Source organism: Cynocephalus volans, chromosome 12 (genome assembly GCF_027409185.1).
Source record: "Cynocephalus volans isolate mCynVol1 chromosome 12, mCynVol1.pri, whole genome shotgun sequence".
NCBI classification, from domain to species: domain Eukaryota; kingdom Metazoa; phylum Chordata; class Mammalia; order Dermoptera; family Cynocephalidae; genus Cynocephalus; species Cynocephalus volans.
Window position 1 is genome coordinate 22,055,872 of NC_084471.1, and position 72,089 is coordinate 22,127,960.

At 35.9% G+C, this 72,089-nt stretch overlaps 1 protein-coding gene across 3 annotated transcripts; it reads left to right on the forward strand.

Moving 5' to 3' along the window:
* The first annotated feature begins 1,132 nt into the window (after nucleotides 1-1,132).
* Nucleotides 1,133-59,047, forward strand: WASHC3 (WASH complex subunit 3). 3 transcript variants are annotated; one of them, XM_063075769.1, is made up of 7 exons: nucleotides 1,133-1,284; nucleotides 1,867-1,965; nucleotides 12,060-12,125; nucleotides 14,046-14,144; nucleotides 18,164-18,274; nucleotides 39,778-39,842; nucleotides 58,749-59,047. In XM_063075769.1, the coding sequence occupies exons 1-7, from the start codon at nucleotides 1,234-1,236 to the stop codon at nucleotides 58,831-58,833; spliced, it is 576 nt and encodes a 191-aa protein (XP_062931839.1). In that variant the 5' UTR covers nucleotides 1,133-1,233; the 3' UTR covers nucleotides 58,834-59,047. The 3 variants fall into 3 exon arrangements, with proteins under 3 accessions (XP_062931839.1, XP_062931840.1, XP_062931841.1); XM_063075770.1 differs by having other exon boundaries at nucleotides 18,167-18,274; XM_063075771.1 differs by lacking the exon at nucleotides 18,164-18,274.
* The last annotated feature ends 13,042 nt before the right edge of the window (nucleotides 59,048-72,089 follow it).

A 72,089-nucleotide genomic window follows, 5' to 3' on the forward strand; every position in this document is an offset into this window, starting at 1 on the left:
AGAAGCACCACCCTCTTCCAAGTAATTGATACCAGTGGTCCATGGAACACACTTAGGGAAGCATGGACTATGGTATCAGTTCTGGCATAAAAGGTCCTTAATGGGCATTTTTTGTCTACTTCTCCCACCTCATTTCCTACCATTCTCCATTTCTGAGACTTTTTGCTTTAACAAAACCAAACAGTTTGCCTTTTGCCTACATACCATAATTCCTCATGCCTCTGTACCTTTGTTTGTACAAAGGTCCACCCCAAATCGTCTGCCTAACCCCTCTTAATATTAAGTAGCTGCTGAAAATCTACCGTTTCTGGTTTTCTCAGAGTTCTTAGGTGCACCCTTTATCTATGGTACCATCTGTGTAGGTGCGCATGTCCATGTGTACATGAGTGTTTGTGTGTATCGTTTGCACACCCCCAACTTTCACAGTATTTTGTTTGCATGTCTGTCTAGATGTTGCACAGCTAAACTCTGCATAAACTATTTCTTTCTTGAAGGCAGAGACTATTCTCTTCTTTTCAGTACTGAGCATCTTGCTCCATACATAGGAGGGGTTCAAACTTTTGGCTAGGTGATTTGTCCTAGGTCACAGAGCTGATAAACTGCAAAGTCAAAATCTGAACCAAGATCTTCAAATTCCACATGCAAAGCTCTTCCCAGGTCACTGTTCCACCTTTTTGATGATCTAAGTGGTTGTCACTTCCTTGTGCCTCACCTTGTTTGTGCCTCACCTTGAGCATTTGACATTTTATTTCATGTTATAAGGAGCTTTGGAAACAGGTCTTATCTCCGTCTTCAGAGCATCAGCCTCTCCAGTGCAGAAGGCTCAATCTTACTCAATCTTTTTATTCCCAACAAGGCCTAGCAAAGTATCCGGCGCTTAGTAGTACAAAAATTTTGTTGTTGTTGTTCAACGAATTACGAAGCTATTTATATAACAGACAGGACTAACAAAATTCCTGACGTTTTAAGCTTTTGCTACTAGAACTGCAACCTTGCTACACCCAGCGTCCCGCAGGCTTACGGCACAATCCGGACCAAGAACTATCAATCCCAGAATGCCGAGCGAAGAGGCGGGCTCTGCGGGAGCCGCCGAGAGATTGGCGAGCGGGGAGGCGTTTCCTTCCGGCGGGAAGCACCCCGGAGGCGGGGACTGAGGGAGGCGTTGGGACGAGATTACCAGGTTGGGTGGGCCCTACCTGGGAGGGGTTTGTGGGTCCTCTGCCCGCTGAAGAGATGGATGAGGACGGGCTTCCACTCATGGGGTCAGGCATAGACCTGACCAAGGTTTGTAAAAGACAGAATTGAACTTCCGGCGACCGGGGAGGAGGATGGGGAAGGGAAGTCCGGTTCCCAGGGAGACCCTACGTCCCCAGGCCTCACCCTGTTTCTGGCACCGGGTCCCTCTTGTGCAGTACTCAGGAGGGAGAGCTCCACAGTTCACCTTGGAAAGAGGTTCCTCCTCAGCTGATTAAGGAGATGGTGTGCTTCTCCCAGTCTTTGCTTCCGGTGTCCCTGCCAACCTGCCCAAGGTTGGCCCTCTGCCGACACAAGCGACCTCTAACCTTACCTCTTTTATTCGGCTTCCAAGTTTTTTGTATTTATGTGTGTTGCTTTTACCAGCTAAAATTCGTATTTGTAAATCTAGAGCCTATTCTCAAACTTATGCAGGCTCTGTCATCTTTGGACACCTGTTCCCCCCATCCCCCCACCCAACACACAGTTTAGGAAAACAAGTTAAAGGCTATTCTCTGTCCTTCAGGAAATTAATATCACAAAGCAAAATGTCCCGTTATTATGTCCAAATATCAAAAGAACTACACGGTTTAAGTTCCTTCTGTACGAGTCATGTTTGTTTTTAAATAACAGGTGCCAGCTATTCAACAGAAAAGAACGGTGGCATTTCTAAACCAATTTGTGGTGCACACTGTACAGTTCCTCAACCGCTTTTCTGCAGTTTGTGAGGAGGTAGGTCTTGTGATACTGGTTTATAGAATAGCCTAGAAATCACCTTCGCTTATTTTTGAGATTGACAAGTGGAGTAAAATAAGAATTACGGTTATTATGTATTCACATTCATGTCCTCTTGCCACCTAATTTTGCTAACACACCTTAAATTCTCTTTGATAATGTTAGGATCAATCCTGCACCCCACCTCTGCTGAATTAGTGTTCTAGAGGCCTTTGTGAGATAGTTCAGTCAGGCTTATTGTGATTAAAGAGAACAAAAGGAAATCCCAAATTTTACAGTTAAAAACATTTTTTTATTTTGAAATTTGTTATTCATTCTCCCACCCCAAAGATTTATTTTTAAGTACATATTGTTAGAGTTTATATTAAAATTATTTCACATCCCTGATCGAAAAAATGGCTAGTAGAGGTATCCAAGGAACATAACTTTGGCATCAAATATCATTATGGAAAGAAAAATACTTTCTACAAATGACTTGTGAAACGAGGATTAAGTACTCAGTTAAGGATTAGATACTAGGTCCAGGGACTCCTGTCTTTTAAATAGCCAAAAAAAGATGATGGGGAGGAAAATGAGAAACATGGGTTGAAATTGGATGTGAGAAAAGAGAAAAACTAAATTATGAGACTTAGGTGAGTCAATTGAACATTCTATCTTATATAAGGTGTAGCCTTGGGAAGTAGTTTTTGTTGTGTGTGCTACTATTAAAAAATTGCACAGAAACAGGAAATCTATTTTCACTTGTATAAGATTCCAGATGTTTATGCCTAGTTATCAAAATTTCTTCTGCCTTCTCACTAAGACGAAAGTGAGGAGATATGATCATTGATACTGTAAGGGGCTCAATTCTATATATTTTATACGTTTTTCTTTTTATTCTCAGACCTTGATGTCCAACAATGTATTTTATATGTTGTCAGTCCAGAGACTGTGTGCTGGCTTCCAATGAGTTTTATCTTGTACTGCTGCCTCTCTAAATAGGATGTAGAATTGATTGAATAAACACTAGTAAGCCAAGATTTTCACCCTTCAACTTTTATACCAGGGCAGAGTAGAGATGTAGGGAGGGACTATCCCAGGATTGTGAGCACAAAGGAGCAAATGCTCCATCCCTATAATTCATATCACCAGGTTAAAAAATAAAACAAAGCAACAAGGAAACACAGCTATGAGAGCAACTTGATTGGGCTGCCCCAAGTCAGAGATAGCTCCTCAACTTTGTAATGCCTAACAATTTTCACTGCCTGGGGAATGAGTGCTATTTACTGACAACTCCATCAAAAATAACAATAATCATCTCATTTATTGATAGCTTATGAATGACCAAAGCCTCATGATTCAGTCTTTAACCTCTCTCTGTTCCTTTCTCAACTTCCCTGGAATTGTTTTGGCTATATCACTATTCCCTATCACTTCCTTGGACTCTGGAGAAAAACTCATGACATTTAAAGGTAGTCTATCCCTTTTCTCCTTCTATTTGGATCTTATTTATATATTTGCTCTAATTGACAAGTAAAAATTGTATATCTTTGTGGTGTATAACATACTGTTTTGATATATGAACACATTATGGAATGGCTAAATCAAGCTATTTAACATTTGTACTACCTCACATACTTTTTGCATGTGTGTGGTGAGAACACTGAAAATCTACTCTCAGCAATTTTTAAGAATACAGTATATTGTTATTAACTGCAGTCAGTATGATGTACAATAGATCTCTTCAACTTATTCCTCTTATCTAACTGAAATTTTATATCTTTTGAACAACATCTCCCCAATCCTAGCCCCTAGCTACTGTTAACTGCCATTTTACTTCTGTTTCTATTAATTTGACCTTTTTACACATCAAGTATAAATGAGATCATGCAGTATTTGTCTCTGTCTCTGGCTTTTTTCATGTAACACAATGTCCTCCAGGTTCATCCACATTGTCACAAATGACAGAATTTCCTTTTTTTTAAGGCTGAATAGTATTCCATTGTGTATATATAACACATTTTCTTTATTCATCCATTGATGGATACTTAGGTTGATTTCATATCTCGGCTATTGTGAATAATGCTGCAGTGAACATGGTAGTACAGATATCTGTTCAACATACTGATTTCATATCCTTTGGTTATATACTTGGTAGTGGGATTGTGGGATCATATAGTTCTGTTTTTAATTTTTTGAGGAGCCTCCATACTGCTCCTCAAATAGCTGTACTAATTTATATTCCCAACAAGGGTATACAAAGGTTCTCTTTTTCCATTCCACATGCTCGCCAAAACTTGTCATCTTTCATCTTTTTAGTAATAGCCCTTCAGACAGGTGTGAGGTGACATCTCATTGTGGTTTTAATTTGCACTTCCCTGATGATTAGTGATATTGAGCATTTTTTCATATAACTGTTGGCCATTTGTATGTCTTTTTTTGAGAAATGTCTATTCAGGAAAGTAGCCCATTTTTTAATGTGGTCATTGGGTTTCTTACTATTGAGTTGTTTAAGTTCCTTATATTTTGGATATTAACCCCTTATCAAATGTATGGTTTGCAGATGTAATCTCCTATTCCACACTTTGTCTCTTCATTGTTGATGGTTTCCTTGGCTATACAGAAGCTTTTTAGTTTAATATAACCCCATTTGTGCATTTTTGCTTTTGTTGCCCATGCTTTGGTGTTCACATCTAAAAAATCATTGCTCAGTCCAGTGTTACAGAACTCCTCTGATACGTTTTCTTCTAGTAGTTTTAGTTTCAGGTTTGACATTTAAGTCTTTAATCCACTTTGAGTTGATTTTTGTATGTGATGTGAGATAAGGGTGTAATTTCATTCTTCCGTGTGTGAATAACTAGTTATCTCAACTATTTGTTGAAGAGACTATCCTTTCCCTGTTGTGTGTTCTTGACATATTTGTCAAAAATCAATTGACCACAAATGCATGGATTTATTTCTGGGCTCTCTATTCTGTTCCAGTGGTCTCTGCATCTGTTTTTATATGCCAATACTATGCTGTTTTGATTACTATAGCTTTGTAGTAGATTTTCAGATCATGTAGTGTGATGCCTATGGCTTTGTTCTTTTGGCTTAAGATTATTTTTGCTATTCAGAGTCTTTTGTGGTTTCATACAAATTTTAGAGTTGTTTTTTCTATTTCTGTGAAAAATGGTCATTGGAATTTTGTATGTGTAGATTGCTTTGGGTAATATGGCCATTTGACAATATTAATTCTAATCAATGGACACAGGGTATCTTTCCATTTATTTGTGTCTTCTGCAATTTCTTTAATCAGTGTTTTATAGTTTTTGTTGTACAGATCTTTCACTCCTTCATTAAATATATTCTGAACAGGTATACCTTCGGCTTGATGATTTCCATTCCTCTGGGTATATTCCCAACAGTGGGATAGCTGGGTCGTATGGTAGATCTATTTGCAATTGTTTAAGGAACCTCCATACCATTTTCCATAGAGGCTGCACCATTTTACCTGTTCCCCAATGTTTATCGCAGCACTCTTTACAATAGCCAAGAGTTGGAACCAGCCCAAATGCCCATCATCAGATGAGTGGATACGGAAAATGTGGTACATCTACACAATGGAATACTACTCAGCTATAAAAACGAATGAAATACTGCCATTTGCAACAACATGGATGGACCTTGAGAGAATTATATTAAGTGAAACAAGTCAGGCACAGAAAGAGAAATACCACATGTTCTCACTTATTGGTGGGAGCTAAAAATTAATATATAAATTCACACACACACACGCACACACACACACACACACACACACACACACACACACACACAAAACCGGCGGGGGGGAAGAAGATATAACAACCACAATTATTTGAAGTTGATACGACAAGCAAACAGAAAGGACATTGTTGGGGGGGAGGGGGGGAGGGAGAAGGGAGGGAGGTTTTGGTGACGGGGAGCAATAATCAGCCACAATGTATATCGACAAAATAAAAATTAAAAAAAAATAATAATAAAATAAATAAATAAATATATTCTGAAGTATTTTATTTTCTTTTTGTAGCTATTGTAAATGGGATTGTTTTCTTGACTTATTTTTTGGATAGTTTGTTGCTATTGTGTAGAATTGCTACTGATTTTTGTATGTTGATTTTGTATCCTCCAACTTTATTGTATTATTTTATTCTAAGAGTTTTTTGTAGAGTCTTTAGGGTTTTCTATAAACAGATTATGCCATCGGGAAACAGTTTCAGTTTTTTTCCGATTTGCACTTCTGGCAGTGGGATGTGCCTGGAGTCTGGTGCCATGTGAGCCTGACCAGCACTGGGTTTTACTAGGATGGGTCCAGTGTTGGGGTCTGAGTCAAATCTCTGTGCCCACTTCCTTCTTCTTCCCCCTTGTTGTGCTGCCTGGGGTTGGGGTAAGAGTGATACAGTAAAATAAAACTGACCTTTTTTTTTTTTTTAAAGAATCCGAACCCATGGCCGTGGTGTTGTCAGCACCGCACTCTCCCGCGTGAGCCACAGGCCGGGCCTAAAACTGTCCTTCTTACCCTCTTCAATACATCTTTTCTAATTTCTGTGTTACTCCCAGGTGCTATAATCTCTCACCTGGTTTCCTCAGCTCTTGTGAAGGTATTTTCTTGAGAATAGTTTTTCAAATTGATGTTTCTGAGGGGGAACAAGTTCTGGAAAGTCTTATTTCTCCTTCTTGCCAACATTGTGCCATTTTCTCCTTTATATATGATAATCTAAGATTGATTGTAACTCGTTATTTGTAATTCATATTTTAGCAGTGTTGATATTTATGTCAGTTGTAGACTGTTTGCTCAGTGAGATGACAATAAATAATATTTATTGTGTGCTTACTCTGTGCTGGGCATAGTATTAAGTGCTTTATATGTATTTAATCATCACAGCTCAGCCCTTGGAGAGAGGTCTGGTTATCCCTCTTTTACAGATACAAAAACTAAAATGTAGAAAGATTTAAATAACTTGTTTAGTAATTCATTTGTTCATTTATTCATTCATTCAAAATTTGAGTGCCTAGTATTTGTAGCTGCACTAGCTGCTCTAACTTGCTCACATTCACACAGATAGAAAGAAGCAGAAATGGGATTCCAACTTTGATCTATTAACTGGAAAAGCCAAAAACATCTCACTGCTGTCTTAAATTGCACCTTCATCTGAATAAGAAGCATGTTTATGTCATTTTCAAGAAAGACAGTACAGTACCTTCTTTATAGCTCTTTCAAAATCTATTTTTTATATTTATATTCTCTGCTTTGCCATGTTTATTTGATGTAATGTCTTTTTTGACGTGATAAATTACAAGGATATAATATATATGTGTTCAAACATAAAGTGCCATTTTCTCCCAAGTTAAGTGGTTTTTTGAAATGGTTTTTAATTTCAAAATAGCACCTGTTAGCCCTGTAGTTCTTATTTATTTAAAGCCTAAACAAGAATCAGAATGATGGTTTCATTAAAAAAAATTTTTTTTAAAGTGAACCTCAGCTGTTATTTCTTGAACTGGAAGTGAACTGGAGGGGGAAAGAAAACTTTTTCCCCCTAACATGAGCTTGTTTGAATCAAACCCAAACTATAACAACTTCAGTCACAGCTAAACTCAAACCAGAATTAAACAAATTGCTAGGGCTCTTTCTTCTTCAGTTATTTTTGGAGTTCTGTGATAAACTGAAGAGTATAGAACTATATTCTGTGTAGAACTCAGCTTTTTAAAAATTTTCTGCATTCTAGAGTACTTTGTAATTCTTCAATGCCTGGCATCAGAGTAGAAGAGAGATTAGACCACAGAGAAAGCAAAGTAATTGAATCAGACCCAAGTTACAAAGGTATTTAGGGTCATCTCTTCTTTCTTCTCAAATCTCCAGTAAGCATTTCTATTCTTGTTCTAGTCAGCAAAATCTTAATGGTGGTCCATCGGAACTGCCAATTTAAAAAGGGGTAGGGGGACAACACAAGTTCTATGCATATTGCAGGTAGACCTGAGCAGACACTTAATCATATATTGAATTTTAAAGTCAAAGTTACCTTGTAAATAGGAGACTCAGATGCATTTTGACTCAGACTTTTTACATGTCTAGAATACTGGATTTTAATATTCTGAAATTTTTCTTTTTTCTAAAATCTTTAAGTACAGGCAAATGTGCTGAAAATTTTCATATAACCTAGAAAATCTTTTACAACTGCTGGGCTTAAGTATAAGATGAAGCTTAATAAAACCCTTGATTACTTCCCTTTCTAGCATCGAGGACATGTACAACACAGTGGGATACACCAAGAGGTCCATTATTTTAAAAATACTGTTTCTCTTTTAAAGAAGTGGATATGTAAGCTGGATATTTTACAACCATGAAAAACAGTGTTTTGTTTTTGTTTCCATGTTCAACTAGTAACTTTATATTTCTTCCTTTGGTCCTATTTTCCTTTTTCTTTTTTTTTTTTTGTTTTCACTTTTATAAAATGTACTGCCTTAGAAATAGGTGGGTAATAAATCAAGAATTTTTCAGCTTATCTGACAAATATCATGTACCTTGTAAATTCCATTTTCCCAAACTGAGGCATTTCAAGTTTGTTTCAAATTCTCCTAAAAATAAGAGAATGGTTAAGTGGATGGAAAAGACTGTTACCTTTCTGTTTCCTCTTGCTAAAACTTTCAGAGGTGGGGACAGTTACTGTCATTGATCATGCTACTCACGTCATATCCCTAGTCATCCACACTTTAAAGCAGTGCTCTCAACAGGGGACATTTGGCAATGTCTGGAGGTGTTTTTGGTTGTCACAGCTGTGGAGTTCTACGGCATTTAGTGAACAGACAACTAGCGATTCTGCTAGACATCTTGGAGTGCACAAAGCCCCCCACAACAAAGAATTATTCAACCCAAAATGTCAGGAGAGCCAAGGTTGAAAATCCTGCTTTATGGTGGTCTGAGGATTGTAGAAGGAAAATGCAGCTGGCATAAACATCTTAGAAATGAACTTCACAACCAATAAATGAAGCCAATATACTTTCTCAAGTGACAGTGGCTCTCTGAAAAGTGTATATTTATGTATGTTATAGCAATAATTACATTGGAATAGACTCAAAATCATTTATTATACAGAATTATCTTTGAAAAGCAGAAGCTCTTTATTAATTGTGCCATGACCCTTTTGCAATTTAGTGAAACCAAATTAGTGTTTTTAAATGGATAGAATAAAATGTGTAGGATTACAAAAGAAACCAGCAATTTACTTTTTAAAACTCAAAACTGTGATACAGTAGTTGGTTCTTTATTAAAACATTAAATTATTATTCACTCGTATGTCTTAATAATCATAATTTTGACATATCATAAAAAAGTCAGCAACAATTATGATGTAATAAAAAAAAAAAACCCTGTGATTTCTATTGGTGCCATAGGTCTTAATACTGCCATGATTTTTCTTTTGACTGAATTTAAAGAAAATGCCAAATTTAAATTAGGTGTAGATAAAAATAATGATAGAATTTTTATTTCCCGTCCAGATTCACATACTCCAGGTTCAGAACCACTTTGTAAATGACTGTCTCAAAATCAGATCAGCAAAAGGCTTTTCCTCTTGTCTTGAGGTGATCTTTGTTGTGATATATTGTGCTGTTATTTTATTATCCATAAAGGTATTATCCATCTTCTCTAGAGGTGATTTTTGAGCACTAAAATATTAAATACATTATCTGAAAATATAAAATGTTTCCTGATGTTACATATCACTTTTGAAAATCATTACTTAACATATCCAGTACCCCTCAAGTGAATTTATAAGTTAATCACTAGATTCTTTTGAAAATTCTTTAAACATAATAGATATAGTATAAAACTATGTTTTTTTCCTGAAATTTTCTTTATGTTTGTCAATCTGGTTACAACATAGGTGGTAGTAGCAGTAGTAAGCAAATAAACTACCATATGAGATACCAATCCCAACAATTATTTTAAATTTGCAAAAATTATTCTCAGTCTACCAAGGATATAATAAATCATTCATATATAATCTTGTTTTATTAAAAATCAAGTGAGTTTGGTGGGGTTTTGATTATAGTAGATGAGAGTAGGTAAAATGAGTGCCAAAGCAAAAGATTGCCATACCAGACTAATCTGTATCCAAAAACAAAAAGTTGAGAATTACTGCTTTGAAAGTATATATTTTTTTCTTTAAGCCTCTTTAATCTTCTTTATCAACAGGTAGTTTTCCAAGTAAGCATTTTCATCCTTAGTCCCTGATTAAGGTCTGTATTTCACTCTTCAGCCTATGCTGTGTGAATCAATGAGTGCCCATTTAATAAGTTAGCTTTATGATCTAACCCTGAAAACATTTTAATGCTAACTTTTTAAATAATTCTACATAAGTAGCATCTACTTAGGAAAGATTAGAAAAAATTTGATTCCCGGTGTATAGCATAGTAGCATCTTAGTGAGAATTAGATTGATCATTTGTTAGCTTTGTGTAACAAAAATTCTGTTTTTGCAGTACCGAAGAATTTACCATCATGTTTTAACAATATAAAATTCTCTCAAGAGTAGTATCTGATGAAATATTGCTTCTGGGGTTGGAGTATTTGACTTCAGATTATTTTCCTTGTATGAAGATTTGGTTTCTCATCTTTAAAATTGGCATTATAGTTCCTACTTCATATGTTTGAGAGTGTGAGATTTCAAATGATGTGTTGCATATACAGTGTAGCCTACAAGTAAGGTAAATGTTAAAATGTTTACAATGATGATGATTATTGCTTAAAAGTACATATTTATATAGATATATTAAAACAAAAATTCAATTTTTAATTCAATTTTTTGTTTATTTTTGTATTCACTTTAATAACCACTATATTTATTTTTAAATAGGTTGAAAATTATCATTCACTTTATAAATTAATTTGCCTTGAGTTTCTTCTCTAATGAATTAAATGATTAAATTTGTCAACATTGAATTACCATGATTTTCAGGGATACACCTATAATTTGGAAAGGGATTCATCCATGATGTGTTAATTTCTAGATTATAATTTATGATTATATAATCTATGATGTATAATTTCTAGATTATACCTTTGTGGATATCAGGATGCTCTTCTTAAAAGTAAATGTTCTGTAAAGAAGCAATAACTGTTTTGTGGCTGCTTTCAAAAATTTTCCCCCTCCAATTGTGAGCAAAATGACCATTTCTTAAAGTGTTAAAGTTCTGCTTTTAGTCAGGATCTTGATAATATCCCAAAAAGCAGTTAGAATGCTGCTTATCTGCCAACTAGTAAACTGGCCAATTGTTCTTAAACTGTTTGATCGAATATAATAATGTTTAGGATTGGGGATTTTAAATAAAAGTTCTTATGGATCATGTTTTATGATTTTACTTTTATATGTGTGGGTGTATGAGTATATATATGGATAATTTAATTGTACAGAGTACTAGAGCCTGGTAAACTCTTCAATCTGGTATATTTTGGATTCTGATGGTAGATTGCTTCTTTTTGCTTTTTTAGTAGTCATTCTAATTTTTTCTATTTTGTTTTAATTCTTTCCAAAATGAATTGTTCATCTTCGAATTTCATCCACTCTTCTCAAACTTGCAAAGTTTGAATTAGTGACAAATTATATATGCTTATGCATTTAAGTAATTTATAGAGATAGATCCTGTTCCAGGCTGTCTTTGGCTAATTTTTATTTTGTTTTCTATGAAGAATTCCTTCATTCATCAAAAATACTTATTAAACTCCTGTTAAGGTAAGGTACTGTTCTGGGCACGGGGGATACAGCAATGAACTTTGTCCTGGGTCGAGTTTATATTCTGGTCCCAATGATTGTTTACCACTCTGATAATGAGTTTGCTAATGCTGAAAATGTAACTTTTTCTTATCAGCGAATATGATTTTATAAGATAACTGTGAAGCATTCTAATAAGATGATTCTACTATTGTAGAATAGTTGAGTTTCCATTCCTACTCAGTAAATAAGACAGTAGTATATTGGGAAATGACAAATACTTAACCTATGGTTTTGATTATTTTCAAATCTGCCCTTTCTTGTTCTTAACAGTTTATTTTAATCAAAGTCTAATCTTATATCTCTAACTTTTCTTTTCCAGAAACTGGCAGACCTTTCTCTTCGTATCCAACAAATTGAAACAACTCTCAATATTCTGGATGCAAAGGTTTATATTTTTTAATAAGTTTAAACTTTGCTGTACATAAACCATCTTTCTCAGTCATACTTTAATTGCATTGGAGAATGAATTCAATATAACTCCTACACCTATGAAGTGGTACAGTGTAGTTTTTAAAAATATATTATAATTACAAAGGAAATGGTATTCATTATTGACCATTAGCTGAGTCTATTCAAATGCACAAAAAAACACACATGGATTGAGATTTCTTTCATTATACTAGCCAAAAGCATAATGTGAGTAACGTTAACAAATTGAGCTGTTATATAGTTCATTCGATGAAAAACTCAAACTTATTTTAACAGTTATTTGATAACACAGTAATAATTATATAAAACTTTAAATGTCTCCAGAGCAAAATTTAGAAAATATCAGCAGTTTTCTATTTACACATATCTTATATGCTAATGAAGAATAAATACCAATTCTTAGTCATAAATTATGAGAGAGAACAAAAAGTAGAAGGCTGTTTTGATTTGAAAGCTTAAAGATTTTGTTAAATTTATACTTGTGTTGACATTTAAAAAATTTTTTTGGATAAATAACAATAACATATTTAGTTTTAACTTGGTTTCATTTTTAACATATTGTTCATGTGTTTTTTGTATTTATGAAGTAATGGAGACACTAGTATATTTTTGTGTCTTTGTCCTTTTAACAAAATAAATTAATCTAAAAAATACTTACTGAATATTTATGAGGAGGAAAAAAATCACATTAATATCTCCAGAATAAGGACCATAATGTCTAGTTTTTACTTTCTACATCTCCTTATGGAATTCAGTAACTATGAGGGGTCTTCAAAAAGTTCATGGAAATATGTATTACATTTTAATTCTATTTTTCCACGAACTTTTTGAAGTACCATTCAATAAGTACCATTGTATGCTTCTGTTAGAACATTTCTCTGACTTGGAAATTTAGGATACCTGGCCTTGAACATGTTCAAGATATTGTCATCAGTCAACAGTTTTCAATGAGTATTGCTGCTTGAGATCTTATTAACACTGGTTGTTTTCATTATTCTTTATTATAGTACGTGTGTTAGTTTAACGTTTGGGGAATTCTCATTGAGTTAGAGTCCAAGGCCACAAGTTAAGTTACGTGTGGACAAGTTAACCTTAGTTATATGGCCATAGAATCAATCTCCAAAATTAGCCAAACATATGACAAATGTGTATCATTGCTATCTGGATAAAATAGGAAAAGAGGGTTTGCGCAGATCTTGCAAATCTCACTTGAAATGCTTAACTATTTCAGGTTAAGATGCTTTACCATTTCAAGTTGAAATGCTAAGAATATGCTCATTTTTTTGTGTATGAGAAACACATTTTAACAGCATTCAGTGATAAATGTTTAAAGAGAAAAATTAATGAGTTACGTCATATATTAATGCAAAGAGAAGAATTTTGCCATGTCCCAGAAAATTCAAACCTAAAATGTGCTACAAAACACTTTTTTTTACAAAGTATTTTTAGTAGAAATATTTTTACCACAACTTTGTAAAGTAAGTTTTTTTATCCCCACTTTACAGGTGAGAATATTAAGCTATAAGGTGGTTTACACAGGTCACATAGCTTGTCGAGTGATAGAGCTAGGACTTAAACCTAGGCAATCTGACTTCAAATCCCTTGTTCTCAGTCTTTACACTAGTGCTCTCTATATTTTAAAAGTAACTTCTTGGAAAAGAATGGTTATTAGGTCATTTCAATTTTGGGGAAATTCTTAAGTATTTTATTTGGTAATGTCTTTCACTTTTAGTTTGTGACATGGAGAATTAAAGACGAGATTTTATGAACCTATTTTGTATAGGCTTAAAACTTAAGACAGCTATTAAACACACACATCAAGACTTAACAGTGTTTTTTATATTATCATATACCAACACTAATTTTCTTTTCTCAGTTGTCATCCATCCCAGGCCTAGATGATGTCACATTTGAAGTATCTCCGTTAAGTGTCACAAATGGATTACATTCTGAGCCCACTTCAGAGCAATCACAGGTAAGAATTTAAATTACAAGAAACATGAGCAAATCTTGTTTGAACCTGATAGACCTAAGCAGCAGCTTGGACGGAAGAAGTTAAATAAAAATGTAAAATTTTTAGTAGTAAAACTTTAAAACCTTAAAATAGAAAATGAGGTTTGGAAAAAAGCTGTTTTATTTTGTTATCTTGAAGGGCTTCCTGAAGTTAGTATTTTCTTTGCCTATAAAAAATCTATGTGGGACTAGGAAAAACTTGAATATAATTATTTTCTTCAAGTTTACTATGGAAACTTTTCTTTTTTTTTTTTTTTTTGTCCTTTTTGTGACCGGTAAGGGGATCGCAACCCTTGGCATGGTGTCATCCGCACCATGCTCAGCCAGTGAGCATCCCTATATAGGCTCCCGAGTGCGCCACGGGGCTGGCCCCTATGGAAATTTTTCTAAGTTCCTCTACGAAATGTACTTTTTAAATGTTTTATTGTAAAATTTTTAAACATACACAACATTAGGGAGAATAGTACACAACATTAGGGAGAAGTGCCCACCACCCGGATTCACTAAGGTTTTGCCACAATTGCTTCGTCTATCATTTTTGTCACTTCCTGAAATGAATCCTAGGCATCATGTCGTTTTACCCCTGCATAATTCCTTGAGCATCTCTGAAAAGTTTTGACGTTTTCTTATATAAGATTTTTTGTTATATGAGAGTACTTCAAAAAGTTCATGGAAGATTTTTATTATCTTTTAATTCTATTTTCCACAAACTTTTTGACGTATCCTCGTATAAATGCCTTTAACATACTTCCTCATACACAGTATAATTGACAGTAATTCCCTGGTTTCGTCTAACCCCTTGTTACTCAAAAGTATACCCCATGGACCAGCTACATGGGCATCACCTAAGGGCTTATTAGAAATGAAACTCAGGCTGCACCCGAGAATTACTGAATCATTTTAACATGCTCCTTAGGCTTTGAAATTTGAGAGCTACTGATCTTAGAAATACCAGTTGCCTAAAAAGTGTGTTTCTGAAGTTGATTTGTTTAAGTCAGTGTCCTAGTAAGAGCCACACTTACATTTGGCTCTTATGTCTTAAAATTAATCTATGCTTCTGTATAAATGTAAATTTTTTATTACTTTTTAATTTCAAAAAATAAAAATTCTTTATTGTTTGAGGACAATCTGTAGTGTATCTCAGTGAGGTATTAAAATCCAGAATAAAAAAATCACTAAAATGGTAGCTCACCAAAGTAATACTAATCAAAAGGACTTCCTATGTGATAGAAGTCTGCATTTGTACCTGGAGGTACTTTTCAGAGGATATTTTTTAGGTCATGATGATGTTGACATTGATAATAGCTAACACTTAAAGGGTGCTTACTGTGTTCTGGGGTATGCACACTTATAAGTCGTTTTTATAAAGTAACTCATTTAATCCTCACAACAGGCCTATGATGTATGTAAGCACTATGTTATCAATCTTGCTTTACAGGTGAGCCAAATGAGGAACACAATGGTTAAGTAACTTGCTGAAGGTCTAACAGTAATGTAAGAGCTGGAATTTTAACCCAGGCAGTCTGATCCCAAGAGTCCTAGCTCTTACCTACTACACTGCAGTACACTGTCTCCAGTACCTGTGTTCAATTCTTTAAACATATTGAGGATGTGTGGTGCGAGGCCCTGTGGTAGGAGCCATATGTTTAGATACAGTATGCATTTGAGAAATGAATTAGTAATCATTTACTTAACAATTAGATGTTAGAAACTTTAATACCCATTTAATTAATATAGCAAATTTCATTATGATGTCCACTGAAATATGAATAATATACAAGAGGGAAGTCCAGATGTTGTAGAGGAGTTTAAATTTATAGGGTTCTCTCAAATATAAACCACGCTTTTTCTAAAACAAAGCATCTGTAAACAATATTAAGAAAGTATTTTCATTCTACCCAGTAGTTATTCTTTGGTGGATATAGTTGTCATAAGTTCTATAAGATTTTTAAATAGTATCTGCCTAACTTTGAGTATTAATTTTTCCAGGTGCAATTATGAATGACATCTATACTATGTATTTTAAAACCTTTATGCGTTTGTTTTGATCCTTACCTATTTAAGTTCCCAAAAAATTGATTACTAGTAATCAGAGCAGAATTTCTTGACTTTCTTTGCAAATTAAGAATGACCTGATATATCTCTGGCAATTTTATTTTAAAATGATATATTAATTCATTTAGAGGATTTATGAAGTACTGTTGACTTCCTTAGTTTAAAAAATTGTGGTAAACTTGTGTGTTGATTAGCTTAATAAAATTGTTCACATGTTCCTGATATTCAAATCAACTTCTGATTTCTTCTTCATTGTTATTAATCGGTATGTTTTATATAAAATATTTTGAAATGGGCTTAAGTATTGCTTAATCCAGAGTTTCTGTTGACATTACAGTCAACTCTATTATCAGATAAAGGATAATAATGCACTTTTTTTAAAAAAATCACTCATTATCGCTATCTCTCATCTATACATGAGTCAAAGACCCAGGATTTGTATACTGATTTTTCCACAACTTTAATTTTATGGTTCAGGCTTTATCATTATTCACAGTAGAACATTCAATTGTCCAGATTGAGATTAATTTGATAACAAAATGAAAGACAGTTGAGAGATACGAGAGAGGATTTAATGGGCCATTCAAATAGCAAAGGTGTAACACATTACATAATTAAACCTTGTTGAGAGGTCTTCGTTATTAGGCAAAACTTAAAAGCTGTGAATTGAAATCTGTTAGGCCAGGATATAGTTCTCATTTGCTCTTTTGTGGTGTATGAGTTTATTGTCCATAAATTTTTTAAAAAATATTTGGATCTTGTCAGAACTTTTTATTTAATTAACAGTTTTGGACTCCCTGTATTTATTTATGTTACATATATACATCTGCTCACTTTTGTAACACTTAACAGTATCACATAACAGGAGAAATCTAAAAAATTTTGAATGTTTTATATACTTCAGAGTTTTTGACAGATTTAATTTATATTTTAATTATCTGAGGGAAAACCTTAGAATATAATTCACATTCGTATTCTAAAGAATATGAAGATTTAAAGATTTTTATTTACTTCTCTACATTTCAGCATAGATATATAGACATAACATTGATTTTATTTTGTTAAGGAAGTTCCTCTTAACACATATATAGGTATTGAATGGGATTCATAAAAGTAAACTAGATTCTAAATTTTCAGTTTGATGGAAAAATCAAGTACCATATACAGGCAGTCCTAGCTTTGCACTTAAGCAAGAATAAGGTTCCGACATGGACAACTTTCAGTTAACATGATACTATGCAAAGTGAAGACTGCCTGTATAAAAAAAGCATTTTTATATAAAAAGACCATTCCTCAGTGTTCTTCATTGTAAGTAGTAATTAGCATTTAATCTTATCCACTCTGTGGACAATGTTACCATAAGCTGAAATGTATACAACCAGATAATTTTGTCTGAGAAATGCCTCTCTTCCACAAATTCTCCAGGCGTTGCTTTCTAAAAAGTTAGAAGAGCCATGTTCACTTAGAATAAGATGATGTAATAAATAAGGAGTTCAGTTGGGTAGATGGTAGGTACTGAGGAAATCAGTTCACTTTAGAATTAAACAATTGATGAATCAGATAGTTTTATTAGCTTTATTAAAAGTTTTATTAAGATAATATATCCACCTATAATTTCATGCTTTATATCAGAACCCTGAGGAGAAGTAAAGCAGAATTTTAATTTCTTAATGCCATGAATATATTTGCATTTTAAGGAACATTATAGCATTTATATTAAGTGTAGCTTCCTCTGAAGTCATATTTAAGTATCTGTAGATATTTCGAAAATATATTCCATAATTAAATTATTGGTATTTAAATTTAGAAATATGATTTTTAGTGATATTTATTGCCTTAAAATTATAGAAAGAAACATCCCTTTTAAGTAACATGATAGACCCCTTTTGTGAATTGCCTAAAGATTTACATGCATACTCTCTACAGCAGAACAGTACACAAGACTCTGGACCACAGGAAAGTGAAGTATCAGCAGAAAATATCTTAACTGTAGCCAAGGATCCAAGATATGCCAGATATCTCAAAATGGTTCAAGTGGTAAGCTAATTTGGTCTGTCTTCTCTGTCTAGCAGCCTCATTTGAAATTCTTAACCCTGGAGGTTTTGTTGTTATTTTTTTCAATCTGAGAAAACTGCTAAACTGAGTGACCAAGTTTTCTATTCTCTTACTTCTTTCCTATTTTAATTAATACCCTGAGAAAAAAGTAACCAGAAATAAAATAATACCCTGAGAAAAAAGTAACCAGAAATAAAATCTTTGTAGTTAAAATTGATCACATACTTCAAATTAACAGTTTAATATAGATTCATGTAAATTTTTTGCTTTACAGAAAGTTATCAATGCAAATCTTGGATATATCAGAAACGAATGAAAGTAGATAATTTATTTGGTAAATCATATGACTAGCTTAATTTCCATATGGTAGCACAAATAATTTTTTTAAATATATTTTTATGCTGATGTTCATCTATCAGTGATCTCTTGGCCATGAAAGGTGATGCTTTTAATATTATATGACTTCATAATTTATATTTTTTTCCAAGAAATCATAACATGGCATAATACCAAAAATATTTGCAGTTGTCTATAACAGCAGAAGTTAATTTCTTTTCATTCATGTAGAAAGTCCTACTGCAGTGGTTGAAGGAGGTAGATATCCATCATTTTTCTGTTAATCAAAAAATTAATGATTTTGTAAAATTCTATTATCAGGCAAAGACATACTAATACTGAAGAACAGTTTTGTTTTGCTGTCCATGCCATTGTTTATCACCAAAATAATTTTAAAGCAAATATTCTCTGACAACCGGAGAGACTAGATTGAGTCAATTAGAAGCTACAGTGGTGATAGTGGGGGAAAAGCTTTCCCTAGCTATCAGAAGTAGATTTGTCACTTTCAGAATTCCTCATTGATGGTCAATACCCTGGGCTCTAGGCTTTAGAAAAAAATAAACTAGGCTTTGGGATGAAAATATATGAAGTTTTTTAATTAATAAGAATAAAGCAGAGCCAGTTTGAGTATGAATCATGATGAATGCATTTTTAAAGTTAGAATCCAGGAAAGCTTAAGCTTGAAACATAGACTGTTAAAAAAATGTGTGTTTCACTCTTTCAAATGAAAGAGGAGAAGCTTCAAAATGACTCTCAAAGCCTTTTTATGTTAATGTCCTGTTCCCTAACCTATATAAAATAGGAAAATCTACTTGATATCTGTTAAGAATACCCTGAAATCTTTTATGAAAAACTGTATCTTAGGATAACATATTCTTGATACATTGCCTTTGATTTTACAAGAACTTCAAACACTCTTTTTCCTGTAGAAATCCACTGTCCATTTATTCCACAAATATTTATTAAATACTTACTTTAAGGTACTATATTAGGTATTATCTAGATTTATTTATCCAGCTAAGGTTCCCAGATGACACCTGGTAACCTAATTTTTGTTAACTACTTAAACAAGTTCCATTGCTTTTCGGAGTCATTTTGTATTGTTTATATGTATACACACACACACATATAACTTTAAATAGTCATTTTTCTAATCATATGGCTTAACATCTCACTAGGAGTAAAAGCTAAAGTCCTTCAGAAGCCTATGAGATCCTATACAATTTAGCTACCTTGTTACCTTTCTCATTCACTCTGCTGTAGCTCTACTTGGCCTCCTTGATGTTTCTTGAGTAAATATGCAGAGTTCCCCTGTCCTCATGTTCTCACTCAACTCTGCTCTAGCTCTACTGGCCTCATTGATGTTTCTTGAATAAATGTATATAGACAGTTCTCCTGTCTTGGGGCCCTTGTATTAGCTCTTCTCTCTGCCTGAAACACTTTTCCCTAGATATCTTCATGGTTTGCTCCCTCACTTCCTTCAAATCTTTATTCAAATCTTCTAAGTAAGTGTTGCTTTGTCTCACACGGATTTATCACCTTTCTTACCCTGGGTGACGGAGCCACAAAAGGATTACTCAGAGCCCATCTCTTCCAAGCAGTGAGAGACCCTGAAGGGGTTAATCTCCTGCAACCCTCAAGAGCAAGGCATTCCTTCCTTGGGAAATTAACCATGAATTGGGGTTCTCTCCCCACATTTATTTTCCAGACCAGGAAGTTACAGAAAAAGAACATAGGTGGGGTTTTGGCCAATTATAGTTTAACAGTAGAGGCTGGTAATATTCAGTGAAACAAGCAAGGTGACATTCCATAATACAATTTGCAAAAGGTTAAGTTGATCAACCAACAAAGGCTTGATCTTAGCAAACACTCTCTCTCCCTACAGCAATTTCCCGGTATCTTTACATATCAATTAGTAACTTGTCTGTCTTTGAGCCAGCAACATTGCTGTGCCACAACTCTCCATCCACATCAGAGACCCTAGCTTGAGAAAAGTTTCCTGTCTTTTGCAAGGTCAACATTTCTATATGTACTTTTAAGAAGTTGGGCTAAACCTGAAGCTGCATGGCTCTGGAGGCCCTGTGAAATACATTTGCTTTATAAATATTGGTATATTCCACAAGTAAGGCCTTCCTTGACCACCCTATTTTAAATTTGTGTCCTCTGACCCAATTCCCTTTACCCCTTCCCTGATGTACTTTTCTTCATATCAGCTTTCAACATACTACATATATTACATATTTACTTTATGTTTCTCCCTCTGCCAGACTATAAACACCATGAGGACAGGGAATTTTTTGTGTACTACACTATTCCTCGTTCCTAGAACACTACCTGGCACATGGTACTTACCTATGAATGACAATGCCTGTGTTTTTCTCTATGCCATTTTACCTTTTGATAGGTTTTGGTGATAGGCTTCTTTTTCACACTAGCTCAGTAGTTTCCAGAATGAGAAACTTCCAAAGTATAAGTTCCTGGGCCCCACCCTACAAAATTAGGAAGTCTAGAGTTGGGACTTGGAGCTAGAGCATATGTATTTTGAAAAAAAAACTCTTATTAAGAACTGCTTTAAAATATTTTAAGCTATATATTAACATCATTTAAAAATTTTATTTAAAAACACTTAAGAAATTAAATATTTATTAGTTTTATATGAAAAAACAAAATCAAAAAACTCTAACCTCTAACTGTCTAGCAGTACCTGGCACTTAACTCCAGCTCATTCTTTTTGCTTGATGTTACTGAGTATAAGAAGCAGGGTGTATTAGTCCGTTTTCTGTTGCTTATAACAGAATACCTGAAACTGGGTAATTTATAAAGAAATTAAATTTATTTCTTACAGTTTTGGAGGCCAAGAAGCCCAGGGTCCAGGGGGCACATCTGGTGAGGGCCTTCTTCTTGGTGGGGACTCTGTATAGAATCCAGTGGCAACCCAGGGTATCACATAACAAGATCTGAGCCAATCTACTCTTTCTGGTTGTTGGAGACTATTCGCTTTTAAATTAATTTGGTGGAAAATAATGCCATGGACAGCAAAACGAAACTGTTCTTCTTTAGTATTAGTACTTCTTTTGCCTAATGTGCTTACTTGCTCGCTTTATAAAGCACCAAGTTCATTCCCTGATAACCCTTTAAACATTAACTTATTATTCCATTCATCGATTAATCCATTCATGACAGCCCAGTCCTCATGATAGAGTCACCTCCTAAAGGCGCCACCTTTCAAATACCATATTGGGGATTAAGTTCAACATGAGTTTGGGGGGATATTCAAACCACAGCAGAGGGGTTCAGTTTTTTCTGCCTCAGACTTTTCCTGATTTTAGCCAAATTTTCCTGTTTTCAGACCTTTGCCTCCCTCCTGCGTTTGGTATGAGTGTTTCTATTTCCTAAGTATTTCTAGGGTCCTGGAAGTGCTTCTTTGTGGTGTCTCCCTCTTCAGGCACATGGACTTGGCCTAACTTTGCTATGCTGTCATCAATCATTCTTCCGTTTTTAATTTTTATATATTGTAGTTTATATGTGCTTCAGTCATTAAAGCTGGGGGTTTTGTTCTATTTCAAGTTGTTTGGGGGTGATTTTCAAGAAGAAAGGGAGTAGCAATATTTTTACACTGTCATCCTATAACTGGAAGTTCATCCAAGTTAAATTTAATTTTATTATTTTTAGTTTATTGTGCCAACCTGTATCCCAGAATCTTATTACCCAGCTTTTATTTTCTACTGTTCCTTGTCCTGAATTTCACTCTTCAGTCAGACAAAACCACAAACCCTCCCCTAAATAAACCCTATGCTTTTCTACCTCTGAATTTAGATCCTTTTTCTCTTGATTATTAGATGTCCAAATTTTACTCATCTAACATGTTTCTATGAATGCTTCCATTATATCATTCCAGATTCTGAATTCACCAACACATAAAGCTAGAAGTATTATCTCCCTTCATTGACCTATCCAACTACTTTATCTATATTCTTTATGGAATTTATCACTTCATACCATGTTCTATGCTTATTTGTACATATTTTTATATTGCCCGTTGAAAATGGAACCGAGGAAGAATGGTGTCTTGATTAATTTTTATATTCACTTTAACATCTTACCTATAAAGTCACTCAATCAGTATTTGTTGAATGAACTATTTAATTCTGCATATTAACTCTCTTTCCCAGCTTTGTGTCACCTGGAAATTTATAAATTTGCTCCCATTTCTTCAACTTATCAATTTAAAATATTTTGTAGGACCAAACCAAGAATAGACCAAGTAGATGTGTCTCCCTCAAGTTTGACATGAATCTACCAACCATTATTCTTTGGATTATGATTATTAAACCATCTATATATCCACCTTTTCTCCTGTTTCTAAAGTATATCATGAGTGACTGTCAAAAAGTCCAGCAACATATGTAGGCTATATGTTTGACAGTGCCCAGGATTGTCTTTCCTTGGCACATGGTCACTACCAGAGTTCCCATCATTTCTGCAACATCATTCATATTGGCCTTTTTATTCAAACTTAAGTATAAAATAGTTAAATTTGTTCCCCTCATGGCTTCATTATCTATTGAAGAATTAAATTTTCAGCAAGCCATCTTAGGAATTTACTGATGTTCTAATTTGGGCAAAATTAAACTTCTAGTACATGTAGATAGGTAATGTCTCCTCATCATGCCTGTATCTTATCTTGTGCTTGTCCACAGTGTTTTAGGAAAGCCTTATCTGAATCCTCCATCTGTTCTGGTGGCCAGAAAATATGCTCCATATGATAATACAACTTTTGCCTTTTAGCCTCTCTAAGAGATTCCTTTATCCCATGTTCAAGAATTTCCGTATGTGTATATGTTTATTTATAGTTATTTTCCTCTTTCTGTTGTAAAACACTGTAAGACATTTCTTTCAATAGCCCGTTTTCATTCATGAGTTTCTTTCCACTAAGTGTCAGTGGTCTTTGAGATGTACTTATTTTGAAATTTCAGGTTCGCTCTATATAAATACACACATGCACACACAGTTTTTTTAGGCTACTGGATTTGTTTTCTATTTGTTTACATTTGTCGTTCTATTAATTTCCTGGTACTTTTTCCACTCTGTTTCCTTCTCTATTATGTTATTGTTATTCATAGATCTAGTCTTACAGTTCTAATTGAGGATTTTTTTATCCTTTGATTTCAGTATAAAGCCCCTTAATCAAACCTGTGGATATTGCTAAGCATAATCTTCTGGTTCTTCTGAACTGCTTAGCACTTTTCCAGGAGTGCAATTATTCTAATTTTGTAAGCCATCACCTAAAATATTGTTCTTCAGCAGTATCTGCATAACGAATTGTATTTGCTATATCCATTCCTTTACAAAATTATAACTTGAACTGGAAGAACAGATGACAGTACCATCCTACTTTAGAAAATGCCTCCCAGAAGTGGAGAATAATCATTAGAGATCCATTACAATCTGTACTATTGAATCATTTAATTTCTATAATTGACATGGGAAGAATGTGGACAGCTTTGTCTCTCTCTTCTCCAGGTGGTTAAATTCTTTGAGTGTGACTGAGAAAAAACAGGGTTCAGAGGGATATAGATAGAAAGAAAAACAAATTTGACCACTGACCATAGGAGGAACCTAACCCTGGCTAATTCTAGAAGGCAGTTTTGTTACAAATTGCCTTATCAACACTGAAAAGTATTTCACTTTCCCAACAAGATGTACGTTTTCATTAAAATACCTAGTTTTTCTCAACTTCAGAGGGTTACTAAGATTTATCTTGCTTGCTCCCCCACTCAAAATTTAGTTTTAGTTGTTAATGAACGGAAAGACCAATAACAGCATAATTTATCAAATCAGTTCTATTTGTCTATTGGTATGATCTTGAGTAGTTTACCACCCATTGTACATGTTACTGTTACTGAAGCTGAATTTTAGAAACCTACATTCAAACTTTTAGGGGATTATTTGTCTTAACAAAAGGAAAGATAGCATGGTCTCAAAAAAACCTATCTTTCTGGAAAAAAAAAAGTCACTATATTTATACCAACAGGATAAAAATCTATTCCTAAGATTCTAAAAATAACTGTCTCTATATCCTCAAAAGGTAATTAACAGTGCCACAAGGTTTCTCACCTCCCAGGGACAATAGTAGGATTTTGTCACCTCTCCCAGGGTGACAGAGACGCAAAGGATTACTCAAAGCCCATTTCTTCTGAGCAGTGAGAGGTCCGAAAGGGTTAATTCCCAGGAAACGAATTCTTCAAGGGAGAAGAATTCCTTGGAAAATAACCCTGAATCAGGTTTTCTCTCCATTTTTATTCTCCTGGCAAGAAAGTTACAGAAAAGGAACATAGGTAGTTACAAAAAGAACCGTAAGATAATTGTCATGGCAACAATCATTAGGTTTAGCTGCACCAAGGACATCTGCCCTTAGAGCAAGCATTTTTGCTGTGTTACAATTTTTGTATCTACAACAGATACTTTAGTCCTGGGAAAGTTTTCTGTTTTTCCCAAGCTTAGCATTTCAATGTTCAATTCTAAAAATTTAGGCTATACCTTAAACTACAGGGCTATGGTCTTGCTAAAACTACATTTGCTTTATTAGTGTTGGTATCCTCCACGGGATTTATCTCTTTTTAAATTGCTTTTATATTCTTGTCATTTAAAAATATGAGTTACTGCTCCATAAGCAGAGTCTTATACCTATAATTCCATTTATGCTGAATTTATCTTTTTTCAAAGTGTAATTTTCTTACACTTAGTAGCATCTCTGTACTTTAATAACTCCTCAACAATTTTATAATCTTTTCTCCCACTTCCTTTCTGAATTGTTATTTAGAACCATTTTATCCTTTCTAAGAGGAGAATAGAAAAGAGTTTTTCAAGCCATTTCAGCTTCTTCTCTAGTACAGAAAGCTTGAATTTGCAGACTACCCATGTAGTGATCATTCACTTCAGATAGGAAGTTATAGTAAGTCCTACAGGTTATAAAAACAGATTTTTTTTTTTTTTTTTTACATTTCCTGTTTATCAGGATGAACTACAGTGTTTTGGGGCTTCTTCCCTAAGCTGCTATGAAATTTTCCTCTTCTTGGGTCTTAGCAATTTTTTGGAATGTCCTGCTTTTTATATGTGCCTTGCCTCACTTGTCACATACCTCTAAATCTATTTTAGAGGCTAGATAATTAAAACTATTTAATTAACAAACTCCTTTGAACAGAAGCCAACACAATCTTTCACTTGTCACAAGTACCAGTTTACAGAGTAATAAACATTACCTTGCTTTTTGGTCCCCAAGCCTTTTTCTGTCACTCCTGGATTAATGCCTTCTAAGAGATACAAAAATGATTACAATTAAAGAAAGTAATTGTTTCCCTGGGAGACCATTTGAATGCCTAGGAGTACACCCATATCTTTACCCTATTCTTTTAACATGCAACATGGTATAGTTTCTTAGTTTTGTCATATGCTCCTTGTGTCACCACATTCAGATTATGGCACCTCTCAAGGATTCATTCAGTTCCCTCATCTGTAAAATGAGATCTGAACTTCCTTCTAGATTTGTGAACTATAGTTGATCCCCAAATTTGGATCTTATTAATGAATGTCCCTGGAATACCTGCTGGCATTTTCTGTTTTTTTTTTTTTTTTTTTCCTTTTTAAGCAAGTTTTACACCAAGATTTTTTCAGTGAGTAATACTGTTGTGTTCCAAATGTGGCAGATAATTGATTCTGATTTACTGTTTGTTGTCATAATAGTGCAGTACAAGCCTTTACTAAATTACGTATTGCTTTTATAACTTAACTGGAATTATGTACCTAGATCACTTTTCCAACAATTCTCTCCTTTTTACTGGCAGAGCTTGGTGAATCCTTTGCCAGTAATAAACTGTGCATTGGGAAAGTTCGACTTCCACATTAAGAAGTTAATGACTTGCATTTTTTGAAACCATATTTGCCAAACAGTCTCTTCGGACACTTAGACTTTTTTAAAGCTCTATTTTATTTGGCTGGCTTGAAATGTGAATTGAATAATCTCTTTGGTTCTGGTGGTTCTGATGCATCTGTTGCCAGCAGTGGATGTTGGCCTAGGGACATGTGACTTCCATTACTTAAGGATGAAGAGATTCCAAATGATTACTAAAGATGTTCTCAAGAAGTTATGCACCTTGGACCTGGTGAAGCTAATCAAGCTTCAAGTAGAGTGTTTTTTAGATATCAAAATGCAGTTATTGTAAGAGTAATTAAAGCCTTTGAAAACTTTTTTTGATATGACCCCAGTGTGGCTTTCCAGGGTCTAGAGTACTCCAGGGTGGGTTCCTCATCACCAGTCGACAGTGTAGTCAAAAGGAGCAGCTACTGGTTCATATGTAATCCCAGCTATAAAAAAGACTGATGTGGCTTTAGTTTCACAACTGTGTTATTTCTTGTTTTATTGTTTTTTAACTGTATCTAAGTATTATAATATTAATTTGTGTTTCATTCTTTTATAATATCTAAGGTTTACTAATCAACATCAAAGTCAATGTTTTTTGAATACATGAAGATTTGGAGGACAGGGAGACCATTTTTCATGGTGCTTTAGCCTGTTCATTGAAAATAAAGGCTACATGTCCAATGATTTGATTTTCCTCCCATGTGAATGTAGTTAAAGAAAAGATGTAAATGAACATTTGTCTGTTTACTTAATTATATAATTTCTATCCGACTTCAAAAATTGAAAAGGAAATATTTTATCCTTACCATTAACTAAATGGTTAGCCAGGTCTACATGACAGTTAGCCATGACTACAACTAAAATAAAGAAGCAAAGGTGAGCAGAATGGTAACTATATGAATAGTAACTTTGAGTTGGGATAAATGGAACTTAAGTGACCTCTGACAGCTCTCCTCCTCCTTCTACAGTCTATCTTATATAAAATGCAAGAAGGTTTAGATAGAGCTTTTCCCTGAGCAGAACACTGTGCCAGCTACCAGTTGAGAGCCCCTGCAGTGTTGCCTATGCTTTGTCATGCCCTGAGTATCCAGAAAACCTAGAAACAGATAACTGTCATAAATTTGTTAAGGAACTACAAAAATTACTTATTATCTGCTAAAGTCAGTGAACTGGCCTCTAACAAACCATGTGTGAAGAATTATCATGCCAGTTTTGCAGATCATGATTTTGCAGTTATTTTGGCTGCCTTTTGAACTCAGCCTCCCCATGTTGCCTTGAAAGTTAGGGAGCTCAAAACCAATCATACTGTGTTTCTCACTAATACCACTGTTGCCCTAATCGTACAGCTCAGAATATCTTACTACTAATATCACATATTTTTATTACAGCTCTCCTTAGGTGGTATTCAATTGCTATGAAAGTGTTAATTTGTGAATAATTTGTTTCCAGAAACTAGTTTTTTACCATAACTGTTTTTATTTATGGTACTTAAAATTTCTGGAAAATTTATTTTGAACTGTGAACTTCAGAAGGGTTTGGAATTCTTAATTATATTTGAAGAATAGTCACATACCAATAAACTGGTGTACTACATGGATGCCAGACTCCATTAGAGTTGTAGAAAGATGTTTGGCTATAGTACACTTGACTACTTTGTTTTTTTATAATATATCAGATAATTTTAAATTAATTTTAATAAAAAATAATTTTAAAATGAAAGTAAGTGAAACATAAGAAAATTGAGAATGCAAAACAATCTTTTAAAAATAATTGATAAGGTAATAAATTTAAGATGCTAAATTTGTCATGTCAGTTTTTCTTATGTAAAAAAAGTGTGTTTGAAGACAATATATTTCTCTTTTGTGTGTCATTGGTATTATAATTTAAATAATTTAGATAATGTGTGGGATAGCTTATCTGAAAGCCAAAATGTTTGTTCTTGATTTCAGTTTATTTTGCTAAGTGCCAATAAAATTTACTTCATTGGCCTTAAATTCACTGCAACAACATACCTCTATCCCCTTCTCCACAAAAGAAAGGAAGACAAAGAGGTAGCACAAGAAAGTAGACATAGGGGAGGGAACTTTTAGATGATTAGCTTATGGTAATTTTTAATTTCACAGGAATTTCCTTTAAGTGATACATAAAATGGTAATCAACAAAAGGCATTAACAGAAAAATGTTTTAATTTTTGACTTCGTATCTTTCATTCTAACTCATTTAAACAATTCCTTAACTCTAGAAATTGTGACAAAAGAAACAGCACTCTACTATTAAGGTTCATAAGGAAGCTCTTGAAGATATCCACTAACATTAGTTTTTATGCTTGCTGAAATGTGTGATCTAGTTCTTTTACTCTGATCCAGCTTCAGTTCTTTAGTTATTCGTCTTTGATTTCTCAGTGCCCTTTTCTCTTCTTCCCCACTGATCACCTCTGCCAGAAATAAGCAGGGACCTCAGATAAAAGTTTTCCAAATTGGTAAGGAGGAAATAATAGTCATAAATTACATAGTTACTTACCTAGTTTTATTTTATTTAGAAATATTATGATTTTCACCTTATCTATAAATTTGTTTTCTAAGATTATGGTTCGTTAATGAGAAAAAAATAAGGGCCAGAGGAGCACATGAGCTATAATAAGGAATCGGATTCACCTCAGGAAGGAAAGAAGTACCTTAGAGGTTTTAAAGACTATGAACTTGAGGAAAGCATTTTTAGCTCCATATTCTAACAATGATTTCAGATAATGTAAGGATTCACAATGGGGTGTGCAGTCCTGGGTCAGAAGATTTGTCTTGAATGGATCACTACAATGTAAGATGCAACAACATACATCATTTGTAAGTTAATTTTTTGTTAGATTATTTTACATTTTAGAGAAAATGCTGATATATTAATTGTATGTTTTAAAAAGACGTAAAGTACATTTCAAAATATTGAATTTTGTTGGGAAAAATGAGTGAAAATTATCTGTTCTTCTACCTGAATATATCTACATCTTTTATATTTATCTTAATACTGTAATTTAAAAAAATATTTTTAGACCTACATACAATTTACTAAAATTTTTCATAATACAGTACAGCATCCCAAATTTTCTCTTGCTTTTTTTCTATCCCAAGCTTACAAACTTTACAAGTTTTTATTCAGTTAGTTGGTTAGACCATGTCCTGATGACACATTATCACATTCAGGGCTCTTCATTGTGGTTCGGTAACCACATGGAATGCTGAATGCTGGCTATCCCTCTTCATATGAGTGCATATAGATCCCTAATGGCATTGAGTGAGAGAATCATAATACAACAGTTCAAACACATTATCACTATTAAAAAATTTATTCAAAAGTGAGTATTCTGTTATTTCAATAAAGAGTCATCTTTGTAGTTAATTACTAAGAATTCATTCTTTAGCTTTTATTGCTGTGGGATTATTATAGGAATTATTATGCCAATTTTACAGATCATTATTTTGCCATTATTTTGGCTGCCTTTTCAACCCTCACCATATGGCCTTGAAAGTTAGGGAGCTTCAAAAAATTTATGGAAAGATTTGCATTATGTTTTAATTCTATTTTTCCACAGACATGTATTTGGAGATATTTCTTTAAGTCCTCTTAAAGAGGTACGTATAGTGATAAGTTTTCAAACTGATCAGGAGACCATTTGAACTTATTACACTCTTAATTTAAGTAGCAGATTCCACAGTGATAAAAATTCTTTTAAAGTTTATATTCCTAGAAAGTGAAAATATAATTACGTTTAGAAAATTCTTATTAATATATGTTTCAAAGAGCAAATATCATTCGAGTGAAATGAGGTATATATTCAGAATGGAGTTCTAGCATTAATTAACCTATCAATGCACATCTTTAAATTTGAAATACTGTTCTTGCATTATAATGAAGAGGAAAATGGGCCTTCCACAGCACCAAATCACTCTTAAATCAAGAAATACTTGAGCAGCTACAAAATGCAAAGAAAACACCATGCACTTTTTTGGTCATTAACACCTTATGTTTATTATGTTACAAGTGTATTTTATGGGGGAAAAGGTGGGGTCAGTCAAGTTAATACAGCTATTTTTTTTAATTGTCTCTTAACAGTAGATCCTTCATTTTTTGAAATAATTTCCCTAAAGGTTTTTTCTTCATAGGCATTCAGGTTAACCTTAGTTCCCATCCCTAAAAAGTGTAGATGGAACTGCTAAAATGTATTTAGTTTATGAATAAGTTAACAGTAATTACCTTACCAACTTCCTGGGGCTCCAGTCATGGCTGGTGTCATTTTTGGTTCCTTTTTTTTTTTTTTTGACCGGTAAGGGGATTGCAACCATTGGCATGGTGTGGTCTGCACCACGCTCAGCCAGTGAGCGCACCAGCCATCCCTATATAGGATCCTAACCCGCGGCCTCGGCACTACCAGCGCCGCACTCTCCTGAGTGAGGCACAGGTCCGGCCCTGTAAGCTTCTTTTTAACCCACATATTCAGGGTTGAATTAACAATGCTTGGCGGAAACAGTATCAGAGTTAATATCAGAGTCTAGCATTTTCTAGATCTGTACAAGTCATTAGAAATAAAGTTCCCCTTTTTTAGCTAGCCATATTCATTTTACAGTGATTAAGAGATTTATTTAAATTGATTTTGTGTCCGTTCACCGAAAGCTTCCAGAAGGAGAAAAGATCATTGGGCATGTACTTTCTTTTGTGTTAGGATTTGTTCAGTAAACAGTTATCTATTACATATAATATTTCATTTGAAAATTTTATCCTAAATATAATACCCTACTAATACATTTCATAAAATGCAGTATAGATATTTTAAAGATAGCACTATTGAGAATAACAAAGCAAAGATATGGTTGGGTCTGTTTTACTAAATTAAAATTTACGTAAAAGCCTAATTAGAAGGCTAGCTGCCTTTTACCAACCCACGGCATCTTTTCAGTTCCTACTCTTTCCCTCTCCCCACAAATAAAAAAGGTTTTGTTTGCCTGTCAAATCAATAGATCTTTTCTTTATTGTTGCCCTAGGTAGAGAAAAAACTTTATATTTTTCATCATCTGTAAGTGAATTGTGATTCAAACTCATGAACTACAAGGAAAAACTCTAAAATATTAGGAGCATTTTCTGTTATTTTTAAAAAAGGGAAGTCATTTATCTCTGTTAAATTGAGTAAGAGGGTTTTTTTCCCATCTAATCTAAAACTTTAAGAACATTTCAACATGGTTTATAGAGGGATTTAGTAGCTTAGCTTTCATTAACACAGTAGCAAATAAATGTAAATATTGGCAGGCTACAAACTTCCAAACAGTTTTTGTGATATAAGAAACTAGTACTTAACTATTAGTGCTGCCATCATAATTTCATTACTGTGGCTTCTTTACACACTTTCTCCAGTGACGCAAATACAGACGTGATTTTTTGGAACATCAGACTTAAGGCTGCTTTCTCTCTTCTTCATTACTTATGTTGGACAAACTACCATTTTCATTTGCCAAAAAAAATCCCACAGTTCAGTAGACTTCAGTTTTGAGGTCTCTGATGTCCTCCTTAGACCACCAGTAGCTTTGTCTCTTGGTGATCAGAAATTGGACACTTTTTTGATGTTTAACAAACCAGACTGTTATGTGACCTCTAAGGAAGAATATAGCAAAACAAATTTTCTAAGCAACATCACTGGAAACATAACAGCAAATCCCTTTGGAATGCATCCTTTAAAACACAGGCCAAATCATTTTTATCAGGCTTTATGAAATTTGTATTAAGGTGATGACAGTAAGTGTCTAATAGGGGAAGATATTAGAAGTTTTATGTGTTTTCTTTTACCTATATCCATATACAGAAATGACTGAATTCAGACGCACTGAATTTTGGATATATCTGTACTCTTGTGCTTTAACCAGTTCTAAGAAACTAAGCTTTAAATATATAGCTTATGGATTCCGATTGCTATTATTCTTATACTATAACCAATTCCATGAAACTAATGTTAAAGTAGGAACAAGTTTATCTAATTCCACCAACTTCCTTATTGCCAGTTCCTCCCCGCCCACCTATTGCTTCCCCTCACCTCCACCCCATACACACTTTCTTTACTATATTTGGAAACATTTTTTTTCAACCTCATTTGTTCTCCCTTCTGTTTTTTTGGCTTTTTACTTATTTGTATAACCTTTCCAATGATGTCCTGTGGATTATGCTAAAGTATAATAAATAAATCACATAGAAAGTTTGTATAGACTTAATATCATCAAACCATAGTTAAAAGAAGCTGAGAGGTCTTTTCAAAGAAATATGATGTTAACTCTGCTATTTTTGCCTTTTCTGCTTAGCACTTTAGTGTTTTTTTAATGAAATGTTCCAAACTGCTAGCTTTCTCTTTTAACCTAACTAGATGAATCATATTTGATTATCAAGTTGAATTCTCAATCTTGTTCAAGCAGTTGGCTTTCTCCTTTACTATTAAAATTAAATAAATTCTCTTATTATGTAAATTTTGTTTTAAAATCTATTTTGCTCAAGTCTTAGTTCTAGGTAATATGTATTTTTAAATGGGGCTAGTTTTATTCTCTTGCTTACTCTATTCTAAACATGAGTCTGTTCACATTGGATGCCCCTACGCAAGTGGACTTCTTTTTTTTTGTCTCTCATTTGTCATTAAACTTTATATGTTACAAAAAGGCCCAAAGTTTTATCTTCCACCTTCTTTGTCTTCCAAACCTATCATAATTCACTTTTTAGGATACCTTAAATATTGCCTCATGTAGCAGTATTGGATTCAGGGATATGGTTTTGAAGAGAATTCTACAATGGTGCTATTTATATTTACCCATCTAATATTTAGAATGCATTTAAGTATCCATTTTTATCTGAGTCTTAATAGGTTGAATTTTACTAATTTGTAACATAAAGCACAACAGTTGTGAAGATATATGTATAAATGAGCCTGCAAATGACCGCCCTGCCTTTGCTACCTTTCATGAGACAGTATCTTCTGAATAACCTGTTAACTTGAAAGAAAGTCTTTTCTTTCCCAACCTCATTTAACCTAACAAACTGTAAGAAGGGATGAGGACCTTTTCTCTTCTGTAGCCAAAATAAGCAATTATGACTTTTTCTGTAACTGTTATTTCTGGGCAATTTTTTTTAAAGTAAAGAAAAAATTTTTGAAGTAAAATTTTCTGATTTAAAAAATGAGAATTATGATTAATAATGATCTGACTTAACTCATTAAGGTATGTTAGATCTTATCAAATTTATTTGAGAAACATATGGTCCTTAACTTTGAAGACTTTTCATATTGAATTCCTAATAAATTTAGTTCTCATGTTTATGCATATGTTTGCCTGGACTTTGTTGCTTTGCGTTGCTTTGCCCCCCACAGATTTGTCACCCCACTTCCCCTGGGTGACTGAGATGAAAGGATTAGTCAAAGCCTATCTCTACTAAGCAGTGAGAGGCCCCAAAGTGGTTAATCTCCTGGAACCCTCAAGAGAGAGGCATTCCTTCCTTGGGAAATTAACGCTGAATTGGGGTTCTCTTCCTGCATTTATTTTCCAGACCAGGAAATTACAGGAAGAGAACAAAGGTGGGGTTATAGATTAACAATATAGGCTGGTAACTTTCAGTGAAACAAGCCAGATGACATTCCAATAAGGCAATTAAGTGGTCCTGTCAACAACAGTTTGATCTTAGCAAACATTCCTTCCTATAGCAATTTCTCAGTATCTTTACATAACAATCAGTAACTAGTCTGTCTATGAACCAGCAACCTGCTGTGCCACAATCCTTATCTTGCAACAAAGACTTATAGCCTGAGGGAAATTTCCAGTCCTCCGCAAGGTCAATGTTTGAAACTGCAAGGCTTTGGAAAACCAGGCCCTGTGAAGTACATATGCTTTTTAGTATATTCCACAGGACTTAAACTCAGATTTTACTGGGAAATGTAAAATGAAATCAGCTTTTTGGGGGAGGAGAATATTTGGGGGTTTTTTTGTTTTTTGTTTTTTTTTTGGTTTTCTTTCCAAACTTTTTTTTTTTTTTTTAATTTTTATTTTGTCCATATACATTGTGGCTGATTATTGCTCCCCATCACCAAAACCTCCCTCCCTCCTCCCTCGCCCCCCCAACAATGTCCTTTCTGTTTGCTTGTCGTATCAACTTCAAGTAATTGTGGTTGTTATGTCTTCTCCCCCCCCCGGTTTTTTTTTTGTGTGTGTGTGTGTGTGTGTGTGTGTGTGTGTGAATTTATATATTAATTTTTAGCTCCCACCAATAAGTGAGAACATGTGGTATTTCTCTTTCTTCCTTTTTTTTTTTTTTTAATTTTATTTTGTCGATATACATTGTGGCTGATTATTGCTCCCCATCACCAAAACCTCCCTCCCTTCTCCCTCCCCCCCCAACAATGTCCTTTCTGTTTGCTTGTCGTATCAACTTCAAGTAATTGTGGTTGTTATATCTTCTTCCCCCCTCGTTTTTTTTTTTTGTGTGTGTGTGTGTGTGTGTGTGTGTGTATGTGTGTGTGTGTGTGAATTTATATATTAATTTTTAGCTCCCACCAATAAGTGAGAACATGTGGTATTTCTCTTTCTGTGCCTGACTTGTTTCACTTAATATAATTCTCTCAAGGTCCATCCATGTTGTTGCAAATGGCAGTATTTCATTCGTTTTTATAGCTGAGTAGTATTCCATTGTGTAGATGTACCACATTTTCCGTATCCACTCATCTGATGATGGACATTTGGGCTGGTTCCAACTCTTGGCTATTGTAAAGAGTGCTGCAATGAGCATTGGGGAACAGGTATACCTTCGACTTGATGATTTCCATTCCTCTGGGTATATTCCCAACAGTGGGATAGCTGGGTCGTATGGTAGATCTATCTGCAATTGTTTGAGGAACCTCCATACCATTTTCCATAGAGGCTGCACCATTTTGCAGTCCCACCAACAATGTATGAGAGTTCCTTTTTCTCCACAACCTCGCCAGCATTTATCGTTCAGGGTCTTTTGGATTTTAGCCATCCTAACTGGGGTTAGATGGTATCTCAATGTGGTTTTGATTTGCATTTCCCGGATGCTGAGTGATGTTGAGCATTTTTTCATATGTCTGTTGGCCATTTGTATATCTTCCTTAGAGAAATGCCTACTTAGCTCTTTTGCCCATTTTTTAATTGGGTTGCTTGTTTTCTTCTTGTAAAGTTGTTTGAGTTCCTTATATATTCTGGATATTAATCCTTTGTCAGATGTATATTTTGCAAATATTTTCTCAGGGAGGAGAATATTTGTACAAGTATATACTTACTCTTAAAAAATATGTTTGAGGCAAATTTTTTTATCATTGATTATTTAAAGATGTGGCTTTTTTATTGCTTATGAATATTCATGGGGTACAGTGCTGACCGTCACCACTCGAGCCGAAGATGTGACAGGCAGAACAATACTGGCAGCACACCCATTACTGCAAATTGCAATTATACCCCGTGTCCCCCACCCAACTATCCCCGGCTTCCCTCCCCATTCCCCTTTTCTCCATTCCACTTTGTATCCCTGGGTATGCTCTCTTCCTCTGCCTGTCCAATGTACCACTGTGGTCTTTTTTTCCTTCCTTCTTTCTCTCTTAGCTCCTACTTATGAGTGAGGATGTGGTATTTTTCCCTCTGTGCTTTGCTTATTTCACTCAACATAATTTTCTCCAAGCTCATCCATGTTGTTACAAATGGCCGAATTTCATTCTTTTTTATGGCAGAGTAGTATTCCGTGGTGTATATATACCACATTTTCCTTATCCACTCATCTGTCGATGGACATTTAGGTTGGTTCCATATCTTGGCTATTGTAAACAGAGCTGTAGTGAACATAGGAGTGCAGGTATCCCTTCGACATGATATTTCCATTCCTTTGGGGATATACACAGAGGTGGAATTGCTGGATCGTGTGGTAGATCTATCTGTAGTTGTTTGAGAAACCTCCATACTGTTTTCCATTGTGGTTGTACTAATTTACAGTCCCACCAACAGTGTAGGAGCATTCCCTTCTCTCTACATACTCACCAGCATTTGTTATTCTCAGTCTTTTTGATTACAGCCAGTCTAACTGGGGTCAGGTGATATCTCACTGTAGTTTTAATTTGCATTTCCCTGATGATTAGTGATTTTGAGAATTTTTTCATGTACCTGTTGGCCATTTGTATGTCTTCCTTCGAAAAATGTCTGTTCGGCTTCTTTGCCCATTTTTTAATTGGGTTATTTGGTTTTTTACTGTGTAATTCCTTGAGTTCCTTGTATATTCTGGATATTAATCCCTTGTCAGATGCATAGTTTGCGAAAATTTTCTTCCATTCTGTAGGTTGTTGTTTCACTCTGTTGATTGTTTCCTATGCTGTACAGAAGCTTTTTAGTTTGGTCCGTTTGTTTATTTTTTCTTTTGTTGCTTGTGATTTTGGGCTCTTGTTCATAAAGTCTGTGCCCAGACATAGTTCCTGAAGTGTTTCCCCTATATTTTCCCTCAGTAGTTTTACAGTCTCAGGTCTTATACTTAAGTCTTAATCCATTTTGAGTTGATTTTACTGTATGGTGAGAGATGCATGTCTAGTTTCATTCTTCTGCATATGGATATCCAGTTTTCCCAGCACCACGTATTGAAGAGGCAATCTTTTCCCCAATGTATGTTTTTGTTGCCTTTGTCAAATATCAGATGGCTGTAAGCCTGAGGGGTGATTTCTGGGTTCTCTGTTCTGTTCCACTGGTCCAAGTGTCTATTTCTATGCCAGTACCATGCTGTTTTGGTTACTATAGCTTTGTAGTATAATTTGAAGTCAGGTAGTGTTATGCCTCTGGCTTTATTTTTTTTTGCTTAGGTTTGCTTTGGCTATTCAGGGTCTTTTGTTGTTCCATATGAATATTGAGATTGTTTTTTCCATTTCTGTGAAGAATGTCATTGGTATTTTTTTCTAAGTCTTTATGTTTTTCATTTTAAGCAAACTCCTATCCCATCTAAAAGACTCAGCTCAAAGATCACCTCAGTGAATCTTTTACTGGTCCTCAAGCTTAGTCTGGCTTTCCCTGAATCTAACAGTTGCTTGTTATGATACAGGTCTCTATTATCAGTTTCATGATTGTACTGTGTTCATCTGTTTAATATATCTATTAGACTGTGCACTCCCTGAGGGCAGGGACTGATTATGTCTTTATTTTCTCAGCATAAAGCACTGTGCTGCCACAGTGATGTTAAACATTGAGGTGTAGGTTTGTGATATCAGACTTCTACCACTAACTGTAATAAATTTACTGCTAGTAACCCTGTAAGATCCCCAAGGCCAGAAAACGCATAAGGGACAATTGCAAAAGAAAGCAGAGGAACCTTAGCTCTGTTGGTGCCCAGAAACTTCAGGGTAGGGCTCTGAGAAGTTGGACTGGAGCATCAAAGCACCTAAAGGGGCCTCTTCTGTATCTTAAGTTCAAAACTGAGTGTCACACTGTAGTTAATAATAATGTATTGTATGTTTCAAAATAGCTAAGGTATAGGATTTTGAAAATTCTCACCACAGAGAAACCTAATTTGATCATTTCACAATGTATACGTATATCAAAACTTTACATTTTACCCCATAAATATGTGTTGTTATTATTTGTCAATTAAAACTAAAACTAACAAGGGAAGACTGAAAGGAAAGAGTGTGCAACAGCAGTAGAGAGGAAATTGGGTTTTTTCACATGCGGAAGTGGCTCTCTTCTGCCACATGGGATGAAGAAATGTGAGGGAGACAGTCCCATCCAGTGACCCCCACCTAATTTTTAAGGTGATAAAATCAAGCCCCTCAAATTTAACTTTCAGATTAGTGTTTCTTTATTCCCTCATTCTTGGGTATAGTGTGAAGAGGGGGAGTTGACAGAGATTTGATTGCATCTTCCCCCCTCAGAGCTTTACCAAGTGAGCTTTCAATAAATGTTTATTTATTCATCAAATCAGTTCTCTTGTCAAGTAAATTCATACAGTATTTATTTCTGACATATTCTTTTCTTACTGTTTTGATATTCTTAAACTTAACTCTGAAATTCACATGTTCTCAATGTTTTTGCAGCTTATACACTTCTAGAATTATTATTACTTAGTGCTTGCACTGGTATTGGAAAGATTGATAATATAGTCCTAGGAGGGTTCTTGAATTATGTTTGACCTTTGAGCCTAATGTGTCCAAATGGAATTAGACCATTTTCTTATGGAAAAAAAGCATTGACATACTTAACAATAGAAAGCCCTGAAATCTTTATTTGAAAAGACATTTATTCATATTAAGTATTCATTGTATCCCTCTAGCCAGTGTTTTAATCACTTGAGTTATCGATATTTTCTTTCTTTTGGTGGCATAAGGGTTAGAATATGATCTCTGCCTTCTGTACGGCAGACTTGGTAATGAGTAAGTGCAAATGACTTAATTTAGGCTTGTATGGTATTGGACAATACTTGCTCCATTAAATCAGTATAAAATGCATACCTTATTGGATTATTGAAGTGCTCTGCACATAAGAGGGTACTTCAAAAAGTTCATGGAAAAATAAAATTAAAAGATAATATGTATCTTTCCATGAACTCTTTGAAGTATCTTTGTACTAACATAAAATCAAACAAGAACTATTTTAAATAATGAGGCATCTAAAGGTCTTGTTTTAGGTGGTATGTAGAGACATACAAAGGAGGCTTTTTTGGGTTTTTTTTGGTTATGGATATTCATGAGATACAAAGGTGATTGTCACCCCTTGTGCCCATGATGTGGGGGCCAGATTCATACTGGCTCTATACCTGTTACCACAAATTGCATTTGTACCCTGTGTCCCTCACCCAATTATCCCCAACCTCACTCCACCTCCCCCCTTCCCCCCACTCCACTTTGTAGCCCATAGAATGTTCTCTCCCTCTCAAGTCCAACACACTACTGTGGTCTTTCTTTCCTTCCTTCTTTCTTTCTTAGCTCCCACATGTGAGTGAGTGCATGAGGTATTTATCCTCTGTGCTTTGCTTATTTCACTTAACTTAAGTTTCTTCAGGGTCATCTGTGTTGTTGCAAATGGGAGTATTTCATTTTTTTTTATGGCAGAGTAGTATTCCATGGTGTATATATACCACAGTTTCCTTATCCAATCATCCGTCGATGGACATTTAAGTTGGTTCCATGTCTTGGCTATTGTAAACAGAATGACTGAATTATTTTCTTGTGTTCTTTGCTTAGGGTGTTCCAGTGATGGCAATAAGAAATAAAATGATATCAGAAGGACTAGACCCAGATCTTCTTGAGTAAGTAATTCTTCTAACATAATGATATGACTGCCAAGATACTGAATTTGTCAGTTATAACAAAAATATTTTAGTTCCTCTCTATATTTTCCTATGCAATGTTCTGTGGTTGAGGAAATCATCTTCCTATAGTACTAAAACCATCTAGTCCGTTTTGTGTTGCTATAACAGAAATACCTGAGACTAGGTAATTTATAAAGGAAAGAGGTTTATTTGGCTTACAATTCTGGGACAGCTGCGTCTGGCACGGGCCTCAGGCTGCTTCTACTCATGGTGGAAAGTGGCAGGCAGCTGGCAGGTACAAGCAGATCACATGGCTAGAGGAAGCAAGAGAGAGAGAGAAGGTGCCAGGGTCTTTTTAAGCAACGAGCTCTCGCGGGAACTGATAGAGCGAGAACTCACTCATTAAACCCCCTCCCCCAGGGAGAGCATTAATCCATTCATGAAGGATCCACCCCTGTGACTCAATCAATTTCCAGCACTGCCACATTGGAGATCAAATTTCCATATGAGTTTTGGAGGGGACAACACATCCAAACTCCATCACATCTCTTACACTTTGTAGAGCAGTTTCAATGGATCAGTGATGAATCTAGATATCCAAAGGAGCTGGAATTTGATGACTTTTTTTTTTCTCCTATAGTGCCTTTTTCTTGTTTTGTGTGTGTGTGTGTGTGTGTGTGTGTGTGTGTGTGTGTGTGTGTGTTTTTCCTATAGTGCCTTTTTCTTGTGTGTGTGTGGGTGTGTGTGGGTGTGTGTGTGTGTGGGTGTGTGTGGGTGTGTGTGGAGAGTTATTTCTTACCAGCTTTTTATTTAAGACCTTAGTGTATAGGAAACTTATTCTACCATGGTCTAGGTTAAGCCAGATTGAGAAATAAATAGGGTAAAGTTACTCTTGGTCCACGTTAATGATTATTATGAAATTAAATACTGGTTTGTGTGAGTCTTATAAAATATTTTTTGAGAAATACTAAAAAAAAATTTGACTCAGAAATTTGCACAAAATTCAGTCCATCCAAGTAAACCTGGCTACATAGTCCATCCTGGATAAAATACATCTTCATGGATTCTTCAGAACTATTTTATTTTGCAAGCATGTAGATACTTATAAAGAGTCTTTACAGTTTGGGGATTTAGTTAACCCCAACATACCAACATACTTAGCTGTGTTGTCCAGGCATTCATACTGTACTAACAGTATACTTTGGAATTTTTTTTGGCTCTCAGCCCTTCAAGAAAAGGTGTACATTTCAGAGATGAAAGACTATAAAACAGGTGTTTCTTCATATTTTATCTTCCAAAATATGAAATTTAATAATTTTTTTTAAAGTCTGCCAGAATGGATTTCCAACATGTACCTACATTTGGTGTACATGCAGGTAGCAAACAGTTCAAGTACAATGGAATGCTTTGGTAATTTGAACTAAAACATCTCTAGGATATTTGGAGTTTGTTCTGGAAATTGTTTCTGACACACTTTAAAAGCAGATGGATTGTGACATATTTTAATGTGAATTGAATATATAGGTCCAATCCACTTTGGTACTGATTGGAATATATGTTACAAATATATTTAACATTAGCTGTGACCTCTTTTTTTGCTTCTGGAAATACACAGTAAACCTTCTATAATAACAGAGAGCTAAAATGACCTTTAAAATGATGATATTTCTCTCTAGGGAAAAATGTAATAAATGGAAAACCAGTGCCCTGTAAACATGAACATATGCTGGTTATCTAGTTCCTTTACCTGCTACTAGCCTCATTTCATCCCCTGCCCAGCCTAAACTTATTTCATAATCTTTTGCTTCAACCGCCTACCCACACTAACAACTTGAAAATAATCCTTGATCTGCTCCTACTGTGTCAGTCACCATGATTTTCTCATTTTTAGTATGTCTCACATCTGACCACATGCCTCCATATCCATTTGTTTAATTCAGGCCCTCATCATTTTTCACCTGAATTATTATAGTAGCTCCTGATTGGTTTTTCTGTTCTCTTTCAAGCCATCCACTAAAGCCTGAATGGATCTGTTCATACTTCATTATTTATTCAGATCTTCCTGTGACTCTCCATTCCTTTCCGCGTGTATTCTAACATCTTAGCGTGACATATAAATGCTTTGATCATCAAGATGCAGATTTTCTCTCTGTCTTCATTTCTTGCCACTCTTCCACATATACCTATCTTGTTCAACCATAAAAATTACTTGCAGTTCCCTGAGTGTATCATTTTCCTATTACCTTTTGGTGTCTTTAAATGTTTTCTTTCCTCTCCTTGGAACTTCCTTCTCCTATCATATTGGCCTGGCTAATTTCTTATTTTTCAAGACTCCGTTAGGTATCACTACCTTCAGAAGTCCATAGGTGACATCCAGGAGGAGAATCTCAAGCACCCTCAACACTCCCTTGTATCTCTTTTAGCAAATTTGAGGGTATGTCATTGTCTATAAATGCTGAGAAACATTCAGTTGAGAGGTGGTGCCAAGTTTTAGGGTAGAATTCCAGTAACAGTTAACATTGTCTTACAGAAAAGCTTCTCAACCACAGCCTGGAGCCTGAATCCTGATCCATTACCTCATAAGTACATGCCGTTGGTCACCAGGGGCACTGGTTGGAGCAAGGTTGACTCACTATAACCTATCACCACTATTAGCAAACCAGTTCCAACTACATTTAGCTCGATGTGATAATTGGAATCAACTGCCTTGTTAACAGAGAAATTATGGCACTTTTGGAATCATGTTTACATAAAAGTTAAGGATCCTCACTGGGAGAAAAGTATGAGATGATGAAAGAGAAGAAAATGTGCCATCCAAGGGAAGAGCGCACTTTTATTTAGAATCTTAGGTACACGTTAAACCTTAGCCAAGAACTTTCAGTAAAGATTGTTCTGTTTTCTTTTTTGTTTTAAAGTGTAAACATACACTTTCTTTTTTATTAGCTTTATATAGTCAGACAAACTCCTATAATTGTTAGAAGAAATAGTCTAGATCTGTCTGCACTGAGCAAAGAGCAAAACTGAGATTGTTATAGAAATAAATGCTTATCAGAAAATACATTGTTATTTGGCTTGTGTATATAAAAGTTTGGAAGCTAAGAGTACATAATTTTATTTTATTTTATTTATTTATTTATTTTTATTATTATTTTTTTTTAATTTTATTTTGTTGATATACATTGTGGCTGATTATTGCTCCCCATCACCAAAACCTCCCTCCCTTCTCCCTCCCCGCCCCCCAACAATGTCCTTTCTGTTAGCTTGTCGTATCAACTTCAAATAATTGTGGTTGTTATATCTTCTTCCCCCCCCCCCCCCGGTTTGTGTGTGTGTGTGTGTGTGTGTGTGTGAATTTATATATTAATTTTTAGCTCCCACCAATAAGTGAGAACATGTGGTATTTCTCTTTCTGTGCCTGACTTGTTTCACTTAATATAATTCTCTCAAGGTCCATCCATGTTGTTGCAAATGGCAGTATTTCATTCGTTTTTATAGCTGAGTAGTATTCCATTGTGTAGATGTACCACATTTTCCGTATCCACTCATCCGATGATGGGCATTTGGGCTGGTTCCAACTAAGAGTACATAATTTTAAACTAAAGTTTACATGATAAGGGGGAAGATACCCTGGCAATTTTCCTGGGAAAATGAATATTATAGAATTTTAGAAAGTGCAAAACTGAAGAAAATGCCTGAAAATTACTAAATAAATATTGTTTGATACTTCTAATTGGTTGTTTAATTATTTTTAAAAATCCAAATTTTCAAAAATAAGAGTAGTTTTCACAAAACCAGGAATTAGTGTTTAGCTTATAAAAAATGAGTTTCAATGCCACTGAACTAAAAAGATATGTGAAAGAATACCTTTGTCAACATCATACTCAAAAGAATTTAAGGAGAAAGAAAATGGAAAATTTTAATTGGTCTTTGTCCAATGGTTAATCTGCTTTAGTTTCACATTCAGAAATATAGAATGGATAAATCATGCCTTATAAATTCTTTCAATCAATGCCTAGATTTACTTAGCAGGAAAAAAAGTTTTCTTCCCTATCCTGTTCTGTGTTCTTACATTTATGTCCCAGAACTAACGTTACTGTTATTACCTAGTAATTACTATTTACGACTCTAGGATAGAGTATCCTCTGGACCTGCACATCAGAGAAATGAAATCCATGATGGTTAAGGCTCAGGCTAAGGCTGACTTTAGAGATGGTCTGCTTGCTTGTGTTCAGATTCTACTCTGCCACTTTCTAGCTATATGACCCCGGATTGATTACTTCACCTCTCTGTGTGTCGATTTCCTCATCAGTAAAATGGGAAATAGAGAAGAGTTCACCCCCTCATAGAGCTGTTCAGACTAAGATAGATAATGATGTAAGCACTTATCACAGCTCTGGACAAGCAGTAAATGTTCAGTAAATGTTAGTTGGATTTGTGAATGTTTTATCGGAGTAATATGTAGTAAGTTCTAAACAATGGATTTACCAGGCTTTGCAATCACAACTTGTTTATAATCCTGTAGTTGCCTACATACCATTATGTTTTCAACAAAGACATATGTAACATACACAGAGTAGTTATCTTTTTAAATTATACTGTTTTCTCAAACTTACAATCTGTATTTTCAACTCCGTAATAAAGAACAGACTTGCGAAATTGAAATTCAACTAGTCATGCTCTTAATCTTAGTGGGAAGGTACAGTGTGCAGCATATTGTTTTGGCTAAAGAAAGCATATAATTGAGTTCAAGTTACTGTGCAGACTTTGAACAGAACCAGCTCAGTTGGCATTTGTCCTGGAGATATCTATTCAAAAGACATTTATTCTGTCCTTACGGATGGTAGAATGATCACTCTTAAGGTTGCCAGAAATAAAAATAACCACCTCAGCCTACTTATCACTGAGACAAGAGGGGATTTATTAGTGTTAAACAAAAGCATACTGGAAAGCAAGAAAACTTTCTTTTACAAGGCATGTCCAGCAGATTTTCCTGACCTCTAAGTGAATTCCTTATCTGCCAATGACCTTTGTTTTCCTCCTGGTACACAACCATATAATGGATTAAAGGTTGGGTTGAGGAAAAAGACCTCAATTCCACCATTGGGTGATTCCAGACAGGGTTTTTACTGGTTCCTTTTTTTTTTTTTTTTTTTGCTGAACTGGGTTCTCCGTTCAATATAATTGGCAGTCCTCAACTACTGGCAGGCAAATGCTAGCAAGAAAGTATATGGCAAATAAAAACAGTATCAAAAAGTTGTGATTGGTTCACTGTTGGAGACCTTCATCACAAGAGTGAGAGAGATAATAGAAATATCAAAGAGATGGTGTTACAAAGCAATTGTGGTCTGCCAATAGCTAGCAAGCAAGAAATAGGGAAACTTTGGGAATTAAAGGATCCCAAGACTAGTAGGAGAAGCCCATACTACCTAGAACAGCTAGCCTTTTTTTTCTTTAAAATTTTAGACATTAAATTGTTTTCCTGGTTACAGGAGTCTACTTGCCAAAGCAAAGAACAGGATATATCTGTCTGGATAAGCAGTGAGAAGAGAAAAGACCAAAGTGTATATAGTTTGAGAAAATGTAATACTGAAATGTCTTGCTAGGTACTGCAAGGGTACTTCAAAAAGTTCATGGAAAGATTCATAGTCTTTTAATTCTTTTTTCCCCACAAACTTTTTGTAGTACCCTCATATAATATCAAAGTCAAAATTATTATATTTTTAACTACCCCAGAAGTTTTTATATAGCCAGTGCAATCTTGGTTCAGGGATCTTAGTGTTTTGCTCTTTGCTTAAGACAACCTATTGTCATTGCATAGAGGTGACAGACTACCACTAATTGACAACTGTGTCATGTGACATTATAATTCAATGTATGCTGTAGTTGACATTGAAAAGTGACTTGAATTATTATACTGCACCCTCTCTCTACCACCTTTTGCTCAGCAATTGTAGTGGATTGAATTATGTCCTCCCAAAACTCACTGAAGTTTGAATTGTATCCCCCAAGTTTTATGGACTAGAAACTTGGTCCCCACTGTGGCTGTTTAGAGGGTGGGAAATCCTGTTATGTTAATGAGGTGGAGCTTTGAAGAGGTGATTAGATTGTAGGACCATGCCATAGCAAATGGATTAAAAATGGTGGTCAAAGGCATTGTTCTGAGGACTTTAAAACAAGAGAAAGGAGAGTTAGTCTCTCTCTTGCTCTCTCTGCTTCTACCATCTTGCAATGTGAGATCCCTGGGTCACTGTCACCACCACCAGATGGACTTTGGACTTCCCAGGCTCAGAAACTGTAAGCAATAAGTTTCATTTTTCTTTATAAATCACCCAGTTTCAAGTATTTTGTTACAAGCAACAGAAATGGACCAATACAGCAATGTTTTAACTAACAATCTTTTTGGTACTTAATCTGCTTTAAATTCAACTGTTTTAAATATAAAGAAGAATTTTTTAATGTTTTTAAACTCTTTATCTATGTAAATAAATGTTTTTCCAATGAATGTTTATTTGGTTTTTGTGTCCTTAAGCTATGGTTTTAAACACAAATATAAATCTTTAATAAGCCAGGCACAGAAAGAGAAATACCGCCATGTTCTCACTCATAAGTGGGAGCTAAAAAATTACCAAACAAACAAATTTTAAAAAACGAAACAAAGAAAGAAACAACAATCACAATAATATATTGAACTTTCAGAAGGAGGGAACAGAACTGTAGTTACCAGAGATGGAAAAGGAGGAGAGGGAGGAGAGTGAGCAAGAAAGTTGTAGGTAAAAGGCCACAAAAGGGCCAGCCCCATGGCTCACTTGGGTGGCCGCGGGTTCAGATCCTATATAGGGATGGCCAATGCATTCACTGGCTGAGCGTGGTGCAGACCACACCGTGCCAAGGTTGTGATCCCCTTACCGGTCAAAAAAAAAAAGGCCACAAAAAATGATTACATTGTGTAATGTTGAGTATACTAATTATTCTGGTTTGAGCATCACATATTGCACACAGTTATTGATATTCAACGTCATATCCCACAGACATGTACAATCAATTATGTTTCAGTTAAAAAAAAAAACCAACAATATTTGTGTTTTAAGACTTTTCGTGTTCAGGATCACAGAAACCAACTCAAGCTAATGTAAGCAAAAAGAGAAGTTATTGACCCATGTAGCTGAGAAGTCTAGGTGTAGTACAGGATCTATGGCCTCCGTATCATCAGGGCTAGCTGGCTGGCTTTCTTCTCTCTCTCCCCACCTCATTCTACCTTTACTTCCTTGGTATAATAAATCATGTCTCTCCTACTGCTGATGAGCTTCCTCTCTGAAGCCAGGAAATATAGCCCTCAGCAAGGCTTTAATATATCTAGTTTTGCCAGTTGAACTGAAAGAGAGCCTTTTCTCCAAAACCCATAGCTCATTTCTAGGGAAACTTTCTGATTGGCCCTGCCTGAGTTATGTCTTCTCCCTGGAATCCATCTCTCTCCCCAAGGGAAGAGATTCCTGTGATTGGCCAGATGTGGACCTTGTGACTGAAACAAGGAAGTGGGTAGGGAAAGGGTGAAAGGGCAGCAAGGATTATAGTTGACAGGCTTCCTGGATTCACATCAGTGGGAGAAGGTGGGTGTCAAAATTAGCATATGTACAACATCTGGTATGCTAAAAAGTACTGATTTCTATATACTTATTTCTTCTTTCTGCTCCTTTCCTTTCTAAATTTTCGGTCATTTTTAGTTGAGGTCAACCTCGTAACTTCTTTAAAGATATCTATTTTTAAAGATAATTTAGACTTAGTAATGAGTTTAATTTCAAACTTTTTTTAAATTTTGCTTTTGTTAATTTTACTGATAACCTTGGTGCCACAAATTATAAAAATACACTTATTAAAATGTAGCCAACAAGCTAGTGTTTTTTTATTGTGACCATTAAAGATTGAGATTTTTTTTAATATACATGATACATCACGAATATATTTATGACTTAATATGTTTTTGTATATTTTGCTAATACCCTTTTTCTTAGTAATTCAGTCATATATTTAAAATAGTAAGAGACTATTATTAAGTCCTCATTTCCAAATTTTAGTAGTAAACTGTGTTTCCTTTGAATTTGGAGAAGCTAAGCTTCAGTCTAGTAGTTTAAAGTAACAACCTTTCAGACATAACTTAAAACTTCTTTCCCTGAAAAACAACTTAAAATGAAAGGTTTAATATACATATATATTAATAAGGTCAAGTAAGAGCACTCCTGATCATAATATAGAGTTCCAAATTTCTGTTTCCTCTGAAAATACTAACATCTGGGCTTGAAATGATGATATTTCTGTGAGTTTTATTATTACTCTTAATATTTAAGGCTTTATAACATATAAAATGCTTTCCAATTTATTACCTTATTTGATCATTTGATTTTCATGGTTTCTTGAGGTATTTCTCTTTTTTACACCCAAAGAGAATTAGTGTACTTTTTCTTTTGTTTTCACGGTGATTCCAGTTCAAAGTTGGATAAAATATATTTTTAAATGAATGAGGTCAGACAAAAACAAGTATTGGTGAGAATATGAAGAAATTGGAACCCTTCAGCGCTGTTGATGGTAGTGTAAAATGATGCAGCTGCTACAGAAAACAGTATGGCAGGTCCTCAAAAAATTAAAAGTAAAATTATTGTATCGTCCAGCAATTCCACCTCTGGGTATGTACCCAAAAGCATTGAAAATTGGGTCTCAAGGAAATATTTATACACACAAGTTTGTAACAGCGTTATTCATAATAGCCAAAGGGTGGAAGCAACGCAAGTGTCCAGAGATGGATGGATGGATGAACAAATGTGGTCTGTACATACGATGAAATATTATTCAGTCTTTGGGAAGGGATTTATGACACATGCTACAAATGGGTGATTCTTTAGGACATTATGTTAAGTGAAATACGCTAGTCAGAAAAGGATAAATATTGTATGATTCTACTTATATGAGGTACCTAGAGGAATCAAATTTGTGGAGACAGAAAGTAGAATAGTGGTTACCTGGGGCTAGAGGGGGAAGGGAATATTGTTTAAAGAGTACAGAGTTTTAGTTTTGCAAGATGAAGAGAGTTCTGGACGTGGATAGTGTATTAGTCCATTTTTGTTGCCTATAAGAAAATACCTGAAACTGGGTAATTTATAAAGGAATGAAATTTACTTCTTACAGTTTAGGATGCTGGGAAATACAAAGTTCAGGGAACAGAACACATCTGGTGAGGGCCTTGTTCTTGGTAGTGACTCTCAACAGCAGTGCAGAGTATCACATGGTGAGAATGGGCTGAGCAAGAGAGAGCTAACCTCAGTCTCTTTTTAAAGCCTTGACAACCACGCCTGTTACTCCATTAATGGATTAATCTATTCACAAGGGCATAGTCCTGAAATCTAATCACCTCTTAAAGGCCCCACCTCTCAGTTACTGTAATGGGATTTCCCACCTTCTTAACACTGTTACAATGGAGATCAAGTTTCCAATACATGAATTTTAGGGGGACAGATTTAACCCATAGCAGATGGTGGAAATGGTTATTCAAAAATGTGAATGTACTTAATACTACTGAACAATACACTTAAAAATGGTTAAGATGGTAAATTTTAAGCACATGTATTTTACCACGATAAAAAAATTGAAAAAAAAAGGGTAGACAATAAACAAGTTGTTGGTGAGGATGTGGAAAAATTGGAACCCTCATACATTGCTGGTATGAAGGTAAAAAAGGTGCAGCCACTGTGGAAAAGTTTGGCAGTTCTTCAAAAAGTTAAATAGAGAGTTACCATATGACCCAGCAATTCCATTCCTAGCTATTTACCCAAGAAAAATGAAAATGTGTGTTTACACAAAAACTTGTTCATAGCAACATTATTTTTTTTTTTTTTTTTTTTTTGGTCATTGGTTACAAAATTTATATGTAAAAATTAATAGCTCTGCTATATACTGACAACAACTGGTTAGAAATTTAATGGGAGAAAAGTTCTCCTTTATAATAGCAACAAAAAACATAAAATAGGGCTAAATGTAACAAGAAATTTCTGAACCAAAACTGATAAAAAAAAACAACCAAAAATCTTTCTATTGAAGGATGTTAAAACAGCAACAAAGACAAACCTACATTAAAAAGAATGAAATACTTTACTCTTCAATAGGAAAATTTTCCTAAATTCATCCTCATATGATATATATTCCTTTTTTTATTGAAAAATAATTGCTTAAACACATTTGTGGTGTACAGAATTGAATATCAATACCTGTGTACAGTGTGTGAAGATCAAATCAGGATAATTAACAGGCTTATCATTACAAAATGTAATCATTCCTTGTGTCCATTTACCAGTTTCTCTCTAGCCCCCCCTCCCCCTCTCCCTTCCCCCCTCTGGTAATCACAGTTCTGTTCTCTCCTGACAGTTAAACACATTATTGTGATTATTCTTTTTCTTTCTTCCTTCACTCCTTCTTTACTTCCTTCCCTTCCTTCCTCCTTTCCTCCCTCCTTCCTTTCTTTCTTTTTTTTGTTTGTCTCTCTCTCTCTCCCTGTCTCCCCCTCCCCCCCAAACTCATTTATGAGTGAAGACATACAGTATTTCTCTTTCTGTGTCTGCTTGTTTCACTTAACACAGTTTTCTCCAAGCTCATCCATGTAGCTGCAAATGGCAGGATTTTATTATTTTTTATGCCTGAGTAGTATTTCATTGTGTATATATGCCACATTTTCCTTATCCAGTTGTCTGTCAGTGGACATTTAGGTTGATTCCATATCTTAGCAATTGTAGAGAGAGCTGCAATAAACAAGGGAGTGCAGGTATTCTTTCAATATTATGATTTCCATTCCTTTGGGTATATACCCATTACTGGGATTGCTGGATCATATGGTAGTTCTATCTGTAGTTGTTTTAGAAACCTCTGTACTGTTTTCCATAATGGCTGCAGTAATTTACAGTCCCACCAACAGTGTAGGAGGATTCCCCTTTCTCTGCATCCTCACCAGCATTCGTTATTCTCTGTCTTTTTGATAATAGCTGAACTGACTGAGATGAGATGAGATCTCAATGTGGTTTTGACTTGCATTTCCCTGGTGATTCGTGATGCTGAGCATTTTTTCATATGCTTCTTGGCCATTTGTGTGTCTTCTTTTGAGAAATGTCTATCCTTTGCCAGTTTTTAAATCGGTTTATTTGTTTTTTTACTGTTAATGTTGTTTGAGTTCCTTGTATGCTCTGGATATTAATCCTGTGTTGGATGTACAGTTTGCAAATATTTTCTTCCATTCTGTAGGTTGTCTTTTCACTCTGCTGATTGTTTCCTTTGCAGTACAGAAGCTTTTTAGTTTGATATAATCCCATTTGTTTGTTTTTCCTTTTGTTGCCTGTGCTTTTGAGGTCTTATTCTTTTCTTTTTTTTTAATATGTGATTTTGATTGACTTTTCCCCAAGTTAAATACCCACACACGTGCACATTTACCAAAACAAATACCAGAACTTTGGTTGTTCCTTGCTTCACAAAGAGCTTAAAATTTCAGCCACATTTTATTGTATTGTTACAAATTAACTAATGAGAAATACCATTTTAAAATTGTTTTATACATTTTTTTATTTTATTTTTATTTTTTAAATTTATTTTATTTATTGAATCAAAATCGATTATACATATTTTGGGGGTTGAACATTGAGATATGTTGATTAAATCAATATTACTAGCATATATATTGTTACAAATTGTAATTATTCTTTATGCACCTTGAGGAACCTCTCCCCTTCCCTCTTTCCCTCCCCCTCCCCCCTCTAATTGCCCTAGATTTCTTCTCTCCTTCTGAAAGAATAATGGTTACTCTGTTAACTTGTTGCCTAGATGATCTGTCCAATGCTGAGAGATGTGATCAGGTCCCCCAGTATTATCATAGAGCAGATGCTTTTTCTGTCACTCTGAAATGGGTTTTGTGGAAAGAGACATCCTCTTTTCTTTGTCTCTGCTGGTGACTCTTCTTGTGTGAATGCAATGCAGTGGTTGGCAGACCATCTGCGTGGTGGCTGTGGCGTCTAGCCGCTTTTGCAGCAGCCATGGTTACTGTGGTGGCTGTGGTGGGCCACCCACGTGGAGGTGCTGTTTTTGGCATGCTCCTTGGCACTGGCGGTATGCCTGGTTGTGGGGTGTGTTTGGTCCCCTTCTCCATGCCTCTGGTCCCTGAGCAGGCTCCAAGTCTCTGGCGCCATATGCCTCATTGTGGGAGAGGTGTCCAGTCCCCTTCTCCATGTCCCGGGTCCCTGGGCAGACCCCAAGGTACTGGCACTGTGTGCATGGTTGTAGGAGCAGGGTCCGGTCCCCTTCTCCATACCCAGGTGGGCCGTGAGGTGCTGGCATTTTGTGCCTGGTGTGGGAGGAGGATCCAGTCCCCTTCTTCATGCCTCTGGGCTGGGTGGGCCCCTAGGTGCTGGCACGGTGTCCCTGGTTGTGGGAGAGAGGTCCAGTCCCCTTCTCCTTGCCTCGGGTCCCTGGGTGGGCCCTGAGGTACTGGCATGGTGTTCCTTGTTGTGGGAGGAGGGTCTGGTTCCTGGCACCATGCCTCAGGTCACTGGGTGAGACCAAGGCACTGGCTTGGTGTGTCTGGTTGTGGGAGAGAGATCTGGTCCCCTTCTCCATGGCCTGGGTCCCTGGGTGGGCTCTGAGGTGCTGGCATGGTATGCCTGGTTGTGGGAGGGTGGTCCGGTCCCCTTCTCCATGCCCCAGGACCACAGGTGGGCCCCAAGGCACTGGCTTAGTGTGCCTGGTTGTGGGAGAGAGGTTCAGTCCCCTTCTCCATGCCTTGGGTCCCTGGGCGGGCTCCAAGGTGCTGGCATGTTGTGCCTGGTTGTGGGAGGGTGGTCTGGTTTCCAGCTCCATACCCTGGGTCCCTGGGTGAGCACCAAGGCGCTGTCTCAGTGTGCCTGGTTGTGGGAGAGAGGTCCATCCTCTTCTCCTTACCTCGGGTCCCTGGAAGGCCCTAAGATGCTGGTGTGGTGTGCCTGATTGTGGGAGGGGGAGTCCAGTCCCCTTCTCCATGCTTCAGGTCCCCAGGCTGTCCCCGAGGCACTGGTGCAGTTTGCCTAGAAGCGGGAGTGGGGTCCGATCCCCAGATCCAAGCCTCCAGTTCCCAGGCAGGCCCCAAGGTGCTGGTGGTGTGCCTGGCCTGGAACTAATTTTTTGTCCTTTGCTTCTAACACGGGGGAACTTCCTGTGGTAGCCAGTACTTGAGCTGTGTGGTTGTTTAAATTGCTACTTTGATGCTTTTTCCCTAGGGAAGGCTTTTTGTGCAGCTCAGGGTTTAATGGTTGACCTTATAGGTACTTCCGGCTCTCCAGAGACCCAGTGGATCTGTGTTCTATAGAATTTCTGATCTGGGCCTGAGTCTTTTCATCAAACTGCACCCCATGCAATTCTGCATTCCTGACCAGTCTCCTCTGAGTGGTCCTGTGTTGATTGGGGGGCAGATCAGCTGTCCTTGCTGTGCCTCAGTGTTCTCCCAGGTGCCCATCTCTCCCACCGCCAGTGTTCCAAACACTTCCCATGGGATGGGCCCTGTGCCAGTCCCTTGCGATGACTCACCGGCCTCTGAATGGCTCCCTTTTTTTCGGTTGTTCTGGCTCCTTGCTCCTGCGTAGGTCCACGTGAACTCTATTAGTGGTCTTGCTGTCCTAGGGTCCACCAAGGCCCTCCTCTCTCTTGCTGCCTCCAAGTAACTCCATCTGAAGGGCACAGCTGCGGCTTCTGCCGGCTTCTCCTCTATGTGCTCATCAGCTCCAGCCTTAAGGCAGCCGCGGCTCGAAGTGCTCAGAGCAGTTTTTCTTTCTCTCATCGTAGTTTCTCCTGCCTTCATGAACTCCGTAGGTCTCTCATCCTCTTCCCCTGAGCTCTGGTGGCCCCGGCTTGGCTGATGTTACATTTTTATAGTTGTAAATTTGGTTGATTTGTGGAAGAGAGTCTGGGGACCGTCTATTCTGCCATCTTGATTGGAACTCTTGAGGTCTTATTCTTAAAGTCTTTGTCCAGTCCTACATCCTGAAGTGTTTCCCCTATGTTTTCTTCTAGGAGTTTTATAGTTTCAGGTCTCATATTTAAGTCTTTAATACATTTTGGATTTTTGTTTGTTTGCTTAGATAATTTATTATACATACATGTGGGGTACAATGTTGATTTTCAGTAATTATGTAGAATGTGTGATGGTTAGATCAGGATAGTTAGCTTATTCATCATTACAGTATGCAATCATTCTTTGTGTCTGTTGACTCTTTCCTCATTAGCCTCCCTTCCTCCATCCCTCCCCTCCCCTTTTCCACCTCTAGTTTTCTAAAAGTTCAACATATTACTGTGATTGTTGTTTTTTTCTTTATCTCTGTCTCTCGTTATTGTTTATTTGTTTATTTATAGATTTGGTTCCCGGTTATGAGTGAGAACATGCAGTATTTCTCTTTCTGCACCTGGGTTGTTTCACTTAGAATAATTTTCTCCAGGCTCATTGACGTTGCTGCAAATGTTAGAATTTCATTCTGTTTTATGGCTGTGTAGTATTCCATTGTGTATATATAGCACAGTTTCCTTATCCAGTTATCCACTGATGGACATTTAGGTTGGTTCCATCATCTGGCTATTGTAAAAAGAGGTGCAATAAACATGGGAGTGTGAATATCCCTTCATCCTGATGTCTTCCATTCCTCTGGATATATCCCCAGTAGTGGGATTGCTGGATCATATGGAAGTTCTATCTGTAGTTGTTTGAGGAATCTCCGTACTGTTCTCTGTAATGGCTGTACTAATTTACAGTCCCATCAACAGTGTGGAAGGGTTCCTTTTTCTCTACATCTTCAGCAGCATTTATTATTCTCTATCTTTTTTATAATAGCCAGTCTGATTGGAGTGGGTTGTATCACAAAGTGGTTTTGGTTTGCATTTCCCTGATGATTAGTGATATTGAGCATTTTTTCATATACCTATTGTCCATTCGTATGTCTTCCTTTAAGAAATATCTATTCAGCTCCTTTGCCCATTTTTTAATTGGATTGTTTGTTTTTTTGCCATAAAGTTGCCTGAGCTCTTTGTATATTCTGGATATTAATCCCTTGTTGGATGCATAGTTTGCATATATTTTCTCCCATTCTGTAGGATGTCTTTTCACACTGTCGATTGTTTCCTTTGCTGTGCAGAAGCTTTTTTGTTTGATGTAACCCCATTTGTTTATTTTTTCTTTTGTTGCCTGTGCTTTTGGGGTGTTAGAATTTATATGGTGTTAGGATTTATATGGTGATATATATGGGTCTGGTTTCATTCTTCTGTACATGAATATCCAGTTTTCCCAGCACCATTTCCCCCAGTCTATGTTCTTGGTGCCTTCATCAAAGATCAGTTGGCTGTAAGTACCTGGGTTGATTTCTGGGTTCTCTATTCTGTTCCATTGGTCCATATGTCTGTTTTTATGCCAGTCCCATGCTATTTTGGTTACTATAGCTTTGTAGTATAGTTTGAAGTCAGGTAATGTAATGCCTCTGGCTTTTTTTTTTTTTTTGCTCAGGATTGCTTTGGCTATTCAGGGTCTTTTGTTGTTCTATATGAACATTAGGATTATTTTTCTATTTCTGTGAAGAATATCATTGGTATTTTGATGGGGATTGCATTGAATCTGTAGATCATTTTGGGTAGTATGGACATTTTCACAACATTAATTCTTCCAATCCATGAACATGGAACGTCTTTCCATCTCTTCGTGTCCTCTATAATTTCTTTCAGCAGTGTTTTGTTGTTCTCATTGTAGAGGTCTTTCACCTTCTTGGTTAAATTTATTCCTGGGTATTTTATTCTTTTGGTAGTTATTATAAATGTGTCTGCTTTCTTGATTTCTTACTCTGCTTGTTTGTTGTTGGTGTGTAAAAACATTACTTATTTTTGTGTATTGATTTTTGTATCCTGCAACTTTACTGAATTGGTTTATGAGCTTTAGGAGTTTTTTGATAGAGTTTGTAGGTTTTTCTATACATAGGATCATGTCATCTGTGAGCAGGGACAGTTTAACTTCGTCTTTTCCAATTTCGTTGCCCTTTCTTTCTTTCTCTTGCCTGATCACTCCATAGGAGCATTATTTGTAATAGCCAAAAAGTAGAAACAACCCAGATGTCCATCAACTCATAGATGGATAAGCAAAATGTGATATGTCCATACAGTGGAATAATATTCACTATAAGAAGGAATGAAGTACTGATAAATGCTGCAACATGGATGAACCTTGAAAACATGCTAGAGGAAACAAGCCAGGCACAAAAGCTAAATGTCATATGATCCCATTTATATGAAATGTCCAAGATAGGCAAATGCATAGATACAGAAAGTAAATTATTGGTTGTCAGGGGCTGGGGTAAAGGGAAATGTAGAGTGCTTGCTAATGGGTACAGGTTTCTTTTGGGGGTAATAAAAATGCTCTGGAATTAAGTAGTGGTAGTGGTTGCACAATCTGGCAAATGTACCAAAAACCACTAATTTGTACACTTTAAAATGGTGAATATTATGGTATGTGAATTATATGCTCATTATTTAAAAACAAATGAGCACTTAAAAATCCCAATCTTAGTTGTTCTATTTCAGTGAAAACTTACATTTCGAATAACTTTTCCCCTCCCATCACCTCTTGCTCCTGACAAATGGTCTAATCTCATCTGTTGTTTCACCCCAATATATCTTACACTCTAGCTGCCAAGTGACTCATAGTTCCCAAATGCAGCATACCACACCATTCCCATTTTATTTGCTGCCCAGAATGCTCTCATCATCATTTATTCTCACCTTTGCTGTTTCCAGCAAACTCCTACTAATATCTCAGAACTCATCACAAGTATCTTCATCTCTTTGGAATCTTCTCTGACCAACCCTAGCATAGGTGATCATTTTTTCTTTCACACATAGTTAGTTCAATTGTATTTGTATGTATTACACTCTATAACAATAATTTGCTTGCATTTCTGTCTCCCCCACTAAAATATGAGCTTCTTCAGGGCAGGAACTGTTTATTATTCATCTCTATCTCCAGTACTTGATAGAGTTTCTAACAAATAGGTGTATGATGAGGAGAATCATGTAGTAATAACAGATTACATTTATTTAGTACTGTGTGCCAGATATTATTCAATACAATTTACATTTATTAATTAATTTAATCATCACAATCAGTCAGTTGGCACAAAATGGTTAAATAGCTTCCCCAAAGTTGCCCGACAGTTGACAAAGCTGGGATTTGATCACAGGCAGTCTGGCCCCAGAGTCTGTGTTCTTAACTACTAAGCAAATACAGCGTCACATTTATAAATAACTGGTTGCACACATAAATTAATGAAATTTATAATTTCATTCCTTGCTAGACCTAAGCTGCTTTTACCCTTTTCTTATGTAGCATTTACTTTAGGGAGTTATGTACATTGTTTTATTTGTTTGGGTTGTCATAGATACTAATATAATTTTGATGTGATATTGAAATAATTCCCTCTGGTAATTTTTCCTTTTTAACAAAGTGGAAGCGGTATGAAATCAACTATATAATAAAGGGAAATTCTCTGGGAAAAAATGTGCCCAGTTTTCATGCCTGCTGCTTCTAGAGTTGTTGCCCCTATGAAGAGTGATGAAGATGATGGTCTCATTAGTATTTTAGGCAGATGGAGAGTCGTCAAAACCTGGAAGTGCTGTACCCAGCTTTAAAGTTTTATTGTATTGGATACATATGACTTCCTAACAGGCATAATCTAAAATTGTTTAGGAGAGCAAATGGGTTTATATTTGACAGCTAGGGAGCAATGCCAGCATTTCTTTCTTTCTTCTAGCATGCCAAATATATTTTAAAATATAAACCATATTTTTTAATAACTAAAAGTAACCAATAAACTATACATTTTCTTATTTTAGTAATAGTAATTTCTGTTTGTGGTGAGGAAAAATTTTATTTGTTGAGTGTCCTAAGTCTTTAATAAGGATCAAGGAGCCTAAGGGATTTACTAGTAGTTTTTAATTAAGACATAACAGCTCTATTATTCTTACTTTTAGTTTCCACAAAAGTATACTTGCTTAATTTACTTTCTTTGTAAGAGTGAATAGAGGCTGAGTGATAATGCTACTGTATTGATTAAATGATTTACTGGCACAAACACTGTTGGGGACTATCTAGTTGACTGTTTTAATAACACCATTAATATTTCATTTGGGTTTGTTATAGTAAATCCATGCAAAGTTGGAGTTCACCCATTCTTATGTCTTCTTATTGTGCCTAGGGACTCTTTGAAACAGTATTTTTGCTAACCCATATTTTCAATATTCATTCTCTAAAGACAAACAAAACATGTAAGTAAAAACATTCAACAAACATTAAGAACCTTCTTTGACCAGGCACTCTCCACTCCCACAAAATTTCCATATTGCCTGTGTTTCCTAATTGCCATTCTTGAGCTCTCTTTTGTTTCTAAATTTCTCCCTGCAGCTTTCCTGAACATGAAAGTTTTCCTTTGCTTTCTATTTCTAGATTTCCTTTCTGTGTATTTCATTTACACTTGGAGGCTGTAGGGGTTTAGCACTGGTCACGCCACCCTCTGCAGATCACATCTCTGTCCGTAGTTGGGTCTCCACGGTAATGAGAAGCAGAAAGTGCTGAAGTAGCACACTGTGTAAGGACTGGCAAGAAAAAAGAGTGCAGTGACCTCTGCAGGAATACCATTTAATCTCCAGAGCGCTGAAGAAGCCAGGGAGAAGCACACTGTGGTGTAAAGCAGGAGACTCCATCAGTTAAGGACGGAGATTTGGCAGATTTATTAGCAGCAACATTTGAAGATGAACCTAATTTAGAGTTTGTGCTTTTTTCAATTGGTAAAAACTCTTAAATTTTTTCCCTTTTTTCTCTTTCAGGAGACCAGATGCTCCAGTGCCTGATGGTGAAAGTGAAAAAACTGCAGAAGAAAGTTCAGATAGTGAATCTTCTTTTAGTGACTAAGCTTAATTTTGGTAAGAATTACATACATGTGTAGGGGTACATTTACATTTTATAAAAAAGAGAACCTGAACTCTTGTTAGTCATAAAAACATCAAATGGCTACATATCCATCACCGAGCTTCTTCTGTGTTTAAAAAAAAAAAAAAGTATTAAAGCATTTATAACCTGCCAGTATGTCCTGTTACCAAAATAAAGGACCCTGAAATGAAAAACAGTAGCATAAATTAAGTGCAGTTTTTTTTTCTTTATTGTCTAGCCAGTGGGGATCTTAACTCTTGACCTTGGTGATGTTATAGTGTTATAACACTGTACTCTAACCAACTGAGCTAACCACCCATCCCTAAATAAAGTGCAATTAGTAGTACAAATACTAAGATAGAATTCTTCAGGGATACAATGAACATTTTTAAACTGAGTGAATGTGAGTTTGGTGATCAAAAATAGACTCAATGCAAAAAAATTTAAGTTAATTATTCAATTTTTGTGAATGTTTCAGCATGAAAGGTATTATGTATATTCATATCATAAGAGTTATTAAAGAAATTTCTAGCAGAAAGTAATACTGGATTGAAAGTAATACTGGATTGAAATTTTATGTGACAACTTGAAACATATATATATATGTAATGGATATATATGGAATTTATTGTAGTATTTATTAGCATATACAGCTTTTCACCATTCAGACACTAGTTCATATATTATCAGTCAAATATTTTTATTACATTTATTATCAGGTAGAAATTGAAGATAGTTTCAATGTGATTCAGAGTGAGCAAGCATCGTTGTTGTCAACTCCTTTATTGCCTAAACAAAAAAAATTTAATTTGCACAGGGTTAAAATGTTCTTCTCACCTCACCTTGCAAATAATTCTTCATAAATAATTACTTACACAAAGTCCAAAAACTCCCTAAAATACTTATGTGGAAAGATTATAATAAGTAAATAAATGCATTTGATTAATGGTACTCAGTTTAGGTCACTTGAAAGTAGAACCTGAGAAAAGGACTTGGGTGTATGTTGGCCATTTGTGAGGTGACCCCAGGAAGCAGAAATGAGAGAACGGGGAGAGCAAGAAGGAGAAAACTAATATGAAGATGTGTTATCAAGGTTGCCATTTTGGGCTTGAGTGCTCCGAGACCACCTGAGGGTCTTACAGAGTGCATCCCAAAATTGTCCACCTAATAGAACTGCGATCATTTATCAACCAGTTTCCACCCCTCCATTATTAGTTGTGAGTTGCCTCCAGGGGCACTAACTACCCCTGCACTTCTGGGCTGTGCTTTTGTGTGGGAAAGCAGGCTCCCCCAATGTTGAAGAAGGACTTGAAGCAGAAGGCAGAAAGATGCATGGCTCATGCCTGAAGTGGAATTTCACCAACAAAAAAGACAAGTCTGAGCTCACTTGGAACTGTCCAATGCAGCTGTGGATGATATCAGAAGTGGGTAAGGAGATGTGATGTAGGGCAAAAGCGGTGCTTGCTGCTGTCTACCCTTTGACTATTCAGAACTGCTTGAGTCCCGTGTTAAACCTACTTCACACCTATGTCACCAGGTCTTCAAGGTGATGGCCAGTGACATTCTCTCTAAAAGACTATGCAGGAGGATTAATGAGACAAGCTACAGTTCCCATTGCTGCAGCTGAACCCAAGACCAAAACTAATATTCATCATCTTTTTCCAACACCACCCATTTTAGATTTCTCTGGCTCTCTGCCAGAAATTCAACTGATCTAGGTTAATTTCCTGATAGAGTGACCCAGACCATCATCCCTTAAGGTGTCTAGGGCCTTTGTTACTTTGCCCTTTTTTAGGCCATGATTATCACAATTTGTCTGCCATTCACAGGAAGCACCAACACGTGCCCCAATGAATCACCTGAGTTCCAAACACCTCTCTCTTTCATTTTGTAATCACAACCCTAGCTCCTCATGTTAATCAACATATGAACTCATCTTTTTGTCTGTTGTCCCACAGACATGAGCAGTTCAAAGGGATCAACTGGCAGCAGGAGCTTCAGTTTAGTGGAATCTTTACTGTGCTCCCTGGTGGAAGCGTGCCAGCTCCTTCCCTTCACCTTGTCTGGGAACCAGGATTTATAGCAAAGCCTGAGGTGGCAGGGATGGGAAGCACAATTATGCAAGTAGGTCACTGGGAGTAGTGGTAAGAAATCCTACATCTTTCTTCTTGGTTCCTGGATCCATAAATTCTAGCACTTGGGGACATGGCATCATATACTAGCCATTGGTATAGTACATATACCACATCCTGGAGAACCGTACCTCAACCCTGCAGGCTATCTGCACTAATGCCTAAACTAAGCCTGTAATAGGCCATTTCATTGTTCTGTTAGATTCATTTCTTCTGGATAATGTCATATATGGTAGGGCCAGTGGATCCAATAATTTATACACCTATTGTTGCTCTTCATTTGCTACAAAATAGTTCCTATATCTGAGGTAGTGTAATGCAGGATGCCATGTTGGCGTTCTGTAGGCTATCAGATAGTAATGCTAGTAGAGGTACTTTGGAAGGAAAGTCCATATTAAGAGTAAGAATTAATTACAACAGGAAAGAATTCCTTCCTCCTCCAGAGTCAAAGGAATTTAATGCAAATAACTTGCTACCAAATGCCTGGTTAATCTCTGTAAGGAATTGTACCAAATCATTGGTCTCTGCTACTGACAGATTGGGTATTCATCAGTGGCAGTAACTAGATTAGCCATATTGGGAGGAAGCCAAAGCTGTTGGACCTGTGTCTAGTCTCCCTCTTAGCTGTCATGATGACTCCATTCATGGGCTCATTGTGTGAGCCTGGGGTGATCAAGGACAAGACTGGCTAATATCTACAGAAGGAATCGTCTTGTCCAACTAATCTCTGCCTCCTCAGATGAGTGTCTCTTACTGGCATTCCATGACACAAAAATTTTCACACTTTATGCATGTTCCCATAGTTTTGTCCACATGCTTCATCCTTAGATCTTTCTCTAATCTTCAAGTCTTGCTCCTTCTGTGCTCCTGACCACCCAAGCCAATTACCAAGATCAAAAACCTGTGATTATTTTAACTCAGGCCATGTCCCTTTCCATCAATATGATAGCAGAATGTACTGTTTGAAGTTCTATCCATCAAGAAGATTTTTCTTCTCACAACTAAACCTTAGGGCCACCTCTCACAGAGGCAGTAGTATAGCAGTCTGCCATTTGGGGCTCATACCAACATATGAAGCTGGTCCATGCATGAGCAAGGTCCACTTTTTCTTCCATTGTCAGCTCGTGTGCTAATACTGCAAAAATAGCTTCAATTCTTCATTTCTCCCTATTTCTGTGTCTTTTGCCGTATAATCTTGCATTGCCCTCCCACTCCAGGTAGAGCATTCTGCCTCAACTTTTGACTCTGAGCTCTGAAATTAGCCATGTGATTTGGTTTCGGATCAATGAAATGTTAGCAAATGTGGTACAAGTAGAGGCTTGAAAAAATACTTAGTTGTTTGGTCTTGCCTTCTCTTCTGCCTCTGTTATTGACATCAGAACATGAGTGAGATAGTCTGACAAAGGATGAGAGATGTGCAGGGGAGAGCTGAGTTGTTTCATTCATCCACCAGCCAATCCAAGACATGAGCAAGACCAGCCAAGACCAGGAAATCTGCCTAGTTAATTCCCAGCTGGCCTGGGATGTGTGAGTAATAAGTACTCATTGTTGGTTGTCATAAAGATTTTTTGGTCACTTATTATACAGCATTATTGTAGCAATAAATAGCTGATACAGCTGACAATAGGGAGTTCCCAATGAGATCATATGAGTAGGCTGAAAGAGAGGTAGTAGTGCAAGAGAGGTAAATGATATGGAAGGTAATTGATAGGCCACCTGTCCATGTCCTCACATGTGCGTCTGGACTTGCTCAGGCTTGATCCCAAATGTATCATTTCCATCACATGATGGATTGCTACTCTATCTGACCTTATGATTTTGGCATAGCTCATAACATCCAGGTCATGATGTGCAGCTCCAGTTAATCACTTGATGTCATATAAAGTCAGATTCTCAGTTTCTACTGGACACAGAAGCATGCCAGTGGTTGCTTTTCAAACAATGGGAAGACATAACCTTTCTTCCAGAGCCAGAGGGTCTTTGCTGTTAATCTTTTACTAGGGCTTGCCAGAGATTCTACACAACATTCATATCGACCCCAGCTATCTCTAGCGTCAATGGATAACCTGAGTCATATATAGTCTGAAGAGTAGGGCAGCTTGTATCACAGCCTGAGACTACAGCAGAGCCTCTCTTGTTCTTGATCCCATTTGAAACTGGCAGGCTTCCAAGTCACCCCATAAATGAGACAGAGAATTCCTAAGAAAATACAGGATGCTTTGGAAAGCCAAAGTCCCCGATATGCAGTGTCTCTTTCTTACTGGTAGATGGTGCAAGTTCAATATTTGTCCTTTACCTTGGAGGAGATGTTCCAGCATCCTCCAGACTAGAGGACCTGTAAAACCTGCAGAGATCTAAATCTTTCATCCTCTGGCTTATATGTATCTAAAAGGGCACCAAGAGTCCTTTCCAATTCCTGTTCACCAGTTCTACATAGCCTGATATTATCAGTATAGTGGATCAGCACTAGATTCTATGGAATGTCAGGATGAACAAGATTCCTGCAGACTATACTGAGAGAGAGAGAGAGAAAGCAGGAGAGCTAATGTACTCCTGTGACAATCAGATTAATATCTATTGCTCTCCTTCCTACATAAATATGAACACTTGAGGTTCTTAATGATAGAAAAAAAGTTCGCCAGATCAACAGACACAATCCTTTGTCCCCATACCGTTCCAGTGACAGAGCTACCAGATAACCCATTGGTCCTCATCCCAATCCACCACAGGTGAGATTCAAAGTAATTATGATGCACACTACGGGTATCACCATCCCACTGATCCTAGCAATAAGGGGAAGTGATCTAGTTCCAGAATCCCATCCTAAGGATCTGCTTTCTATGGTTACTCTTCATACCAAAGTTTTACATTTCTCCTCAAGTGGACTCTGAGACAAACAGTTGGGAGCAGGTAGCTTATTTGTGAGGTAATCCCAGGAAGCAGGCATGAGAGGGCAGAAAGAATGAGAAAGGGAAGAAAATCGAGTACAAGGGTATATTACTGAGATTGCCATTGTGGGCGCTTGGGACTTAATTTCAGGACCAGAACTTCCTTAGAAATGAGTAGTGATTCCCAGAATTGTTCACCTGAAGGACTGGAGGCTGGGCTGCAGCATTTGTCCACTAACCTGGACCCATTGGTGAGGGACATTACTCATCTACACTGTGGGATCTACTGGCGCATAGGCCTAGGGAGCTGTCATGGCCTTGGAAAGGATACGAGGTCTGAAAGTGGAGAAATGGGGCACTTAACCTGAGATGAGTTGCTGTCACCAAAAGGTGCGTCTGAGATTGAATGGAACTCTCCACTATAGCTATGGCTAAAATCCAAGGTGGGTGTGGGGATATAGTTCAGGTATCACCAGAAGTATCACCTACAGATAGTGCTGCTTCCAAAACACCAAATTAATCTGAGCTTACTTTTATTTAAAATGTATAATTTTCTTCTTGGATATGAAGACAAATTGGATGGTAAGCCACACTCAAAATTTCCAGAACTTTTTCATGAAATATTCTTAGTTTTTAAAATCTTCCAAGAATGAGCAAAGGATAAACATTGTCTAAATTTATATCTTTATAGTCTATTGTAATTATAATACAATTTTAACATGTTTCGTTTTACATATCCCATAGAGTTTTTCTGTGAAACTTTTATATCAGAAGCACAACATGGCTCCTGTTAAAGAATAAATTGTGTCCATGTGCTGTTGAAGAATGTCCAGATAACATAATGTTCAGTAAAACTCTTTTGTTTTGATCAAGTTCTTCACCAAAACAAGCTTAATTTCCAGGGTTCATGAAGAATTTAAATTCCACAATTTAATCCTGCACTTTAATAGCTGCTGCTATAGTGCCAAGGTGTCTTTTCAAAAACATTCACTGTTACCTTTCTTGTTGGTAAGATTATTAAATGAAAGGACTGACACTAAAGCAAGTATCACTCTTTAAACAAGAGACATTTATCTTCTTTTGGAACATGAAGTATAAGGATTTTATTTGTGCCCCCATTTTATCTCTTCCCAAAACAATATTACTTTAGATTGGAAGCTTACAAATAAATAAATTTGGAAAAAACTCATTTTACAATATCTACAGTTATTTAATAGGCATCTGTGTATACTACGTTCAAATAAGATTTAATTAATTCAATTTAGAATTAAACACTTTGTTTCACAGTTAGCATTGCAAATGTTTTAAAAAACAAGTTCTAAGAATTAGAATAATAACATTTAAAAAACATTTTTTATGTTCCAATAAAACTTTATTTACAAAACCAGATGGTGGACCATAGCTTGCCAACCTCTGACATAAACTTTTCACACTTCTTTGATCTAATCTCCCAACACTCCCGGCATCTCACCTTGTTTTTCTACTAAATAAAACTTTAAGTTCACGATTCAGATTTGATGTCACGTCCATAAAACACTTTTCATGGAATGTTCTGCACCATTCCTGGAATACGGAAGATCTCAATAAGTAAAAAGACCTAAACAAATAAGTCATTTTCTTTAGTGGAATGAGCATAAGATTGAGATCAGATCTGGATCTGGATCTCAATTCTGCCACTTGCCTGCCACATGATATTGTGTAAAAAGCCTTTTTGGAGATTCATTTTCCTCTTACATAAAATCACAGACTTGTTGGAAGGAATAAATGGTGTGAAGGATGTTAAATATTTAGCAATGTGCACAGCACATAATTTTATGTGGCTCATAGAAGTATAATAATGTTTTTATACTTATTGTTTTTACATTATTATAATGCATTATAATAATCTCAGAGGCTCTTATAAAATTTATACTTCTTTAAAAACTGATTTTTTTCATTTTACTTATTTTTTGCTAAAAGGGAAATTTATTTAATGTAAATAAATACATTAATAAAAAAGAATGATCTCAAATCAACAATCACATTTTCACCTAAAGAAACTAGAAAATGAAGAACAAACTAAGCCCATACATAGCAAAGGAAGTAAATAATAAAAATTAGAGCATAGATAAAAGAAATAGAAAATAGAAAAAAAATATTGAAAATTAATGAAACCAAAAGTTGATACTTCAATCAGATCCACAAAATTGACAAACCTTTACCTAGATAGACTAAGAGAAAAGGGACAAGACTCAAATAACTAAAATCAGAACCAAAAGAGGGGTCATTACAACCAAACTTACAGAAATCAAAAGGGTTATAAGAGAATACTATAAATAATTGCTGCTCAAACGAATTAGATCATCTAGATGAAATGAATAAATTCCTAGAAACATGCCATCTACCAAGACCGATTTTGAAAAAATAGAGAGTTTGAACAGAATTATAGCTAGAAAGATGAGTGATTATCATTTTCAGATTACAGATGCAGAACTCCCTTGAGGATTTCATGCGGGGCTGATCTTGTGTGGTGGCGAACTCCCGCAGTTTGTTTGCCTGGAAAATACACTATTTTCCGCTCATTTCTGAAGGATAGCCTTGCTGGGTATAGTATTCTTGGCTGACAGTTTTTTTTTTTTTTTTTTTTTCTTTTAGTATTTTGAATATATCATCCCATTTTCTTCTGGCCTGTAAAGTTACTTTTGAGAAGTCTGCTGTTAGTCTCATAGGGGCTCCCTTAGAGATGACTTGATGCTTTTCTCTTGCTGCTTTTAAGATTCTCTCTTTGTGTTTGAGCTTTGCCCGTTTGACTATAATGTGTCTTGGAGAGGATATTTTTGAGTTGAATCTGTTTGGGGATCTTTGAGCCTCCTGAATCTAAATGTCCACGTCTCTCCCTATACCTGGAAAGTTTTCCATTATTATTTTGTTAAGTCCTTTTTTTTTTTTTTTTTTTTTTTTTGTCTTTTTCATGACCAGCACTCAGCCAGTGAGTGCACCGGCCATTCCTATATAGGATCCGAACCTGCGGCGGGAGCGTCGCCGCACTCCCAGCGCTGCACTCTCCCAAGTGCGCCATGGGCTCGGCCCCATTATTATTTTGTTGAATAGATTTTCCATGCCTTTTCCTTTCTCCTCACCTTCTGGAACACCCTTAATTTTTTAAAATTCTTTTTTTCCTTTTTTTTTTTTTTGTCCACTTGGGTTATTTCAAAAAGTCCATGTTCAAGATCAGAAATTCACTCTTAGCTTGTTCTAGCCTGCTGCTTAAGTGTTTTTTATTTTGTTAAGTGAATCTTTCAGTTCCATGAGTTGTGCTACATTCTTTTTTAAGGTATTAATCTCTTTGTAAATTTCCTCCTTCATATCCTGGATTTTTTTTTTCTTATTTCATTATGTCGTCTGAGTCTTCTTTTATCTTAGCGAGGAGTATACTAACATTTATAAAGCAAATGTATTTCAGAGGGCCTAGTTTCCAAAGCCCTATAATTTCAGGTTTAACCTAACTCTTTAAAATTACATATAAAGGGCCGGCCCCGTGGCTCACTTGTGAGAGTACAGCGCTGGTAGTGCTGAGGCTGCAGGTTCGGATCCTATATAGAGATGGCTGGTGCGCTCACTGGCTGAGCATGGTACGGACCACACCGTGCTGAGGGTTGCAATCCCCTTACCAGTCAACACAAAAACAAAAACAAACAAAAAAATAAAAATAAAATTACATATAGAAATGTTAACCTTGCAAAAGACAGGAAACTTTCCCTAGGCTAAAGTCTCTGTTATGGATATAGAATTGTAACACAGCAAATTTGCTGGCTGTCAAGGACAGATTCCCTTGAGAGCAGGTTAACCTACCGATTGTTACATAAAAATACTGAGGAAACTGCTACAGGAAAACACAGTATTTGCTAAAAACAAGCTTTTGTTAGTGGATCAACTTAACCTTTTGCAAATTGCATTATGGAATGTCACTTTCCTTATTTCAATGATGTTACTAGTTTTCCATTTGTTAGCCATAATTCTGCCCATATCCTTGTGTTTTTGTAATCATTAAATCAACTGAATTTTCTTGTAAAACTTCCTTGTCTTTGCAATAAAAGGGAGAGACTAACTTTGGAGGGGACTGACACATTCAGTTTTGCCCCTCCTAATGGGAAAATTACTGAAGTCCATCAAGGCCTCAATACATACATAGTGCTTGAGTAATCACATATTCTTTTTTTCATTTCTGTTACACAGGTAAAAGAGGTGTAACATCTTAGTGAGTTTCCTCAAGATTGTTGCTTGGAATTCCTTTTCAGTCATTTCAAGGGTTTCCTGCTCTAATAGTAGGGTCAGTATTTGAGAATTACTGTATTCTTTTGGTGGTGTCATATTTTCTTGGATTTTCATATTTCTAGTATGACTACATTGATGTCTGGACATCTGGTAGAGCAGTTGCTTCTTCTGTTACTCTGGAGTGGGCTTTGAGGAGAGAGATGTCCTCCTCTTTTTCCAGGTCTGCTGGTGACTCTCCTTGTGTCAATGCAGTCAAGTGTCTAGTAGGCCACCTTCACAGTGGCTGTGGCTATTGCTGTGGCACAGCCACTTTTGTGGCAGCCATGGCTGTGGCAGTGGTTGTGGTGGGTCACCCATGTGGAAGTGATGTTTGCAGCATGCTTCTTGCCTGCTTCTAGGTGTAGGGTCTGCCCTTGGCTCTTTTGTAGGGCCCCAGGCATGCTCTGCCTCTTGCCAACTTCTGTTAGAATAATAATATTTTTGAGTCTAGAAAAAAATCTTAATAAATATTTCTAGTCCAATTGACTTATTTTAACCAGTGAATAAAATGGAGGCCCAGAGTAGTTGAATGATTATCCCACAACATCTAAGCAAGAAAAGAGGTTTATTTATATAAAGAAAAATTCTTAATCTACCAGTAGGATTCCTATATTAAATATTAATACTTTTAGTTATTCATACAAAAACAAGGTACTTAAAATTTCAATAATCTTATTAAAATTTCACATTGTAATCTGCAAAGGAATTTTGTAATTTTTTTCATACGTGTCTAAAGGACATTTTATCATTGATCTCTCAATTTTTTACTTGTGTTAAAATATGTGGTTCTGTGGCAATCAAGCTACTTCTACACTATCTTGTAGACCTCTTAACCATACTGGTTTATGCTTTGCTATACTGTCATTCTAGTTTGAGAAATCAAACATTAGAGGGGGAAAAAAAAGAAAAAAATCAAATATCAGAAAGTCCTGATAAGCTGGAACATAGTTTTTATTCTTTTTTCAGTATTTTAAAATATTTAATTGACAAAATTGTATATATTCAAGGTGAATAACATGATGATTTGATATTTGTATACTGGTTACTACATTCAAATTAACGCATCCCTCATACCCATTTTTACCATTTTGTGTGTGTGTGTGTGTGTGTGTGTGTGTGTGTGTGTGTGTGTGTGTTGGTGAGAACACTTGAAATGGGCAGCATAAACATGGAGTACCTAGATAGCAAAATCAAAAAACCCTCATGGGTAAAATCTATGACGAAATTCCTTGAAAGACACAAGTTGTCAAAAATCACTCAAAAACAATCTGTACAGCCTTTTATCTATAAAAGAAATTAAATGCAGAGTTAAAGAAATTCCCATGAAAAAAAATACTGGACACCAGCATGAATTCAGTAGTGAATCCTACCAAATATGTAAGAAAGAAATAATGCCAATTCTACACAAACTCTTCCAGAAAATTGAATAGAGGAAACTACTTTCCAAGACATTCTATAAGGCCAGCATTAATCTGATGCCAAGAACAAAGATGTTACAAAGAAAACTAGACCAATATCTCTCATGAAAATAGGAGAAAATATTCCTGGAAACTTTTTACCAAATTGAACCTAAGGTCATAAAGGATATGGAGATATCCAATAAGCATATGAAGAGATGCTCATCATCATATATCGTTAGGGAATTATAAATTAAAACAACAATGAGATATCACTACACACCTAATAGAAAAGTTAAAATTCAAAATACAATACCAAATGCTGATGAGGATGAAGAGCAACAGGATCCCTCATTCATGATGGTGAAAGTGAAAAATAGTACAACCACTTTGAAGAATAGTTTGGCAGTTTTTACAAAGCTGAACATAGTTTTACCATACAGCAATCACACACCTAGGTATTTGCCCAATTGAGTTGAAAACTTATGCCTACACAAAAACCTGCACATGAATGTTTATAGCAACTTTATTCATAATTGCCAAAACTGGAGGCAACTAAGATGACTTTCAGTAGGTGAATGAGTAAATAAACTCTAGTACATTCATGCAATGAAATATTATTCAGCAATAAGAAATGAGTTATCAAGCCAAGGAGAGACACAGAGGAATGTTAAATGAATGTTGCTAACTGAAAAAAGCCAGTCTGAAAAAGTTACATATTTTATGATTCCAACCATATGACATTTTGGAAAAGCAAAACTGTAGAGACAGTAAAAGACCAGTGGATGTGAGGGAAGAGAAAAGAAGGCCGAATAGGTGAAGTGCAAGGGATTCTTAGGAAAGTGAAATTGTAGGGACCCAAATGCCCCAAGGGATCACACCCCGATCACATAAGCCCTTCTCGGCCACACCCCATCATGGCGCTGGTTGCCCTTCTCTTCCATATTCTCCTTCCCGCCGGCACGAATTACACACCAATCAGCTCCCCCCCCAAACCCCATGCAGTATGCTAAGTAGGGATTGTATTTTAAGCCAATCAGCTTTCCCCTTAAAGCCCTATATATGTGTGTGTGTGCTGCCTAATAAACGGGCTCTCTCCGGTGGATCGTCAACTGGTGTCGACTCGTCCTTTCAGAAATGATTCTGTATGAAACTGTAATGATGGATACATGTCATTACACATTTGTCAAAACCCATTCTACAGTACAACACAAAGTGAAACCTTAATGTAAACTATGGACTAGTTAATAATAATGCATCAAAATTTGTTTATTAATTGTAACAAATATATCACTAATGCAAGATATTAATAATAGGAGAACCTTGGGTGGGGGTAAGTGAGATGGATATATGGAGTTATATGTACTATCTCCTCAATTATTTTGTAAAGTTAAAGCTGTACTAAAAGTAAAATCTATTAATTATTTTTTTAAAGATAATACATCATTTCCAAGTGGGGTTTATCCCAGGAATGCAAGAATAGACTAATACTCAAAAATCAGTCAATATAATTTATTATATTAACAAACTAAAAAAAAAAAAAAAGAAAAACCGTATGACAGTCTGAATAGGCACAGAAGACACATTTCACAAAACCCAACATCCATTGCTGATTTTAAAAAAACTCTCAACAAACTGAAAATAGAAATGAACTTCCTTAACTTGATAAAAAGGTGTCTACAAAAATCCTACGGCCAAATCATACTTATGGAGAAAGACTGAATGCTTTCCCTCTAAGGCAAGGAAAAAGACTGTCTGTTCTTATCACTTCTATTCAACATTGTATTGAAGATTCTAGCCAGTACATTAAGGCAAGAAAAGAAATAAGTCATATAGAGTGTGAGAAAGAAGTAAAATTATCTTTATTCATAGATGACATTACCTATGTTGAAAATCCAATGTAATCTACAAAAAAAGCTACTAGTACTAATAGGTGATTTTAGCAAGGTTGTAGGACACAAGATCAATACACAAAAATCAGTCGTATGTTTAAATACCAGTGCATTAGTCCGTTTTTGTTGCTTATAACAAAATACCTGCAACTGGGTGATTTATAAAGAAAACAGAATTTATTGCTTACAGTTTCTGAGGCTGGGAAGCCCAAAGTCCATCTGGTGGTGGCAACAGTGACCCTGGGGTCTCATATTGCAAGATGGTGGAAGCAGAGAGAAAGAGAGACAGTCTCTCTTCTTTTAAAGCCCTCAGAACCACGCCCCTGACCATTATTTTTAATGCATTCACTACGGCATAGTACTACAATCCAATCACCTCTCCAAGGCTCCACCTTTCAATTACCATAATAGGATTTCCCACCTTCTTAACAATCACAGTGGGGGCTAAGTTTCTAATACATAAAACTTGGGGGACACAATTCAACCTTCAGTGAGTTTTGGGGGAACATAATTCAACCCACTGCAACCAGGAATGAATAATATACAAAAATTTTAAAAACTGAAATTAAAAAGTACTATTTACAAGGTCAAGAGTTCAGATTTCCTTACAGGCCAGCTGCCAAAATAATAATAATA

Bases quoted from the DNA above. Each gene is read 5' to 3' on its own strand.
- WASHC3 (XM_063075769.1), top strand. From the start codon at position 1,234: ATGGATGAGGACGGGCTTCCACTCATGGGGTCAGGCATAGACCTGACC. The intron at 1,285-1,866 runs GTTTGTAAAAGA...TTTAAATAACAG, and splicing joins CAGGCATAGACCTGACCAAG to GTGCCAGCTATTCAACAGAA. The intron at 1,966-12,059 runs GTAGGTCTTGTG...TTTCTTTTCCAG, and splicing joins TTTCTGCAGTTTGTGAGGAG to AAACTGGCAGACCTTTCTCT.